The following is a 60,948-nucleotide window of genomic DNA, read 5'->3' on the forward strand; positions in this document are numbered from 1 at the left end:
AGACTTTATGGCCAAAATGTTCCATACCCTGCTGGGCGGGCTGTTGTCTGAACTACCTGTATTGGATCGCGCTCACAGGAGCTTACAGAATCAGCCCAACAAACGAGCAGCCCCACAGCCAGCCCAACGAGAAGCTCCGTGCGCTCTGATTGTTAGGTTTCATAGATTCCTTGAAAAGGAAACGGTGCTGAAGTGGGCAAAAGCGCACAAAGATATTTCATACGAGGGCCACCGAATCAGAATTTTCGAGGATTTCAGCGCAGCAGTGGCGAAGAAGCGCTCAGCCTTTAACGATGTCAAAGGGCTCCTCTACAAAAAAGGCGTCAAGTTTGGCATGATCTACCCAGCCCGTCTCCGTCTCACTTACAGGAACAGAGTACACACCTTCAACTCCCCTGCGGACGCTGAGGCATTCTACGAACGACGCATCTCAACCACTGACCGTATACAGCCACTGGTTCCAATTACGGAGGACTCATCTGCCGCGGACCCGTCCGATTAAGCAACGCGCTGACTGCAGGTGATAGCCAGCCTTTGGCTGGCTGGTTTATTTGTTAAGAAAGAACATTTAAGGGCTGAATGTTTACCCTGACATAGTGAACTGCAAAAGACTTTTCAGTTTTTCTCCCCTTTTGTGTTCTTATAATTTTTAGCAGTCATTTTTCTCTTTGACGCTTAGTTTACTATGTGATCCAGAGGGGTTTATTTTTACTCAGATATCTGGGTTAAAGCAACTGGTGCTGGCAACACTGCACTCTTTGAGGAGCAACGTCGCCATCTAGTGGCTATCTTGCTGTTTGCTTTTCAATGATGTGTTCTCTCTCCTTACAGCTCCATTTATTTCCTTACTTATTGATTATTTGCTGGTTCAATGTATAATGCCTTTTTAGTTCAGGAGCAGGATTAACACAACACAATTAATCGGATGCATGTTTACCATTTCTGGCTACTCGCCGCTCTGGCGGACGAGCTTCAGAATCATTTGACTGTTATGTTTACTGTTTCAATTTTGGGGTTTTATGGGTGAGGGTTGGGGGGTTGGGTGGTTTTTCTCTTAGGCCAATTGTCTCTTTTTTTGTGTAATTTTTCCTTCTTGTTTTTCTTTCTCTTTTATTTATTTTTTTACCTTCCTTTTAACTTTGTGTCACGAATCCCCATTTTTACTTAAAATGTCTCTGATACAGCTCCCATATGATTCATGTAGAACTAATTATCTCCAAGACTTGATATAGATGTCAACTTCCTCTACAATGCAAGGTGGGTCGAATAGGCACCCCATTAAAATAGTTACCTGGAATGTACGTGGGTTAGGTGCGCCAATTAAACGATGTAAAGTTCTCTCACACTTAAAGAGCCTTTCTACTGGTATAGCTTTTTTGCAGGAGACGCACTTACGCAGGGAAGATCAGGTGAGACTACGCAAACCTTGGGTTGGTCAGATTTTTCACTCCAATTCTAATAGTAAATCCAGAGGCGTGGCTATTTTAATTCATAAAAGAATCCAGTTTTCTCCTGACCAGATACACTCTGATCCCTGTGGCCGTTATATTATAGTTTCTGGCTTGCTCTTTAAAACTCCCGTGGTTTTAGCGAACTTGTACGCGCCAAACTGGGATTGCCCAAATTTCATGTCCACTGTTTTTTCTCATTTACCAAATTTGGATACTCATCAGCTAATCCTGGGTGGAGACTTTAACTGTGTCACTAACCCTGCTATTGACCGCTCTCAGTCTAAAACAGTAACACCATCAGCTATGTCTAAGGCGTTAAAAACTTTCATGGAACAAATTGGATGTGTTGACCCCTGGCGCTTTTTCCATCCCAGCGCGAAGGATTTCTCCTACTATTCTCCTGTCCATAAGGTTTACTCACGTATTGACTATTTTTTTATTGATAAATCTCTTCTACCTCTTGTTGGTACTACACAATACTCCGCCATTGTAATTTCTGACCACGCCCCCCACATTCTTGACCTGTGTTTACCATTAAGTTCCCTCAGTCATAAAGGTGGTTGGAGGCTTAATTCCAGCTTGCTTGCTGATTCTGATTTTTGTGATTATGTTTCTACAAACATTAATTTTTTCTTAGATACTAATAGATCTGAGCATGTATCGCTATCACTCTTATGGGAAACATTAAAAGCCTTCATTAGAGGGAGTATTATATCTTTTAGTTCTAATTTAGCTAAAAATAGAAGATTGAAGCAGCAAGAATTAACAGCTGCCATTCTAAATATAGATAGGCAACAGGCATTATCAGTTAATCCTGATTTAACTGCCAAGCATTTACAGTTGCAGACTGAGTTTGACCTATTATCCACTGGGAAAGCAGAATACCTATTGCAGCGCACAAGAGCCACATATTATGAGCATGGGGATAGAGCTGGCCGCCTTTTAGCCTCACAGTTGAGACACGAATATGCTTCACATTTTATTTCACAGATTTATGACACTTCTCATAATCTGACTACAGACCCCACCTCCATAAATTCCGCCTTTTCCTCTTTCTATTCTACTCTTTACCAATCAGAACCTCCTTCTAATAGCTTTTCCATGGACTCATTTCTAGATAACTTAGAATTTCCAACTTTAAGTGAGGATATGTCAGGAAGTTTAGATGAACCCCTTAAGTTAGAAGAAATCACCTCCTGCATAGCCCTACAAAGCCCCTGGCCCAGATGGCTATCCAGTAGAGTTTTTTAAGAAGTTTTCTATTCAACTAGCCCCTTTACTACTGGATGTTTATAATGACTCATTGGAGCAGGGAATTTTACCTCCAACTCTCAATCAGGCTTTGATTTCCCTTATATTAAAGAAAGACAAGGACCCAAATCTATGCGGCAGCTACAGACCCATCAGTCTTCTTAACAACGATGTTAAAATTCTGGCAAAGGTGCTAGCATGTAGACTGGAGACATGTCTCCCTAAAATTATTTCAGAAGACCAAACAGGTTTTATCCTGGGCCGTCAACTATCATTTAGTGTACGCAGACTCTTGAACGTGGTTTTATCTCCTTCTGCCTCTCCAACCCCTGAGCTGGTCATCTCCCTTGACGCAGAAAAAGTGTTTAATCGCGTAGAATTTAAGTACTTATTTTCTGTATTGCACAGGTTTTGGTTTGGAACTAAATTCATTTCTTGGATTCGTCTTCTGTACTCTGCCCCAACTGCTAGTGTTAAAACGAACTCTGATATATCTCCTGCCTTCCCTCTAACACGTGGCATACGTCAGGGGTGTCCCTTGTCACCTTTATTATTTGCAATAGCCATAGAACCACTTTCAATTGCCTTGAAAACTTCCCCACTATTCTCTGGTATTATTAGAGGAGGCCTTGAACATAGAGTCTCGCTCTATGCCGATGATTTATTGCTATATGTGTGTGACCCTCTTAACTGCACTGAGAAAATAGTGGATTTACTTAAGACATTTGGAACATCTCATCTCATCATCTCTAGCCGCTTTATCCTTCTACAGGGTCGCAGGAGCCTATCCCAGCTGACTACGGGCGAAAGGCGGGGTACACCCTGGACAAGTCGCCAGGTCATCACAGGGCTGACACATAGACACAGACAACCATTCACACTCACATTCACACCTACGGTCAATTTAGAGTCACCAGTTAACCTAACCTGCATGTCTTTGGACTGTGGGGGAAACCGGAGCACCCGGAGGAAACCCACGCGGACACGGGGAGAACATGCAAACTCCACACAGAAAGGCCCTTGCCGGCCCCAGGGCTCGAACCCAGGACCTTCTTGCTGTGAGGCGACAGCGCTAACCACTACACCACCGTGCCGCCCCATTTGGAACATTCTCAGGTTATAAATTGAACATTGATAAGAGTCTCTGTTTTCCTGTCAATCAATCTGCTAAATTAATCCCTCCAGGTACACTACCCTTTCAGTTATCCCCTAATAGCTTTAAATATTTAGGCGTCAATATCTCTCATTCACTTAGCTCTCTTCATAAAAACAATTTCATAAAACTTGTTGAGAATATAAAAGCAGATCTTCAGAGATGGCATGCTTTACCCCTTTCACTTGTTGGCCGAATTGAGACAATTAAAATGAATGTGTTACCCCGTATCTTATTTCTGTTTCAGACACTCCCTCTTTTTCTTCTGAAATCTTTTTTTAAGTCACTGGACAGAAGTGTGTCCTCTTTTATTTGGAATGGCAAGATCCCCAGGATTCAGAAAAGAATGTTAGAGAGACCAAAGCTGGTTGGGGGTTTTGCTCTACCAAACATGCTGTTATACTATTGGGCCGCTAACATTCAAATGCTTAAAAAATGGTGTCATTACCCAGACATTAACTGGTGTGTAATAGAAGCAAACTCTTGCATTACATCTTCACTCCCAGCCTTGCTTTTTGGTCCTCTCTCTATACGCCCTTCTCAACACACTAATAATCCTTTGGTGCGTTCCTCCTTAAAAATCTGGAAGCAGTTTAGAAATCACTTTGGTTTAAAAGCTCCATCTGTCCTTCTTCCCATCTGCAACAATCACTTGTTCTTACCTTCCAGTATAGATAAGACCTTTATGCTGTAGAGAAATATGGGCCTGGTCTCTTTCAATGACCTATATTCAGTTAATTCTTTTGTAAGCTTTGCTGACCTGGTCAAAAACCGTGGTGTCTCAAATCAAGGTCTTTTTAGACATTTTCAATTAAGAGACTTTGCAAAAACTCATTTCACTTCCTTCCCTACATTGCCAGAAAAAACTCTGTTGGAAGACATTATGTACAATCCAGTTATAAACAGCCGCATTTCCTCAATACACAATCTCCTCCTCTCATCCCAGTTGTCTCCCCTGCTATGGCTTAAGGAGAATTGGGAAAAGGAACTTGGTCTTCCATTGGAAGATTTCTGGTGGATGGATGTCTTGGCCAGGATTAACACCACCTGTATTTGTGCACGAATGAGTCTTATTCAGTTCAAAGTGGTTTTCAGACTTCACTACACCAGGGCCAGGCTGAAAAAACTGTTCCCTGAAGTGGATGATCTCTGCATCAGGTGTTCTCACTCTCCAGTAGATCATACACACACTTTCTACACCTGTACCAAACTTAATGCTTTCTGGTTATCTTTCTTCACCACCCTTTCTGAAGTCCTGAATATTCCTATCTCCCCATGTCCTTTAATTGCAATTTTTGGTGTGTCCCCTGTTTTAGGGAAATTTAACAGTTACCAAGCTGATGTTATTGCATTTGCTGCACTAATAGCCAAACGTCAAATACTTCTTCACTGGAAGAGCCCTAAACCACCTGGCTCTTGTTCCTGGCTTGAAGAGCTTATGTCTTTCCTACACCTAGAGAAAATAAAGCATACTGTTAGAGGATCTTTGAGAACATTCTATAAAATGTGGGAGCCCCTCCTTTCCTATGATCCACTTAACATAAACCAACAATTAGACATTGAAGACTAGTGACACTTTCCCCTTTTTTTTTATTTATTGTACATATTGTTTTAAATTGTTTGCTTTTTATTAGTAGTAGTATCATTATTTTATGTTTATTATTATTATTATTTTTTTTTTATCTATTTATTTTTCACTCTGCTTCATTTTAATGTCTTTGTTGTCTTTGTGTGTATGTATCTTTATGGGTAGATATGCATCTACTAGTTCAGGCCGATTTGCCCTTTCTTTATAATATTTTAAGTTTCATTTTCAGTTCATGGGAATTGTTGGGATGGGGAGGGTGGGTGTTTTGGGTGTGTGGGTTCTTGATTTAAAAACAAAAACAAACCCATGGCTTGTAAACATTTTATACTTTGACTGTGATTCTCTTTGTGGTTTGCCCAATAAACATATTAAAAAAAAGAAAGAAAGAAAGAAAGAAAGAAAGAAAGAAAGAAAGAAAGAAAGAAAGAAAGAAAGAAAACACAGTGGATTTCTTGCAGTGCACCATGTAATCTTCTTCTATCAGTTAAATAGTTATTCATCAACCTAGAAATTTAACTGTATATAATGAGTCAGTACATGAAGGCAACACAATAATGAATTTGGAAGTGTGTTTGTGACAGCAAAGCCAGTCTACACGAAGTTTAAACTTATCTACAAGTTTATCCACGAGCTCCAGCCTGGGTAGGTCTCTAACTAAATACTGACACCTAGTGGTGAAAAGTAATATCAGGGTATCAACAAGGTCTGAGTCTTCTGTGATCCATTCAGTTGAGGTGTTCAGATCCAGTGGGTCATTACTGGTGTTTGACAAACTCAGACTTTTGAATTCATGTGTGGTTTTTTTTTTTGAGGAAATTACACTAATAACACTTCCTCTGGATAAACTAAGAGTCGGTGTTCTATTTATTTATTTATTTATTTATTTATTTATATATTATTTTTCTTTCTTCGGGCCCAAAATTTCTCATGGCACCCTAAAAAAACCTCTCATGCTGCCTTCAAACCTATCAAAAGCTATGCTTTTTGTAAACTTCTGGATTTTCTACATTAGTAAATATTTTTGAATGGCCTTTTATGCATGTCAGACTTCTCAATTTGAGATGCATCTCATGACATGGTGGAAAGTTTTTCATGAACTGAATCTCAAGAGAAGGTGGGTCATGCAGTGAGACAACGACCCTAAGCACACAAGTCGTTCTACCAAAGAATGGTTAAAGAAGAATAAAGTTAATGTTTTGGAATGGCCAAGTCAAAGTCCTAACCTTAATCCAATCGAAATGTTGTGGAAGGACCTGAAGCGAGCAGTTCATGTGAGGAAACCCACCAACATCCCAGAGTTGAAGCTGTTCTGTACGGAGGAATGGGCTAAAATTCCTCCAAGCCGGTGTGCAGGACTGATCAACAGTTACCAGAAATGTTTAGTTGCAGTTATTGCTGCACAAGGGGGTCACACCAGATATTGAAAGCAAAGGTTCACATACTTTTGCCACTCACAGATATGTAATATTGGATCATTTTCCTCAATAAATAAATGACCAAGTGTAATATTTTTGTCTCATTTGTTTAACTGGGTTCTCTTTATCTACTTTTAGGACTTGTGTGAAATTCTTATGATGTTTTAGGTCATATTTATGCAGAAATATAGAAGATTCGAAAGGGTTCACAAACTTTCAAGCACCACTGTAAAATCTCATTTTAAAGTGGAGAAAAGTGAGAACCCAGAGGCAGCCAATGGACACTGGGACAACATGTGAAATTCCACATGGACAGCAATCCGAGCTCAGGATCGAATCAAGGAGCCGTGAAGCAGCAACGCTACCCACTACACCACTGTGCTGCCTCCGTGCAAAAGAATATGGAGAAAAAGAAACAGTTAAAAGGCCCTTACCGTACATGTATCCACCATCAGCTCCACCCAGCCATCCAGCAGGTGTGGTCACTGGATACTGCTGATGAACAGAAGGAGAGTCATGGTATGATTTATGATCAAAATCAAAAGGGGAAAAAATCAAAAGTACTGTTCAGGAATAAACATGAAAACTGCAAAGGACAAGATTTTCCATTCTAGTCTTCAGTATTAATCAGTGAAGAAATAAAGATGTGTTTATAGAACACAACCAATGATTCATAGCTCTTTGACTGCAATAGAAACAGTGTTATACCTGTGCATATGGGATCCAAGTGTTGTGTTCTAACTCCATCACTGAGGGTTGAGGGTAGAACTGGGGTAGAAGGACGGGGTAGGGCGAGGGGTAGAAGTGGGGTGGAAGGACAGGGTGGGACGAGGGGTAGGACGAGGGGTAGACGTTTGCCTGAGTCTGAAACTGAAGAAAGAAACAGAGTTGGGTTTGAGAGAAACATATTATTTCAGCAAAAAAGTACAATACGAAATGAACATGTCCATCCTGAGGCCTACTGATGAAATAATTACATTTCTCTAATATATCCAGACCGGTTTATTCACTTATTGTTCTGTAACTAATGCTTCCGGATTAAATAATTATCTCCAAGGCTTTAGTGCTTATTAAACTATAAAATAACTCGGTGGTTAAGATGTCACACTACTGATCGAAAGACCATGAGTTTAAAGGCCAAGCTGCCAGGACTGGGGCTTTGAGCAAGACCCTTAACCCTGAGCTGCTCTGTTGTATTAATGAGAGAAATGTAAGTTTCTCTGGATAAGGAAAAATACCATCATGTAAATGTACAAACTACTAGTGGTTCCATAAGATCAATCCTGACCATCAAACTTGCGAATCAACAGTCATATTCTGATAATCAACATAGTCAGAAGGGGATGTGGCTAAAACTTACCATTCTCCAAAGAAGATGCTGTGAAATGTGAAGTATTCTGTGTAAAGTGTGAAATAATCTCTGTGATAAAGTCGCTCGCTGGATGTTACCTGTAGCTGGTCAGACACGAGGTTTGTAAAGACAGTTTGTGTTGAGTGACTGCCAGTGCTGCCTTTTTATACCTGGTCCCATTCCGTTATGTTTTAAAATTGTAGAATTTTGTGTTCCACAATTAAAATTCAAAAAAAAAAATATTCCAGTTACCATGGCACCTGACCCCTCCTACAGTCAGTGTTTTAGAGGCCTTTATTAGTCACATGTACACTCAAGCACAGCGAAACTCCTCCTCTGTATTTAACACATTTGAAGCAGGGAACACACACATGCACACACAAGTGAGCAATGAGCACACTCTCTCACACACACTCACACACACACACACACACACACACTCAGAGCAGTGGGCAGCTATGCTACAGCGCCCGGGGAGCAGTTGGGGGTTCGATGCCTTGCTCAAGGGCATTTTAGCCGTGATACAGAGGGAGGGGAAGGTGCTGTTCATTCACTCAACTCCCCTCACATCGAACCGGCAACCTTTTCAGGCTGTCTAAATGCCCTAAAACATTTTTTTCACATTGGTGTCTTCATGGTTTAATCATGGCCTACACATCTGACTCAATGTCAAGATTAACTGATTTTGAAGAATACCAGTGTGAATTCACGTTATTGGGTTTCTCCTCTCCCCATGCTGCTTTTTGTCAGATTGATGTTCCTGCAGTCAGTTAGCCGGATAGGAAAGGTCTGCTCAGCCACCGCTTTCCCTACAGCCCTCACACCTTCTCTCAAATTCACAACAAATAGGGAAAGACCCATCAAAAATACTTGACTCCAAGAACAAGGGGGAAAAAAGTCTAAGTGGCCAACTCTTACTCGAGTACATGACAGCTATGCTGTTTCACGTTTGCTGTTCTTCACTGAAAAAAAATGAAACTGGACACCTGTTAGATTTATGTGAGCATCTTTTATGGATTTAACACAGTTGTTCTGTTTTCTGCAGCAAAATGCGACAGTATAGTGATATGCAGAGAGAGTACATGAACATGTTCAGGGGTGAAGCAACTCAATCATGTACCATTATTAATTATCTCACGATACAGCACGTCATGCCACAATGTATTGTGGGTAGGAGAAGACAAACATCATGCCCTGTGTCCAAAATCGCTCCCTACTGACTCTATAGGGCACTATGTAGTGGGGACGCCATTTTGTAGTGCTGTCCGAAACCTTAGTGAGGATTATTTACACCCTATATTGTGCACTCAAAGCATCCCACAATGCATCATGAAAAGTAGTGTCCAACCGAGGGTCACTAACCAAAGCAATATATCCCATCATGCATTGCTGTCACGCTGAAAGAAATTAAATGCCTCAAATTTGATTTTATAAAAAGCAGTGGCAGTGAAAAAATTATTCAGCCTTGATTTATGGTTCTCTGTGTCTATGTGTCAGCCCTGCGATGACCTGGCGACTTGTCCAGGGTGTACCCCGCCTTTCGCCTGTAGTCAGCTGGGATAGGCTCCAGCTTGCCTGCGACCCTGTAGAACAGGATAAAGCGGCTAGAGATGATGAGATGAGATGAGATGAGATGAGAAAACCCACCAGCTGCCTGATCTGGCACATTTTAATTGTGCGACAGTAATGACCTAAATACCAGCGCAACAGGCTCATTTTTTTTCATAATCTTTATTGAAACTAACAGCAACAAAATACAAATACAGTTATTAATACACACACAAACAACAAACCAAGAGCCAGGGGGAGTTTTCAATTAAAGACATTAAATAATGAGTAACAAATGAAAAGTTTTAACAGCTTTCCTGTTTTTAGAATCAGAGATGATTTTTATATACTGTTCACTTTCCTTTTCGAAGGCTATAAATGAAGGTTTTGAACGACTAAACTTGGCTTTATGAATATGGTATTTTCCTAAAATGATCAACAAATTTATTATATATAACTCTTTCTGTGTTTTGCTTTTGTTGTTATGGAAACCAAACAGTACATATTTCCAACACACATTAAAATCAGAGTCAAGGTTGGCTGTAATGTACCAGGTTATTTCTGTCCAGAATGTGATGGTAAAGGGACATTGCCAGAACAGGTGCATTATTACCGCGACGGACTAGTATCCGAAAGCGTTTTTGTTTTTTCATTTTACGAATGAGCTCACTATATAGTCCTCTATGTAGTAATTCCCTATGTAGTGAGTAGGGAGTAGTGAACGAGTGAGCGATTTCAGACACAGGGACGGTCATTTCATGGCCATTACCGTGCCCTCTGCCATTACCTGAGATCGGTCAGTAATTGTTTGCCAACAGTTGCAGGAAACTTAATTGGACTTTACATTGATCTTTGTTCCTACTGTAATGTTTACCTTCCCCTTATATTACTGGTGTTTAGTTCAGAATTTTTTTACAGCTTGGTGTAACCCAGTCGAAACCCAGTTTCCTAATTTTATTAAAACTAATTTAATTTAATTCAAAACATATCTGTAATTTTATTTTCCTATCATTTTCTTTGGTTTCTGGTTTACCAAACTGTTTATTTGAAGTTATTTAGTTGGTTTATGTGCCTGTCAAGCTTAATTAATTGTAATTGGCCAAATCACCCAGTAGCATAATGCTATTGGAGGGCGGAGCCTTCGGAGCACACAGTAATGGCCATGAAATGATCGTCCCTGTGTCCGAAATCATTCACTCGTTCACTACTCCCTGCTCACTATATAGGGAATTAATATATAGAGGACTATGTAGTGAGCTCATTTGTAAAATGAAAAAAAAATTGATAAAGTATTCTTAAGAAAATATACTTTAACTTTACTGAAATATACTTCATAAAATGAGCTTGAAGTATACTTCTTTTTGATAAGGGTAATGCTACAGAAGATTATTATTGTGCCTTAACCACTGCTTGGATGATCAAGTTAACAACTTAATTTCCAATGCAGTGTCGTTTTACTTAAATATTTCATAGGTTGCCTTTATTACCACTGAAAATGAGACAAGTAATGAGGGTGATTTTGGTCTGCAAAGAGCTCAGTGAATTTGTAGGTCCGCTATACAGCTAGTGCACCAGCTAGGTTAAGATGCAGGTTAATAACTAGCTTGTTCACTCATGAGGTCCGACCTCAACATGCACAGATTCAGCCTCAGGATGAGGAAACCCTCCCTCAACCCCCTCCCAGCTGAAACAGAAGGAGGTGATCAGTATTTTGTTGATAATGTATTTACAGAGCAATCTGTGAATAAATGGCTTTGGGGTTCAGGCTCATGCAGACCGATTTTTAGTGTTTATGCTGCATTAACCATGTGAGCAATTAGCTACAGCAAGCAAGTACAATTTTAGCTGATAACATTCATATAGGCGGCACGGTGGTGTAGTGGTTAGCGCTGTCGCCTCACAGCAAGAAGGTCCTGGGTTCGAGCCCCGGGGCCGGCGAGGGCCTTTCTGTGTGGAGTTTGCATGTTCTCCCCGTGTCCGCGTGGGTTTCCTCCGGGTGCTCCGGTTTCCCCCACAGTCCAAAGACATGCAGGTTAGGTTAACCGGTGACTCTAAATTGACCGTAGGTGTGAATGTGAGTGTGAATGGTTGTCTGTGTCTATGTGTCAGCCCTGTGATGACCTGGCGACTTGTCCAGGGTGTACCCCGCCTTTCGCCCGTAGTCAGCTGGGATAGGCTCCAGCTTGCCTGCGACCCTGTAGAAGGATAAAGCGGCTAGAGATAATGAGATGAGATGAGATGAGAACATTCATATAGACATTCCAGTCATGAAATGGACAAAAAACTGGCTAAAAAGACTGTTAGATAGCTCGACTTACAATGTAAAGGGGATAATGCCATTGCCACTTTTAAGATCAGCCTTTAAGATATTTGTTTCCCTTTATGATCAGCTCATGTTACTAACCAAGCATGCAGCTCATTCCATCCAAATGTTAGTAATACATACACATAGTTCTCACAACACACTGTGTGAGTACGATTATATGACAGATGCTGAATTATGTACCTTATGGTTAAGGTTATGGATACTTTAGAGCCAGGGCCCTCTTCAAGCCATGATGCAGCCAGAGAGAAAACCCTTTTCTGTTTTTGATGTATCCATTTGCAGGCAGCAAGGTGTGACCAATTTGTTGATGTAAAATTCATTATTGTGTTAAAAAAAAAAGTTCCCCGCTGTTGCACAACAAAGCCCATAAGTGACTTTAAAACTGTATGTAGAGTCTGTACAGTGGTTATCGAGCTCATTTGGGGCTGCTGAACATTGAGATACTAAATATCTGAGGTCGAGGGATTTATTCTCGGCCATTTCACCTGTTTGTATGTTTAGATATTTTGCCGTTGTTCACATTTATATTTGTAGTTATTGTCCAAGTGTTTATTTAAAAAGTTAATGAATATTGAGTTTTTCTCACTGGATTGCTGATTACTGTATTTACTGTGCTTTTTATTAAATTGGCACACCAGAAAAAGAAAAAAAAACACTCGGTGGATTTCTTGCAGTGCACCATGTAATCTTCTTCTATCAGTTAAAACGTTATTCATCAACCGAGAAATTTAACTGTATATAATGAGTCAGTACATGAAGGCAACATAAGGATAAATTTGGAAGTGTGTTTGTGACAGCAAAGCCAGTCTACACGAAGTTTAAACTTATCTGCTAGTTTATCGAGGCGCTCCAGCCTGGGTCGGTCTCTAACTAAATACTGACACCTAGTGGTGAAAAGTAATATCAGGATATAAACAAGGTCTGAGTCTTCTGTGATCCATTCAGTCGAGGTGTTCAGATCCAGTGGGTAATTACTGGTGTTTGACAAACTCAGACTTTTGAATTCATGTGTGTTTTTTGTTGAGAAATTACACAAATAACACTTCCTCTGGATGAACTAAGAGTCAGTATTCTATTTATTTTATTTATTTATTTTATTTTATTGGGGGTATTATATTCTTTCATTGGGCCCAAAATTTCTCACAGCGACCCTGCCTAACACTCACCAATTATTCTGTTATTTATTTAAAAAATCTCTCATGTTGCCTTCAAACCTATCAAAAGCTCTGTTTGATGTAAACTTCTGGATTTTCTAGATGAGTAAATATTTTTGAATGGACCTTTTTGCAGGTCAGAGTTCTCAATTTGAGATGCATCTCATGACATGCAGAGGCTCCAACTCTCCTGCCGTGGGTGGGAGATCTCCCGCTTTAGGGAACATTTAGAAAATCCTCCCGACCTCCCGCTGACAACATAAAAATCTCCCGCCCGCCCTTACTACACATGATTAGTTAAAAAAATATATAACTTGATCATGGCCTTAGCCAGCTATGAGGCCCCTGGGGTCCGGACTGCGGTAATTTTTAAGAGCTGAAAATACATTTGTACACTAAATATTCAACTGGATAAAAAAATAAAGAATAACATTAAAATGTTTCTGTAAAATGTGCATTGTTAATTATATTAAACGGTGATTCTGTCTTCTGTGTCTGTTTCGTGTGCGAGCTCTGAGTCCAAGAACACAAAACCGAATGAATGCGCGACTCGGGGGAGGAATGCAGTGCGGGAGACACGGGGTTTCCATGGTCACCATCAGTGCACTTTCATCAAGCTAGTAAATTTATATTTTTGAAGCAGCGCAATTTTTTCCTTATTGCTTGGGCCAGAAATTATTCTTACCCTTGCCACATACATGATTTTTTGTTTTCAAACCTGATGATATTCAGTTCAAACACCATGAAAAGTAATTTCAGGAATACTGTAGATCTCTTGTGTGGTGTATAATTCACCCCTCTCATTTAAACATGTCGAAAAATTTTCGGCGCGCACTTTGCACATCACGGATCTCGGTAATTTTAAAATGCTGCTCCGGCCCTGAACTTGATACGTTTATGTTGACGAAAATTAATAGTTGACTTTCCACTATTCGTGTGTCTGACATTGTATGGGTGGACTCAAGTGTGTACCCCGCAGGATATGCTGATTCCCCGGTCGGTACACCGATCGGCGTAACGGGGGGATTGGAGTGAATGCCAGAGGCATGCGCGCGCAGATCAAGCGCGCATATGAATGGAGCGGAATTCGGTCCGCCGCGGGGTCACACTGAGCCACCCAATGTCTTGGCAGTTACCGATAAAGCATACAGATGGCACTATTAATGATACACACAAGAGAACGAGAAAACCCGCGACACTCAACCATTTTGTTTGTTTTTTTGCGTCTGCATTTCGTTTGCATTTATCGCCTGCTCGTCTTTAACTTTATGTTCTCTTGAATGAGATAGTAAAATGAAGTTCCATTGGTGGAAATGGCGAAAGCCAAACTAGGAAGAAAAAATATCAGAAAATCACCAAGATAAACTTCGGCTCGCCCATTGCAATGGTTGCCAGGGACGAATGGCAGACTATTTTGGACAGCAGCAAGACAACCCTGTATCTGACATGGTTAGATCACCAGACCAGACGTTAGATTCTAACCAACTTGTCTGACTTTTTCTCTGACTTTTACTAACTTAGACTTAGAAATAGAATATTATTAGAAGAACATTATCATCAGAGGGTCTACCATTGGCAATTTATAATAGTCATTATTGACATTAACATTGACTTTAAGCATATTAAAGTTGGGCCTATAGTCACTGGATTTATCTAGATCCCATCTCATCTCATCTCATTATCTCTAGCCGCTTTATCCTGTTCTACAGGGTCGCAGGCAAGCTGGAGCCTATCCCAGCTGACTACAGGCGAAAGGCGGGGTACACCCTGGACAAGTCGCCAGGTCATCACAGGGCTGACACATAGACACAGACAACCATTCACACTCACATTCACACCTACGGTCAATTTAGAGTCACCAGTTAACCTAACCTGCATGTCTTTGGACTGTGGGGGAAACCGGAGCACCCGGAGGAAACCCACGCGGACACGGGGAGAACATGCAAACTCCGCACAGAAAGGCCCTCACCGGCCACAGGGCTCAAATCCAGACCTTCTTGCTGTGAGGCGACAGCGCTAACCACTACACCACCGTGCCGCCCCACTTTGGTAATATCCTTGGTAAATACCAGTAATTGCAAGATCTAAAGATCCACTCATCTATTTATTCAACTGCTATTGTTATGTTAGCCAACTATTTACAATGTTTTGTTACAGTAAGTGCACTTTCCTGTTTGTCCTTAAGTTGCACGATCTGTAAAATTCTTGCTGGTCATGGAGTTTGAAGTACAAAATCTATTTACAGAACATTCTGTAGAACAGTTGACTTGCTACCTAGGTCAATTTACTTCAGTTCTGTGGACATTTATGGTCCATGTAGACATAACGGGGGAAAATTGCCCCCCCTGAAAAAAAAATTCAGGAGCCGCCACTGTTTGTGTGTATGTTTAGAATCGGCTATAAATAGTATAATGCTTGTATTAATATTAGCAATAAATTATATTAGCAATATAAAGGTTCTATTATAGGGATTTTGTGTGTGTGAATTCATTGAATTCACTTTTTGGGTCGTTCTTCTCGACAATAAAGTTGATATTCTACATTTCACCTCCAACCGTTGCCTATGACCCAGGGGTGTCAGAAGCATTTTTAATGAGGGGGGGACACACTGACGGGGGTGGGGGGTCCTCCCCCAGAACATTTTTAATTAATTAGATGCCATTTCCTACATTCTGGTGTATTTTTAACAGGTTGTTAAACACCTACAAAAGTCACTTAATTCAATGACTATTTTAGAGACTCAACAATAAGTCCTTATTCAAATAGTCGATATATTCATCAGCCTGTTTTTAAACCCACTGCTCTGCCTAAGATAAGAAGAAACCTTTATTTGTCACATGTACATTTCAAGCACAGTGAAATTCATCCTCTGCATTTAACCCATCTGAAGCACTGAACACACACAGAGCAGTGGGCAGCCACACACAGCGCCCAGGTACCTTGCTCAAGGGCACCTCAGCCCAAGGCCGCCCCACATCAACCTAACTACATGTCTTTGGATTGTGGGAGAAACCCACACTGACAACATGCAAACTCGACACAGAAAGGCCCTCGCTGGCTGCTGGGTTCAAACCCGGAACCTTCTTGCTGTGAGGCAACCGTGCTAACCACTTCACCACCGTGCTGCCCAATGAGGTGTTTCCTTTTTTATTTAGTTTTAGATGTAAAACAACATGCCACTGTGCCAAGCAATGGTGACACTGTATGTTTAAAAATAAGAATATTCATAATTTCACACAATGAGCAGGCATGGCATGGCATCATGCAAACTTCATAACACAAAATTACGCTGTGTCAAGCAACGACGCATAAAAGAGAACTTCACACAATGAACAAGTGCAGTTTTGTCAACCTACATGCAATGGTGGTACTACAGTAACATTTACAGATTAGTATAACAAAAAGATTTATAGATAGAACTCCTTCTTACATTGGTGCCACCACAATTTCTACCACTTCATAACTTTTATCCCCCTTTCCTTCACAATCCACCTGGAATAGCATCCATCTCTCTCCATTGCTTTCCTTTCTACTATTCCTTCCCCATACACTGATTTCCCATCTTACTTTCTAGAAAATTGGCAAAGACCAGACAAAACAAGTTCTGCAAATCACAACAGGGAATCAGGGCGGCACGGTGGTGTAGTGGTTAGCTCTGTCGCCTCACAGCAAGAAGGTCCGGGTTCGAGCCCCGTGGCCGGCGAGGGCCTTTCTGTGTGGAGTTTGCATGTTCTGTCCGTGTGGGTTTCCTCCGGGTGCTCTGGTTTCCCCCAAAGACATGCAGGTTAGGTTAACTGGTGATGTGAATGGTTGTCTGTGTCTATGTGTCAGCCCTGTGATGACCTGGCGACTTGTCCAGGGTGTACCCCGCCTTTCGCCCGTAGTCAGCTGGGATAGGCTCCAGCTTGCCTGCGACCCTGTAGAACAGGATAAAGCGGCTAGAGATAATGAGATGACAACAGGGAATCAATAAATATCATCAGAGCAGACTTGACCTCATTCTTGGCATTACAATAAGGCAGACCTACTGGGTTTGAATTAAATGATAGCTAACATTAAGCTAGCTGATACATCTCCGAACATTGACTAGCCAGCTAACTGCACTAACATTTCCACTGGGACAAAAAAAACCCTGTCCTGTGGGAAATTTTGATTTACTTTCCGCTTCTTTGTAAAGAATTTCCTTATGTCCATTGTGTCTGGGGAGGGAGCAAATACTGCAAACGATTCATCATCAACCAAGAATACCTCATTAGGCTAAGCTTATTTCATTGTTAAGTTGAACATTAATTTAACGTGGCCTAGGGTTAATTTTGAGGGCGTATAACAAAAGGATAAGGTTTTAGCAAAAGCTAGACATTGTGAGGTGGCAATGGGGCTGTTACTTCCTCCACTTTCGAGCAGCTGCACCTTGCACCAAAATGTCTCTGCTTGAGTGGGGTGAGTTGTTGTAGGTAACGCCCAGAAAACCCAGAGTGGATTTTCAGTGGTATGTGTATTCTCTTATCGATCAAGAGGAATCGAAGCAATAGAAACGGCGCTGGGTGAACTAATATTTTATGTTAAATGTGGGGGGGTCCAACCGAAGAATTATGAAATGTGAAGGGGACACGTCCCCTTCAGATTCAATGGTGGCACGACACCCATGCTATGACCTTTAAGTTAATCCCTGGGTCTGTGTTCATCCGTTCTGGCTATGACACAGCACATCATTTACCTCCATGAACCTAGTCAGTGGTCCACGACTAAGCCAACTAATCAGAGCTTACTTTTGGTGCCTCCACCATTACAGGCAGGTGCGCTGGGTAACAGGTTACACTGGCATGCATTTTTGAATCAAATATTGATGACTTTTCTCATTAGATGTTAATCCTTCTTCATTTTCACTTCTCTTTTGCAGTGAATGGTGCTGCGAGTGTGACCGAATGTTGCTGTGAATGTGGCAATGTAAGGCGTGGCTCTCAATTTTACCAAGTAGGTCCTAAGTATTCAAACATTATCGAGTGAAACATGGATATTATAGGAATAATCGTTTCCTTTGTGTGTGTTTATGTTGCCCGTGCACTTTTCAAACATGGAATGCACAGTTAATTCATACCCTTAAGACAATAACAGGTAATAGGGCTGGGCAATTAACTGAAAATATATCAAAACCGCTATTTAGAACCTCTCACCGACTTAATCTTGTTCATGCCAATTATTCATGGGCAGCACAGTGGTGTAAGTGGTTAGCATGGTCGCCTCACAGCAAGAAGGTTCTGGGTTCGAGCCCAGTGGCTGGCAGGGGCCTTTCTGTGCAGAGTTTGCACATCCTGTGTCACCGTGTTTGGGAATCAGACACAGTCTAGGCTGAAAACATGTCTGTTGAGTCAAGCCTTTTGTTAATAGCATTTACAAGGTAAAGGAGTAGATCTGGAGGATCCTCAGACGTAGTGTCTTGGTAAACTGGGATGTATGGATGCTGTCAGTCCTCCACTCGCTTGCTCACTCAAGTTTGTTGATGGTGTAGTGGCTGCCTGCTTTATGTCCTGGGGCTCCCTCATGCCTGTGTTACCTTCTGACTCTCCCCTTTTAGTTATGCTTTCATAGTTAGTTTTACCGGAGTCCCTGCTTGCACTCAGTGCAAAATGTATACTGTTCCTACTCATCAAGTGACACTGGGCATACCTAACAACCTGTGTTTTCTTTCTCTTTTTCTCCCCCTACCTACTCTGTCTGTCCCTCTGAGTTACATGTCAGTCCTGAGATCAAGATGCTGACCTCTTCTGGTCCTCGGACCTGCCTGATCCATCCTGATGCCCTACGTCTGGTTGGAGTCTCATCGCATTGCTCCTGTAGAGGACGGCCCCGTGTGGACAGTTGAAAGTCATACTTGGAAAACGCTTTGGACACTTACAGTAATGCTTTTATGGCTGAGGACTACAGTTGACTCGCTAACTTTAGGACTGCAGTTGTCATGAACAGTTTTGCACTCAAATTTCCATCAATGAAGAGTTTATAACATCAACGAAACTGACTTCATGTGAAAACTGTTAATGTTATCACATTGTCTGTTATCACCCAAATGAGGATGGGTTCCCTTTAGAGTCCGGTTCCTCTCGAGGTTTCTTCCTCATGTCATCTGAGGGAGTTTTTCCTTGCCACCATCGCCACAGGCTTCTCATTGGGGATAGATTAGGGATAAAATTAGCTCATGTTTAAAGTCATTAAAATTCTGTAAAGCTGCCTTGCGACAATGTCTTTTGTTAAGTGTTATAAAAATAAACTTGACTTACTATCCCTCACAAAAGTACTCACCCTGGTATGCTTGATAGAGCGACGATGTTAGATGTTAAAAGATAATAATCAAACTCTTGGACAAATTGGTCAAGGTTGTTTTTTTCTGACAGATTTAAACAATTTGACATCTGACAATCTGTGCACACAGTACAACAAACAATGACAAATTTTAAGCCAATGAAGTTTAAATCCATGTGACTAAGATGTGGGACATAATTCACACAGTTGTGCACATTACATAAACACGTCCTCTTACACTGGGAGAAATTTAACACAAGTCATTAGGCACAGCTATTGGAGTTACAGTACTGATACACTGTCTACTGCGCAAAGAGGATGTTACAAACTCGAGCAGACAACGGTACAATACTATAGATTACGTCAACTGTTGGAACAGTGAAGTAGCTTGTTCATTAAAATACTGTTGGACATTAGGGACATACCAATCCGATGCTGTGTACTGATATCAGGGCTGAAATGCTGGACTGGTATCAGATCAGATTGGAAATATTTGTTAGTTTGATCTATGGACTATTTTCTGATCTTGTGCTTGAACACAGAATACAGTTCGTCATAAATTAGCCCACCATCACTTCTCTGACATTTAACATAACAGAAGCTTGTGAGTCGACTCGGTCACTAAAAGGAAGTCAGAATCGAGTCAGTATCACGGCTCTGATATCAATCTCATACTGTCAAAGGATCAATCTGGATCAGTGCATCCCCAATGCAGAGGATTTACTTCATCCAGCAGAATGAATTAAAGGCACAGTCATACATTTCTTAACATCAGAGCTTGGTTTTGCGAAGTGCTTCAATGAGGTAAAGGAAGTAAAAACACATTATACATCATTCCATCAACTCATTCAACCTATTCCATCAAATCGGTCACTGAAACTCAAACACATTTAAAATAAAACCACACAGTTTAACAAGTATTTGTATTGAAACATACAAATATAATCAGCAGGGAAGTCAGAGAGTTGGGGAGGTTTCTGTTGTTGAATGATGAAGTTCATCTAGTCCTTGAGGAACAAAATGGCACAATTTTCTTCTGCCTAAATCAAGCCCTTGCATGAATGACAAAATGACTTTGAGGCCTTCGATAATCCTTTAAACATCACTGGAACATGGTGCAGCCCAAACTGCTTGAACTCCATGAGAAAAAAATGGGTCATCTTAAGCATTTTGCAGAGCTACCTGACAATCCGAACCTAGAATAAAGAGCAGAAAGCATGTGAACATGATGTACATCACACACTGGCTTATAAGACAACGACAACAACGACGATGATGATATGTTTCGCAGATGTCACGGTTTCATTATTAGAAAAATAAAACAGAAAGTCAAAGAAAAGATCTTTTTATATCAGGAATGTGAAGGAGATTTCCCATGTCTAAAGAAAATGTCAGTATGAAGGGCTGATACAATATAAAAAGAAGTCAAGAAGGTCGCACATAATATATAGATTTAGGCACTGCCTAAAAGAAGAGCTCCCATCTGTTTCTGGATTGTAGATTTTTTTTTATATCATAGCCAGCCTCTTTTGTTTTATTTCTTTACCGGCTATAACACTGGCCACGGCGGCACGGTGGTGTAGTGGTTAGCGCTGTCGCCTCACAGCAAGAAGGTCTGGGTTCGAGCCCTGGGGCCGGCGAGGGCCTTTCTGTGTGGAGTTTGCATGTTGTCCGCGTGGGTTTCCTCCGGGTGCTCCGGTTTCCCCCACAGTCCAAAGACATGCAGGTTAGGTTAACTGGTGACTCTAAATTGAGCGTAGGTGTGAATGTGAGTGTGAATGGTTGTCTGTGTCTATGTGTCAGCCCTGTGATGACCTGGCGACTTGTCCAGGGTGTAACCCGCCTTTCGCCCGTAGTCAGCTGGGATAGGCTCCAGCTTGCCTGCGACCCTGTAGAACAGGATAAAGCGGCTAGAGATGAGAACACTGGCCACTAGGCGGTGTGTATGACTGATAACACTGGGGAACACAATTTTTGTTGAGTTTGGTCTGACAGCTGTTTTTAACTAATTTTTGGGTGCGGAATCCAAAACTGATCTCAGTTTTTCTCTATCACGTCAAGTTTTTGAACTATAGGATCCCCATTTTCTTAAAAAAATATGAAAAATACTGTACTTAACAGATATGTGCTTGTTTTATAAAAATTTACAAATATTGACATACAATGAAATATGAAAGAAATAGGCATGACTGCAATGTTTAACACTTATGTTTTTACAAAGGATATGGCTACTGTAATTATAATTGTGTGCAAGAAGAAGAAACCTTTATTCATCACATGCACACTTCAAGCACAGTGAAATTCATCCTCTGCATTTAACCCATCTGAAGCAGTGAACACACGCACACACTCAGAGCAGTGGGCAGCCACACCAGAGTGCCTGGGGAGCAGTCAGGGGTTCGGTACCTTGCTCAAGGGCACCTCAGCCCAAGGCCACCCCATGTTAACCTAACTGCATGTCTTTGGATTGTAGGGGAAACCGGAGCACCCAGAGGAAACCCACACAGACATGGGGAGAACATGCAAACTCCACACAGAAAGGCCCTCGCCGGCCGCTGGGTTCGAACCCAGAATCTTCTTGCTGTGAGGCGACCATGCTAACCACTACACCACCGTGCCGCCTGTGCAAGTAGTTAAGGTAAAAATTTACATTTATAGCTCTTTCTGGAGTGTTCAACTTGAGGACTATCACGTTTGATACTCCAACAATAGTCAGCCATCATATGTACATCCCATCTACCCTGATAACGTTCTTCGATAACCTTCAAATAGTCTTACTACAGTGGAATTTTGCTTATCTGGAGGGTAAGCTGTGGAGAAAAAACTTGGCATGCTAGAAAAAAACTGACTGAAATTTTGGAATCAGCATGCCAATTTTAGTTTTAATCAGCATAAAAATCTAACTCAACAGAACATTTTTTTCAAATTGTTCCCCAGTGTAATTATTAACACTGGCCACTAGGCAGTGTGTATGACTGGCAGTTACTAACAGTGGGGGGTGTTATTTTAAGAATTTTGACTTTTCCATGTTTTACCCCCCCTAGAAATATGGAGATGGTCCATCTATGTGGGAAAATGTCAAATTTTATTAAATTGAACCTTGCTAACCCCCCTGTACATACAGTACCCTCTGAAAGTTTCCATTCTTACAATATGACAAAATACATCACAGTGCAGTTTGATATTAGAATGCTGCTTTTTTTAATGTGTTTTAAGTTATCGATGAATGCGAACCTCTTCAGGTATGCCACTAGGTACGACTACAACATTTTCAGTGCAGATGATCATTATTTTAAGGTAATAAGCTTAGTGGTAAGTAACCTTACATTCAAGTAAATTAAACATATGGTAATCCTGCTCTTTTTCAGCAAGTTTTAAAGTTACTGATGAATGTCACACTCTTCAGTAATACCTCAAATATGAATTATTTTTAAGCACAGAGGATCATTACTTAAGGTTACTAATTTAGTTTTAAGAACCAGTATGCACAAATGATTCATATCTGAATTATATCTCCCAATGTATTATTCATTCATTCATTCATTCATTATCTCTAGCCGCTTTATCCTTCTACAGGGTCGCAGGCAAGCTGGAGCCTATCCCAGCTGACTACGGGCGAAAGGCGGGGTACACCCTGGACAAGTCGCCAGGTCATCACAGGGCTGACACATAGACACAGACAACCATTCACACTCACATTCACACCTACGATCAATTTAGAGTCACCAGTTAACCTAACCTGCATGTCTTTGGACTGTGGGGGAAACCGGAGCACCCGGAGGAAACCCACGCGGACACGGGGAGAACATGCAAACTCCACACAGAAAGGCCCTCGCCGGCCCCGGGGCTCGAACCCAGGACCTTCTTGCTGTGAGGCAACAGCGCTAACCACTACACCACCGTGCCGCCCCCAATGTATTAAATAGTCATTATTTGTATTCTTGCAGGTAAATAATGGCTTCTGTTGCAACACGGTCAAAAGCTAAGAAGATACTAGGTGTAGTAGAGTACATAGAGCAGGCTGAGTTCCCTTCTGGGATGCTTCCAACAGGGAAGGACATCATTCAGAATATGCTCGATCTGCTGCGGCCGAAGCGTGCTGGTCAAGCACAGAGATCCAGGGATGCTGCTGCTCAGTTGCTGGCAGAACTTGTTCAAGAGCACTGGTTATTTTGTAACTTGTACACCATCCACATAAAGAAGCATATCTTGAAACTTTATGGAGAATTTGTTACTCTGATTCAAACCCGTAAACAGAGACAAAATGAGGGTTTCTAACAACTCTTTTTGTGAGAAATAAATGTTATTACTGTGATTCCTGATGTTATATTTAAGAGTTATTTCCGTTAAGGAATGCTTATATTAGTGAAAAAGGCAATTTTTGACTATTTGGAGGGGTTATTAACTTCAGAGGGTATGTACAGGGGGGTTAGCATTTTTCAGTTGGACTAATATTGGTATTTCCATACTTAGATAGATCATCTCCATATTTTGGAGGGGGTAGAAAACAATTTTTGGTCTACCCCCCCCCAACAGGACCAAAACCATCAGAAAACAGCTCGATGGGTTTCTTTATGTATCCACACTCTATGCCTATGGGGTGCTGTTCGTACGGGCCTTTGGCCTGCGCAGGAGCTCTGCTAAAAACCACATACATTTCTATATGTTATGTCCTGGAAGTAAACATGTGTGACATCATGTGAACAATATATAATGAATAAAACAGGGATGGATCCAGCTCAAGAATCTGACAGATGCACATTTGCAGAAATATTTTTACTACTTTTACCAGATTACTATGGATTTTCACAAGGGAATACTAGAGCACGCCAAACCCTTTCTGAAGAGGGCAGCCACGGCCTGCTATAACCACGGCTCAACCCGCTATTTGACCCCGAAGCCCTGTGCAAGCACGGGTCGCTGAAAACTTTAATACGGGCCCTGGTTCCGGCTGTGCACGCATGCCGGGATTTAAAAATTGAGCCACCGAAAAACTGAGCCACCAAAAGTCCTACCCCCCCCGCGCACACACACACACACACACACACACACACACACACTACAGGCACCTCCCTCTTCCTGAGACCTTTTGAAACAGCTCAGGCAAGGCCCGCTATGACCGCGGCTCAGCCCATATTATTCACAGCGAATTTCGAACTCTTTCTGGAGCATTTTATTGGTTTGAAGTAGATTCTTTGTCTCAGGTCATGCTATACAAAGCATCATGAGTAATTACCACAGGTAATCAGTTCAGATAAGCATCACTGCTTACCACAGGTGGTCGAATCCTGAACCAATGGTCTGTTGGTTGAGCGTGGCTATAGCCCATGTAGCCGGCTAGCCGTAAAGTAAACAAATGCCTCGTGACCGATGCCAAGTAGCGCACACATATTTCTGACCGATGCACCGGTCTGGATCCATCCCTGAATAAAACCAAGTCTAAAAAACATAAATTAATTATCTGGTGAAAATAAAATCACATCTGAAAATGAATTCATTATGTGTGAAAAATAACCTGTGAAAATAAATTAATCGTCATGAATATTTAGACAAGACAATGACTGAGATGAATGGTGTGCGTGCAAAAAAGAAAGTCACATGTAATTACTGAAACATGTATGAAAAAAAATCACATGAGACAATAGATAAAGCGTGTACATCACATGAAAAATGTCACAAACGTTTGTGAAAATGTCACTTGTAAGAAAAATATAATCATCTGAAAAACATCACCTGTAAAAAACAAATGAATCATGTAAAAAAAAAAAAGTCAGATGTGAAAATAAATGAATCAGTCAAAAAAAATCACATCCATCCATCCCTTATCCATCAGGGTCACAGGGGAAGCTGGAGCCAATCCCAGCTGACTGAGGGCGAGAGGTGGGCTTCACCAAGATAGTGGTCAGGAATAAATGAAAATTCCTTTCAGTTTGTGGGTGTGAACATTTCCAGGCTTCCACATTACTCTTCTCCACTATGTTTGTATACACGGTTTCTTCAAGTCTTTTCCTCAAACTCTGTACCTGTTTTATATGTACATGTCCTGTTGATCTCCTTGCAGTCTGTAATCGTCTCCGCTGTTCAATCACACACAATACACAGCATCACAATTAATAAAGTTCATGAATTCCAAAAGCAAGAAGAGAAGATAAGCTGGACGTTCACTGACCTCTTTTTAAGCGTCGTCGAGCCAGTTTGATTTGGTCTTGAAGGATCTGGACCCAGTCTCGTGGACCAGGAAGTTTCTCGATTCTGTTTGCTGTGCAGTATTTTTCTGTGAACACTACACTCAGACAGAGGTGTGAAATTGAGAGATCAGGTCAAGACAATACACAGTACTACATACAGTAACACATCAATCCACAAACACAATGATGGTAAAGGTGCACTGGTTCATATTTGTATTGTTTATATGGCTAAAAATAAATCCCTTAATTATTTTTGGTCAGGGCGGCATGGTGGTGTAGTGGTTAGCGCTGTCGCCTCACAGCAAGAAGGTCTGGGTTCGAGCCCCGTGGCCAACGAGGGCCTTTCTGTGTGGAGTTTGCATGTTCTCCCCGTGTCCGCGTGGGTTTCCTCCGGGTGCTCCGGTTTCCCCCACAGTCCAAAGACATGCAGGTTAGGTTAACTGGTGACTCTAAATTGACCGTAGGTGTGAATGTGAGTGTGAATGGGTGTCTGTGTCTATGTGTCAGCCCTGTGATGACCTGGCGACTTGTCCAGGGTGTACCCCGCCTTTCGCCCGTAGTCAGCTGGGATAGGCTCCAGCGTGCCTGCGACGCTGTAGAACAGGATAAAGCGGCTGCAGATAATGAGATGAGATGAGAGATTTTTGGTCATTCGTTTGATAAACTGATTGGACTGTAGGAACAAATCAGTATGAGAGTACTTCAAAAAGTTCTCGGCCTCACCCGGAAACAAGGGGCGTAACTCCCATTTTAGGGCATAACGGTATACTATAAAGCCTTATATCACTGTCCACAAAAACTCAAATGTACGCTGTCATTTCTTTGAAGCGGACGCCCTTTGAAAATCAGTAGGTGAGAGGGAAACAACCAAAAAAAAAAAATGGACAAGACAGAAGCCAGAGCTGTGATCAAGTATCTGCATAAAAAGGGAATGACCCCCATGGAAATCCATGAAGACATGGTCAACACACTTGGTGAGGACTCCCCTTGCTATTCAACCATGAATAGGAGAGAGCACTGAAGATGACCCACGGTCAGAACACCCAAAAATCAGCGACCACGTATGATCAAGTGGAGGCCATTTTCTGCATGGTCATGAATGATAGACATGTGACTGTCCAACACATAGCGGAACCCATGGACATCAGTGTCGGCTCAGTTCATGCTGTTTTGACCGACATCTTGGGAACGAGCAAACTGTCTGCAAGACGGGTGCCCCAAATGTTGACACCAGATGAAAAACTGAACAGACTGGAAATTTTGAGGACACTTTTGGCTTGTTTTCAGGCTTCTCCAGCCAAATTCCTGAGGGGATTTGTGACCCAGGATGAGACATGGGTTCACCATTTTAATCCTGAATCAAAAGATCAAAGGAAACAATGGAAACACACCAGTCTCTCCATCTCCCAAAAAGTTTAAGCCAGTGGCATCGGTCGGCAAGGTGATGACTTCTGTGTTTTGGGACACTGAGGGAGTGCTCATGATTGACTTCCTGCAAAAGGGTCAAACCATTAATGGAGACTACTTGCATCAGAATTGTGACAACTGAAAGAAGCCATCAAAGAAAAAAGGAGAGGAAAGAAAGCTTCAAGCTGGCATGATGTTGCTCCAGGACAATGCGCCCGTCCACACAGCACAGGTGGCAGGGGCAGAAGCAACCAAATGTGGCTTTGAACTGTTGCCCTATGCACCTTACTCACCTGACCTGGCACTGCGTGACTTCTATCTGTTTCCCAAACTGAAATCCCACTTGCATGGTTGCCATTTTCAGAGAGATGATGAAGTTATCCATGCTGTTGAGGAGGCTCTGGAGGCTCAAGGTGTGACCTTCTTCCATGAAGGAATAGTGAAGCTTGAACATCGGTGGACCAAGTCCATTGACCAGGATGGATCAGGCATCCTTGGACCTGCCAGATCCATCCTGGTGCCCTGTGTCTGGCTGGAGTCTCATCACATCATTCCTGTGGAGGACGACCCCATATGGACAGTTGAAAGTCACACTTGGAAGACGCTCTGGACACTTACAGTAATGCTTTTATGGCTGAGGACTACAGTTGACTGCTAACTTTAGGACTGCAGTCGTCATGAACAGTTTTGCACTCAAGTTTCCATCAGTGAAGAGTTATAACATCAACGAAACAGACTTCATGTTAAAACTGTTAAAAAATGTTATAATCACGTTGTCTGTTATCACCCAAATGAGGATGGGTTCCCTTTTGAGTCTGGTTCCTCTCGAGGTTTCTTCCTCATGTCGTCTGAGGGAGTTTTTCCTTGCCACTGTCACCACAGGGGACAGATTAGGGATAAAATTAGTTCATGATAAAGTCATTAAAATTCTATAATGCTGCTTTGCGACAATGTCTATTGTTAAAAGCGCTATAAAAATAAACTTGACTTGAAACTTGATTGTCGTTAAAGACCATGTTGAAAAATAATGCAAGAACAATCTTTCTCCTGTGATGTTTTCTGGGTGAGGCCGAGAACTTTTTGAAGTAAGTTATCTGGTGTGTCAGTATTTCATAAGTTGAATGAAATGATAAAATGTTCACTCGACAGCTACTGAACTAATGCAAATAAAATGTCATTGGTCACTGTATATTCTGGTAGGCGGGGCTTCGTTGATATGGGCACAGATGAGAGGTGTGGTCAAGGAGAAAACAAAACCATTCCAGTGGTTTTGTAGACAATTGCTTTAATATATCACAAACAACACATTTATACAATTTCTGCAGGAAATCATGAATAAACTTGGATATTTTTTCTCTTTTTAAATTCCACATAAATAAGCAATAAACAATTTGGCTACTGATTGAGTTCTGTTCACCTGTGATCATCACTAGGCTAACATGTCTATTTTACACATTACTTTCACATCATTGTAAGTCATGATATTGCATATATCAATTTAGCATATTCAAATTGATATCATAGTACTGTTAAATTCTTGAATCTGATTGGTCAGATGGTGTTGATTAATTTTCTATAAAAGTATCTCATTATCTGTAGCCACTTTATCCTGTTCTACAGGGTCGCAGGCAAGCTGGAGCCTATCCCAGCTGACTACGGGCGAAAGGCGGGGTACACCCTGGACAAGTCGCCAGGTCATCACAGGGCTGACACATAGACACAGACAACCATTCACACTCACTTTAGAGTCGCCAGTTAACCTAACCTGGACTGTGTGGGGAAACCGGAGCACCCGGAGGAAACCCACGCGGACAACATGCAAACTCCGCACAGAAAGGCCCTCGCCGGCCACGGGGCTCGAACCCGGACCTTCTTGCTGTGAGGCGACAGCGCTAACTACTACACCACCGTGCCGCCCCTCTGACAATAGTGATGGATTTAATTCAATCACAGGTTTACTGTATATTAATGCACTTCTTCTAATACATTATAATTTCTGTAGTAGCACCTCGTTCACAGAGACTTGTACAGCGGATGCTCGATAAAAAATAATAAGCAGATTTTAAAAATGTACAGTCCTGTGCAAAAGTCTTCGACACCCTATTTCTTTTTTCATACAAACTTTGGTATAGATTTCTATTTGATGACTTCTACATTATCGCGTCAGTACAAAAACATTTTAGAGTCCAAATGTTCGTTTTCCAGCACAAAATTAAATGTTACAGGAAAAAAAAAAGTTTGTATCTGAGCAGCATATTCCATAAGAGAGCACTTTTCAGATTAAAAAACAAAATATAACAAAGGCTGCTGGGTTTTGGTGCAAAATGAAGAAGCGAGTATGACAGTCAAAGTGTCCAGAAGAACCGTGGCTGGTTCTGTAAGATGCTCAATAAACCTACAGCTCATTTCTGCATCAAACTGCTCTCATTGTACCTCAGACTACTATTTTTGTTTTTTTAAGCAAAGGGTCGCCTCGTCTCACACCAAATATTGACTTTGTTTAATTTATTATGGCTTACTGCTTGCTCTTTATTGTAGTTTTTTTATGTTGAAAAATTTCATTTCATTACTTTTAAGCCATTTGTGCTCTACAGCATTTCTTTACATGTGCCTAAGACCTTTGCACAGAACTGTATGTGGTGAAGTCAGGTTTTTTTAATTATTATTATTATTTTTTTTGTACGGTTATGTTTATTCAACATAACCTCTTCAGAACTGAGGTCTTTGCACTTTTCTGATTCTTCTGTAACATGATAAGCAGTGAATTTATGTCTCATTAATTTCAAAAGAGAGAGAAAAAAACAACAACAGAGGCTGGCAAGAAGAAGAAGAACTTTATTCATCACACGCTTGTGAAATTCCTCTCTGCATTTAACCCATCTGAAGCAGTGAACACATACATGCACACACACACATAGCAGTGGGCAGCCATGCTACAGCACCCGGGGAGCAGTTGGGAGTTAGGTGCCTCACTCAAGGCCGTCCCATATTAACCTAACCGCATGTCTTTGGACTGCGGAGGAAACTGGGGGACCTGTAGGAAACCCACACAGACAACATGCAAACTCCACACAGAAAGGCCCTCACCGGCTTCGAACCCAGAACCTTCTTGCTGTGAGGCGACAGCGCGAACCACTACACCACCGTGCCGCCCTAACTGGAACTGACTGTTTAGATCTGCTCTAATGTAAGCGATAACAGAAACTAGCTTGCACCTTGTTCATTTCAAAACATTAAATTCAACTATAAAAGGTTAAAGCATCTGAAGTGTGATTATTTTATTAATTAAAAAATGTAACGGGTGGAAGGTAGTAACGGCATCACAGGGTAGTAATGGCATCATACCTCCTCATTGTGTTTTATTCCGTACATATTGTACCAATGTGTTGTTTAAATAATGTTGGCTGGCGTTGAGTGGTATATCAAACACTGGCGGCTCGTTAACAGGGGCGATTTGGGCGACGCACTCCCAAACAGGGAGGGAGTTTTTTTTTTTTTATCTACTCCTACTACCAACAGTAATGTCATTGTCCAATCAGGCTAAGGTCGCGCCTGGTGTAGCCACGCCCTTTTGGGGCGATTTCTGTCAGGTTCAGATTTGCCCCAAAATCTCCCATTGACACTAATGGTACGTACGTTTTTTTCGAAAATCCTGCTCCCAATGCATTTTCTATTAGGTTTTATGTGCGCGCACAAGCAGCGTGCTTACGTCATACGCCTGTTGCGCCGCGCAGGTGTTGCCAGATTGGTTTTAAGTGCATTTTGGCGGGTTTTGAACATAATTTTGGGCTGGAAAACGCAACTTGCGCGGGAAATGTGTGAACATTCTATGAAGATGGCGGCGAGTGTTGAGTGCAACAATACGATAGCGTCTCTGAAAGAAGTTCCCTTTAGTCATCGTGCCAATGAGGAGAAAACGGCAATCAAACAGCTAGGACCTCCTAGACCGAATTTAAACATCAAGCAAGAGTCAACGAAGGGGGAGAAGACCTACTCAAGAGGTTTTAACAAGAACTGGTACCACCGGAAAACTTGGCTAGCTGGCTGTGATGTAGTCAGTGCTCTTTTTTGCTACCCTTGCGTTCTCTTCCACCCTGGAAGTAGCACAGCAGACGGTACAGTGATATCTGATATTTGAATTTACTAGGCAAAAGTTGTTTTTGTGTGTGTGTTTTACCAATGGCAGTTTAACATTGCCATGTTTTTGTTTTACCAATGGCAGTTTAACATTGCCATGCTTGGAATATTTCAGTAGCCTCAAGTTCTCTCTGACTTGGTGTAAATTAAGCATATTTTCAGTTTTTATATATTGTACAGTATGTGTTCATTGGAGCCAGCAGCACCTTACCTTTTTTCCAACTTGTTAAGCCAAGTTGCACTGACTACAAAACCTTGTGTAACCTTGTGTGTGTATATAGCTAAATAACTAAAACCTTTTGTGTTCATTGACAACTTGTAATACTTAAAATTTCCTTTTAAGCAATGGCTTTCTGGAGGAATTCTTGGGGAAAAAAACTGCAGAATTTATTTAGAATTATTTTTTGTTAAAATGGTGCAATTCCATATAAAAAAAACCACATAATTAAGCTGCACATGTTTGTTTGATGGTTATGCTTTTCTTCATCTTTTTCAAAACTTAAATAAACACTTGTTTTGGATTTATATCCTGCCACTTTAATTGCATTCTTTAGAATTGAAGAAATTAGAATATGTTTATAATTAAGAATTTGTGTCTACTTATTATAGAATACTGGAATAATATGAGAAAATAAATGAGTAATGTAATATTAATTGATTGTGATGCCAAATGTTTTGCTTTGAAGGCTTCACAATGAATCTTCCTTAGTTTTAGCCTGGCAAGCCAGACTAAATGTGAATATTTGCCACTCGTAGGCAAAAATATTTTTGGCCGCTAGGCGGGTGGGTCTAGTTTACTAGGCTACCTTAGTTTGCCACCTTTAACTTGTTTAGTGTTGCCACCTAGTGGAAAGAAGAGATATTGTCTATATTGATATCTGAATTTACCAGGCAAAAACAAGTTCGGCCAATTGACTTGCTACCTAGGTCAATTTACTTCAGTCCTGTGAACATTTACGGTCCGTGTAGACATAACGGGGGGAAAATTGCCCCCCCCTGAAAAAAAATTCAGGAGCCCCCACTGATATCAAATATATTCCATTCAGCTAGCAGGATATTGAATGAGTCGAAGATGAGTACCTGAGAGGAATAGATCTGATATGCCATGAAAAAAGCCAGCAAATATTGTTATTATTAAGCTACATACACATTCAATAGAACAATTATAGATTTTACAAAAAGTTAAGAACAGGGCGGTTACTCCGTTGGTATGTTTTTCTCTTGTAAATATGCGTGAGGAATATCTAATGAAGTTTTGGTAGCCTTTTGGCTGTTCAACGCATCTTTCTCTTTCCAAATTCTCTCAAAATCTTCCATGTTTAATGAAGCAAACCTGGCAGCCATGTTTCTTTACACATTGTCACTGTGACTTGTGACGTCATGTTGTTTTGACAACCATGTGATATTGTAACCCATATTCAACGCTCATTCTCCATTGGGTAGAGTGACATAATACATGTAGGATAAGTGATATGCTAACAATATTGCATGCTATCAAACTAAATGATTGAAAACCGCTAGAAGGGAATAGAACACGTTTTTATTCCATCGAAAAAGTGTCCTGTATGTATAATAATTCATAATATTGCACTTTCTTAGTCTAAATATTAGAGCGGCGGGCTAAAATTATCGACAGTCCATAATTATCGACACCTTTTCAAATTTACCAATAAAAAACAATTTTACAAAGGTGAGTTTCAGTTACAACAGTTATTATTGGTTAATTAATCAACCGGAAGACCCGCCTCACCCTTTGATCTTGTTGTCTGATGACACAGCTTCTTACCGGAGATGGAATTTTTTTTCCGCACAATCAGCAAGGAAAACCCGGACGTTATCATCGCAGGTAAGCATGGTGGAAAGTTCATGGATGTGTTTTTACTGATCAAATTCGTCAATATTTCATGATCTCCTTGTCAACCTACTTTTCTCTTACGCTTTCATTTGACAGTCGCCATTTTGTATCTAAACGCGCATTTGAGAAGTCACATGAGGTATCGATAATAGTGATCACTTTCACCGGTGTCCACCATTATTGACACGCTGTGGAATTAAGTGACATTTACAGCTGTTATGGATCGATCTTTGCGTCACATTGTTGAAGTAGATTAAGTACTTTTTTTTTAAAAAAGTGCTGTGATTTATAATAATTTTTTTTTGGATTCATAACAGAATGGAATGTTTATAGAGTATTTGGAATCCTATTGCAATAAATAGAATTAGACCAGAATTAAATTCCTTGCACATAAAAAATTACAGGCTTGAAATTTTCAGATTTTTCTTTTCCATTCAGATTTCTTTTTGTTTGTTTTTTTGCAGTTTGTTGCAAACATCTACCACATATTACAATATCAGTAGACATTTTATATTTTTAGATGTAAAAATATAAAGTTTTGGTTGGAGGAATGACCTTTGACCTGGATTTCCATGTGGTTACAATGTCAGTCGCCTGCTGAGATTTATTGGTAAACTACAAAACTAGAAATTAATACAAACAACAACAAATGATTAACAAAATGTGATCTACAAAAATACTTAGAAAGTGGAAGAAAAAGATTTTCTGACGCAGGTTAAACATTATCAGTTAATTTGTTTACAAACATTAGAATTACTTCCTCATTTACGTAAACACCGACATCGATATATTTCTATAAAAGATATTTTGTACTAAATATAAGTCTATGCAAAATGAATTTTAAATAAAAACTGTTTTGTTAACTTAATACCACTTACAGTGGAAATAAAAAGTGTACACACACTGTTAAAATGATCGGTTTTTCTAATGTAAAAAAAATGAGACCACGATAAATAATTTCAAAATTTTCCCACCTTTAATGTGACCTATAACCTGTACAATTCAATTGAAAAACAAATTTGTTAGGGGGAAAACATAAAAAAAGAAAAATGTACAATAAGCTGGTTGCATAAGTGTGCACACCCTTAAACTAATACTTTGTTGAAACACCTTTTGATTTAATTACAGCATTCAGTCTTTTTGGGTCGGAGTCTATCAGCCTGCCACATCTAGACTTGGCAATATTTGCCCACTCTTCCTTGCAAAAGCGCTCCAGATCTGTCAGATTGCGAGGGCATCTCTTGTGCACAGCCCTCTTCAGGTCACCCCACAGATTTTCAATTGGATTTAGGTCTGGGCTCTGGCTGGGCCATTCCAAAACTTTTATTTTCTCCTGCTGAAGCCGTTCTTTTGTTGATTCTGATGTATGCTTTGGGTCATTGTCATGCTGAAAGATGAAATTCCTCTTCATCTTCAGCTTTCTAGCAGACACCTGAAGGTTTTGGGCCAAAATTGACTGGTATTTAGAACTGTTCATAATTCCTTCCACCTTGACTAAAGCCCCTGTTCCAGCTGAAGAAAAACAACCTCAAAACATGATGCTGCCACCACCATGCTTTGCTTCACCATGGGTATGGGGTTCTTTTGGTGATGCGCAGTGTTGGTTTTGCACCAAACATATCTTTTGGAATTGTGGCCAAAAAGTTCAACCTTGGTTTCATCAGACCAGAACACATTTTCTCACATGCTTTTGGGAGAGTTGATGTTTTTTTTTTTTTTTTTGCAAAATTTAGCCGGGCCTGGATGTATTTCTTTGACCCTACCTCATAGTCCACACATATGGAGAATATGGGAGATTGTTGTCACATGTAGTACACAACCAGTACTTGCCAGAAATTCCTGCAGCTCCTTCAGTGTTGCTGTAGGCCTCTTGGCAGCCTCCCTGACCAGTTATCGTCTTGTCTTTTCATCAGTTTTGGAGGGACGTCCAGTTCTCGGTAATGTCACTGTTGTCTCATATTTTCTCCACTTCTTGATGACACTGTGCTCCATGGTATATCTAATGCCATGGAAATGTTTTTGTACCCTTCTCCTGACTGATACCTTTCAACAATGAGATCCCTTTGATGCTTTGTAAGCTCTCTGTGAACGCTGGCTTTTGCTGGAGGATGCAACTGAGTAAACGTCTGAACTTTATTTGGGGTTAATCAGGGTCATTTTAATTGATGGCAGGTGTGAACCCAAAAAGACTGAATGCTGTAATTAAATCAAAAGGTGCTTCAACAAAGTATTAGTTTAAGGGTGTGTATACTTATGCAACCAGCTTATTGTACGCTTTTTATTTTTTAATTTTTTATATTTTTCCCCCTAACAGATTTGCTTGTTTTTCAATTGAATTGTACAGGTTATAGGTCACATTAAAGGTGGGAAAAGTTTTGAAATTATTTATCGTGGTCTCATTTTTTTTTTTACATCAGAAAAACCAATCATTTTAACGCAGTGTGGACACTTTTTATATCCACTGTACTGATTTTTTTAAAAATAAATAATTATCTGGATGTCGATAATTGTGGAACGGTGTCACGTGATCTGATACGCTAAGTAATCGGGAATCAACTCATTTTTTCCAGTGGAAGTTTGAGTAATAATTCATGCACAATTTACGTATTGAAAGTCTTTTCTACTTTTGCAATGACCAAAAGATCGTTAAGGCGTCGATAATTGTGGCCACCGCTCTATTAGACTAATTTCTACGAAATAAAATTAGAATAATTTCTTATTCTACAGTAAATAATACAGTTTCTCAGTCCGAGACATTCTGCTTACTGAATGTAACTGAATTTGTCCTAATTTCGAAATACTTCTTCCATTTGACTAAAACCAACACTTTCACTCGTATGGGTCTGAAAACTTCAAGACTTAAAAGACTGTGAAGGCAAGAATTTTAATTTGAACATTATCACAGTATTATGACAGTACTGTATAATTATTGAAATTTTTCCTATGGTTTTTCATTTATTTGTCCCCCCCCACCCACATGTGCTTATGTTCACTCACCTTTAATGGCTCCCACTATATTCTGGTCCAGCCCTTTCCTCTGGTCATTCAGACCCCTCTTCCGCTTGCCATTGGGCAGGGAGTTAGCGAGAGTGGCATCATCAAAGAAGGCACACACCAGCTTGCGGAAGAGCAGACTGCCCGAGCGTGTGTAATTCAGCAGGATGGAGTCCAGCTGTGCCTTCGGGATGAACACTTCATATTCCTCTGCCAACTGCACCTCCAGCTACAAGAGAAACAGCTGGATATTTCATATCATGCATGTTTTATTGTGGTTTATTATACAGCTTTGTTGAATACTCGATTCTGATTGGTCAATTACAACATTCTACAGTCTGTTACTTCTAAACGTAAACAGCTGTGATCGTAGACTCTGGAGGCCCAGGTCCAATCATATCAACCTGCAGAAGGAAGTCCGGTAAACTTTGTTGGTTTAATAATCAAATTAACAACATCAGCTAATCCGTGACACTGTGTGGCAATAGATAGATAGATAGATAGATAGATAGATAGATAGATAGATAGATAGATAGATAGATAGATAGATAGATAGATAGATGTTACTCCATCAGAAAACAGCATGGAATTTTTTTTCCTCTAAAATTAATTCTAATGCTCAGTTTAATGTTAATTATAATGCTAAGTAGGCTAATCTTAAGAAGGCTACAGAGTTTATGTTGCTATGGACGCATTTCCAACCATAAAATTTAACTGACTATTGTTTCGTGGGAGCAATAAAATAATTTTCAAGTCAATGTTTTGTGTCAAATTTTTGTTTCTTTACTAAGTAGATGTGAAGTAAGCAGGATAATGTACAGCGAGCCAGACATTATTGTGAAATAAACCCCTTCAGAGTGATTCAAGACCCTCTGTTTCACGTCAGGTTCAATCAGGCCGAATGAAATGACTGGACAGGCTTTTTACAGCCCTACGTTTTAAGGATAAGCTTTTTTTTTAATGCTACAGATGATGGATTTTTTTTCTTTTTATTTTCAGAGCACGTGATTTATTCATTGCTGTTGGAATGTAAAGAGAATATCAAGAAATATAACAAAACATACTTCTAAAAAATAAAAAAAGACCTACACTGCATTTAAAGATTTAAATATACCACATCTTGCAATATACAGACTTCTTCTTCTTTAAACAGTTTCTAATTTGATATTTAATATGATATGAGCTCATTCTTCTGAGGAAAAAAGGAGGGCAAAATGATTGGCACCCCAAGGAAGAATTACATTTGGCTCATTTTTTTAAAAAGGTGCCAATAGTTTTAGATATAGAAATACATACAGTAATTACTCATGGAAACACATTCATCTGTACCTCTGTGCAGTTCTGATCTCTGCTCAGACAATAGTGAGCTGACGGTGGAGGATTCGAAGCGGGTATCGATGGAGGGGATGGCACAGTCCTCTCTGTCTTTTCGTCCTCTTTATTTTCACTTTTTTCATGGCAAATCTTCTCAAATGATTCAGCCACTATGGGTGTGTGTAGGGGCATGGGAGTTTCTCTGGGTGGGGTTAACGCTATTATTCTTTGTCCTGCCCTCCTCTTACGAGATTTCTTCCTGCAGGTGGGTGATGCGCTGGCCACAGCATGCTGTTTCTCCAGTGGGCCTGAAAGTCACATACCACAGCTGAATCTGTGCAGGTACAAGAAAAATTAAAGCCGCTAGCGGCCTTGACGGGCCCTCGCACGTGTGGTTCTCGCACGTGTGGGTCCGCAACCCAGGACATTCCAGTATGTGTAACAAAAGAATTCACTGTATATGTATGTTAAATCTGCTTGACCTATTATCCCAAGCAGGTAATAACATTGTCATTTTGGGAGATTTTAATGAAGATGCTTTAAAAACTCAGTGCCTTATTGACTTTATGGCAGCCAAAGACTTCACACAGATTGTTTCAGTACCTACCACATTAATAGACCATGTATATGTGAAAAGAATATACATGTACTGTGTAAAAGCAAAGGTTATGCCAGTGTACTTTAGTACACATGAAGCTATTGTGTGTACATTTTCCATTTAACAATATATTTAAGGTTCAACTTTCTAACTTTTTTGCTTAGGTTTACACTACCGTTCAAAAGTTTGGGGTCACCCAGACAATTTTGTGTTTTCCATGAAAAGTCACACTTTTATTTACCACCATAAGTTGTAAAATGAATAGAAAATATAGTCAAGCCATTTTTCTGGCCATTTTGAGCATTTAATCGACCCACAAATGTGATGCTCCAGAAACTCAATCTGCTCAAAGGAAGGTCAGTTTTATAGCTTCTCTAAAGAGCTCAACTGTTTTCAGCTGCGCTAACATGATTGTACAAGGGTTTTCTAATCATCCATTAGCCTTCTGAGGCAATGAGCAAACACATTGTACCATTAGAACACTGGAGTGAGAGTTGCTGGAAATGGGCCTCTATACACCTATGGAGATATTGCACCAAAAACCAGACATTTGCAGCTAGAATAGTCATTTACCACATTAGCAATGTATAGAGTGGATTTCTGATTAGTTTAAAGTGATCTTCCTTGAAAAGAACAGTGCTTTTCTTTCAAAAATAAGGACATTTCAAAGTGACCCCAAACTTTTGAATGGTAGTGTATACATGGTCTATTAATGTGGTAGGTACTGAAACAGTCTGTGTGAAGTCTTTGGCTGCCATAAAGTCAATAAGGCACTGAGTTTTTACAGCATCTTCATTAAAATCTCCCAAAATGACTATGTTATTACCTGCTTGGGATAATAGGTCAAGCAGATTTAACATACATGTACAGTGAATTCTTTTGTAATTGTGTTTTTAATGAGGGATGCAACCTTTTGTGTTCTTTGTGTGGTTTAACCCTTTGATGCAAAACATATGCACACCCCTTCTAATACACAACATGGGTAAAAAATGACCCGCATTCATTTTCCAGGTTATTTCATGCTGACTGAGTTTTTTTTTGCTCTATCTTTTGAAATCAATTTATTTTATGATTGAATATTCCAAGTATTCTTTAAATAGCTTGTTTTTAATTACCACAAATCATTAATTTAATTTTTTCTTTCCTACTTTATGAACAAAAATACTTTTTATATTACTACACATGGGTCATCCAAGTGTGATTTAAAATTAAATGTCTTAATACTATAATAATAATTTGTTTCAAGTAATTACTTTAGCAGTGAATGGGGCCAGTTATTTATTTATTAACTATGTCATTAGCTAAGCCAACTACAATAAAATTAGCTAACTAAAGTAGAATATGTCAACAGCTCGGTAGCTAATAATAATTACTTGTAACTTTTTGACAAGTAATCGACTCACTCTCAAGGTAACCTAAACATAATCAGTTTTTTTCTAAGGTAATGTTAGAACAATTGAAAAACATTACTTGCATGTATTAGATGGGCAAAGGGCGCTGTGCTGAGCTGTGAAATGTCTGACACAAGCACAATTCACAGTTCCCACCAAACACTGGAGTAAATGCATGCGGGTCGGTTCTGACCCATGTGTGTAAACTTGATGTAGAATTACAAAAGCTGTGCTTGTTCATAACTTAAGAAAGGAAAAATAAAAATGATGATTTGTGCTAAACAAAAACAAGATATTTACTGCATATTTGGAAAAGTACCGTAAATGACAAAATGAATTTATTTCAAAAGTATATCATAGAAACACTCAGCCATACATGAAATAACCTGGAAAATGAATGCAGGTCGTTTTTGACCCATGTTGTGCATTAGAAGGGTAGTGATACAAAAAGGGTTTTTATTCAAAAAGTAAGAAAGGAAAAAATAAAATAAGGATGTATGATGATCAAAAACAAGTTAATTGAGGAATACCTTGAATACTGAATGACGGAATTAATTTATTGCAAAGATATAGAAGATAAAAACTCAGCCGGGTCACTTTTGACCCATGTTTTGCATCAAAGGGTTAATAAAATCTACAAAATAGCTATCAAGTTATACAATTGTTATATTTTTTTGTGAAGTGGAAAGTAAAAAATATACTAAAGTAAAGGAAGGTCCCAATTATGTGTGCTGTGTATGCCACCACTTGCTTTTCAAGCAGCAGGTAAAAGACTGTGTCGAAAGTGTATACACAAAGACACAAGAAATGAGTTTAATTGCAGAAAACTTCATTACTGAAGACTATTTACATAAATGTGATGAAGGGTGTGTTCCTGAATGCGCTTGGGTAGGCTCATGTAGAAGTCAGTTGTGGATCTGCCATACCTGTGATCTCGTCCCCAGATTGACAAATATGCACTTAAAAGAATGTTCCCGTAAAGTGGTATTTATACCAACAGGAGGCAATGTTGTGAAAATGTTGTGAAAATGAGCCTGCCGTTAACTGTTCTTCGAGGCTGTGCAGAAAGTCAAGGTTTGTTCACAGATGACATGTGGATGACCAGCATTGTTGATAGGTACAAGAACAGACCAGATGAAGATGCGTTTGATCAGATGTGTTTTGCAACTTTATTAAACTTTATCAAATTTTGATATCTTGTAATATGTTGAAATGGCCTTATGATTTTAATATCTTGCCACATAAACAGGAAACGTGTCAGAAAGCCACAGTGCATTGACTGTATGGTCAGACACTTCTTACTTCAATAGATATTATGATTATTATGATAACCTGATGCCCAATAGGCCAGCCTGTTATAGCGCCACCACCTGGCCAAATATACACTACCGTTCAAAAGTTTGGGGTCACTTTGAAATGTCCTTATTTTTGAAAGAAAAGCACTGTTCTTTTCAATGAAGATCACTTTAAACTAATCAGAAATCCACTCTATACATTGCTAATGTGGTAAATGACTATTCTAGCTGCAAATGTCTGGTTTTTGGTGCAATATCTCCATAGGTGTATAGAGGCCCATTTCCAGCAACTCTCACTCCAGTGTTCTAATGGTACAATGTGTTTGCTCATTGCCTCAGAAGGCTAATGGATGATTAGAAAACCCTTGTACAATCATGTTAGCACAGCTGAAAACAGTTGAGCTCTTTAGAGAAGCTATAAAACTGACCTTCCTTTGAGCAGATTGAGTTTCTGGAGCATCACATTTGTGGGGTCGATTAAATGCTCAAAATGGCCAGAAAAATGTCTTGACTATATTTTCGATTCATTTTACAACTTATGGTGGTAAATAAAAGTGTGACTTTTCATGGAAAACACAAAATTGTCTGGGTGATCCCAAACTTTTGAACGGTAGTGTATGTGAAAAGAACAAGCATGTACTGTGTAAAAGCAAAGGTTATGCCACTGTACTTTAGTACACATGAAGCTATTATGCGTACATTTTCCATTTAACAATATATTTAAGGTTCAACTTTCTAACTTTTTTGCTTAGGTTTATATTTGTACTTCTGTATGTATGTATGTATGTATGTACTTGTGTTTGTGTGTGTATTTGATCATGTGTATGTGTAAAATAAGGACTGGACTCAGTATAAGTGTGCACAGAATTGTAACAGTATCAGAATCATATTACAAGATATCGAGTTCAACATTCAGCAATATCTTGGCATATGTTATAATATTTCAACATATTACAACATATCAAAAATCCCTTTGCAATTCAACTTCAGCAATATCTTGGCATCATGTTTGCCAAGCTTGACATGAATTTGATGAACCATCTAACAGGAGTACGTTAAAAATGACCATGTGTAATTTCACTCCAAATGGCCTTATGACACCATCACTCCAAAGTTCTACCCATTCATTTCAATGGGAAATAGAAAAAGGGGCGCTATGAAGTCCCTGGGCCATACCCGGGGCCAAACGTCTGTGGCTGAGTAGCGGTTACAATGACTGATCTCATCTCATCTCATTATCTCTAGCCGCTTTATCCTTCTACAGGGTCGCAGGCAAGCTGGAGCCTATCCCAGCTGACTACGGGCGAAAGGCGGGGTACACCCTGGACAAGTCGCCAGGTCATCACAGGGCTGACACATAGACACAGACAACCATTCACACTCACATTCACACCTACGGTCAATTTAGAGTCACCAGTTAACCTAACCTGCATGTCTTTGGACTGTGGGGGAAACCGGAGCACCCGGAGGAAACCCACGCGGACACGGGGAGAACATGCAAACTCCGCACAGAAAGGCCCTCACCGGCACCGGGGCTCGAACCCGGACCTTCTTGCTGTGAGGCGACAGCGCTAACCACTACACCACCGTGCCGCCCTACAATGACTGATGTGTGTATCAAATTTCATGAGTTTTTGTGCATGGGAAATGCCTCAAATAAGGCCAAACGAGGCAGAAAAAAAAAATCCTTCGAAAAACATTAGGGTCTTCACACCGAACGGTGCTCGGGCCCTAACGAGATGCCTTCGGTGGTTGTGTGCATGTGTGATGCTGTACCTTTCTGAGACTGCATGAGTTTTCTCATTGTGCGTAATTCCAGTAGGATGGCCTGCAGAGTGCTCTTACAATTGCACATGCAACAGCTGGACTCTGCCGTCATGCTGGCTGGCACATGGGGCAGAGCCGAGTCTGAAGAAAGAACACACGCACTTCTGTGAATGCCATGCTCTTCTGAATAGTGATGCAAGGACACTAGACAGTGGGCTTGTTACTTCACTTTGTGTGTGTGGGTACGTCAGAAAGAGAACTGTCTAGACAGTCTAGACAATATACTGAATTACACAGCTGCATATTCAGGCATTAAAGGGGAACTGAAGGCAAATTTTTTATTATCAAAATTCTATTTATCTCATTTTATTAAATATAGGAATGCATTTTTGATAGCTATTTTGTCACTGCGATAGCAAGTTATGAGTGTTTGAAATATGCTCTGTAATATCAGTCCATATGTCAAAGCAATGGCCGTAAACGAGATTCGTTGAGACCTGTGCGAGACATCGTAGGACGGAAGTAAAACGTGCCAGTACAGCGCAAATCAAAGTGACCAACATCTGCCAACGTTGTCAAAAGATGCGCGTGCCCTCTTTCGAATGCTGATGTAATCAAGCTGGAAGTTTTGTTTGTTTTGATAGCGATCAGGAAAGTTTGAAAAAAGTAGGCAGTAATCGTCATTTAAACTCGTTTTTGTGCAATATTTCGTTTGGAAAACAGTTTTCAAAATGGCGGCACTGACACCTGGCTGACGCTTCACGTTTCGAAGTCTTGCACAAGTCTTGTGAAGATCGTGCGGATAAGCAACACCTGCCGTGGACCAAACGAACAACATGGCTAAAAACCGAATAGGCCGATAAGTATAATATTTAATTGCAATTAGTTGCCAATACGAGTCACGATATAAGGTTACTAAAACCGAAAACGTAATTGAATAACACGTTAATTAAGAAATAAAGCAAGTTTAAAAATGACTTCAGTTCTCCTTTAAATCTCTCTGGCATTTCGTTTTGCCTCCAGTGTGTATTTATTATACTGGATGTACAATTCTTCTCCTCTTGAAATCTTCCACAATAAAGTTCCAATTTTAAGGTACATTGTGGTTTCATCTAAGAGTAATAAAAACATTTGCTGGGTTACTAATATGTAGCACATGCAATGTTTCTTTTTCCAAGCATAACAAGCTAATATAATGTTCCACAAAAACTTCTGATTTGTCTAAATGCTTTTAGACACACAAATCTATACTGTTTTTTTGTTTGTTTGTTTTTTAAGCATAGGGGTTTTGTATGGAGTGTAGGAACACAGATGATTATGGTGCAGTCCACTGCTTATTGTTTTCTATGTAACTGTTGTTCATGCTGTTTTCAGGTTGTCCTGCAACTCTTTTCGAGTGCTGTTGTTGAAGTATATTATATACTTTCCCATCAATGGGTAGAAGTGATTGCTATGGCTAGATGGAACTCATCAATAAAAAACAATATGACAATGTAGTCGCTGAAACATTAGAGAATTGTTTGGCAGAGTTTTTGCTACCTTCAAAGTACAGTATTTGCCCCCTTGAACCTACACAGATGTTGTAGTGTTACAACCTGGAACTGAAGTGGACTTAATTGAGATTTATAACGTCTGATTCACACAGTATGTATGCCATTTAAAAGTGATAAATACACACACACACACACACACACACACACACACACACACACACACACACAGGGTTTCCCCTAGAAAAACTGGAAAGAGTAGTGGCCCCCTGAGTTCAGCGAAGTGCAAAGAGCACGCCACAGTAGGCAAAATTCCAAAATTTTGAAATACTGTATAAAGGTTCATTTTGCGGCTTCTGGTGACATCTAGAGCTGATTTTTACCTTTTGGGGGAAAGGCTATTTTTACTTATAATTTTACTGAATTCCCACCCTAAAAACGGAAAAATAAAGTCAATCCAATACCCACTTGCATCTCACAAGCAGTGTCCTGTTCCAAAGGAGACTGCAGTTTATTTCGCATAAAAAAAAAAGTGAACGGTGATGCAGCATAGCACGAGTTGTTCAAAATACTGATCATTAAATTTTGGCAATAGTGCAGATGACTAAATACTCTCACTGTCTGACTTGAGCTGGTCAGCAACACACAGCGAACTGGCCATCATGGTCTCACAACTATGGTCTGCCACTGCTGCCAAGCAGTTTTCTGCAGTTTTCTTTGTGAAAAACTCCGTAATTAAGATGTAACCCGTCGGTGTTTTGCTCACTCGTACCTGGCTTGAAGGCTCCACCATTTTTACGTAAGTTACTTATGAATATTAATTGCGCATCGCTCATCCAATCAACGCGGGATACCGCACACACACTCAGCCAATCAGTGCAGAATACCTTTCTCTGACATCAGCTGTGAACTTAGGGCAAGTTCAGGGCCATGCGCTCGCATGGACTGTATTGATTACCTGCTCAAAGGCTACAAAACACATGCATGTTGATTCTCGCTTTATACTGTAGGCCTAAATTGTAAGTGTCACGGCAGCGGTTTAATGGGTAGCAGCATGTCACTAAGCATATCCGTCAATAAATTAAGCGTAGTGGGGCCACTATGCTATGATTTTTTGGGAGAAACCCTGATATATATTGTTGTATATAAATCACACATACAACTCAGGAAAAAATTAAAAGACCACTTAAATTTTTTCTTAAATCAGTGTCTCTATATATTGCAGCCATTGCATTCCAGTGTCTGTGCTGGAATTCCAACACAAGCCCACCTCATTTTATTTAATGAGGTACTGATGAGGTGATCACCTGAACCAAATCTTATTTAACAAGGAAAAGTATTAAAACCACTGCTGTGGTCATCACTATCCTTTTGCAATAGGATCAGTTTGGATGGCAAAATGTTAGGACTAGGACTGTTTTGGCCTCTAGAGGCCGCTGTTATTTCCTTTTCATGTCGTGTTTATTTTGGCCTCTAGAGGCCGCCACTGTTCCTGTGTTTTGTGTTTGTGTTAATTGCCTAATTATCTTCACCTGTGTCCTTAATTAGTTTGTCTATTTATACCCCTGAGTTCAGTCCTCTTGTCACGGAGTCTTTGTGCTGTTATGTTTATCTCCAGTTTCCTTTGTACTGTGTTTTTGATCTTCTTAGCTTTTGAATTTTTGCACTTTGCTTTTCTTTTGGATTTACTCTTTGGTTTTTTTTGTCTTTTGTTTTGCCCTGTATATAGTGTATATAGTTTAAATAAACCATTTGATTCTTTTTCTACTTCCGCCTCACGCCTCTGCATTTGAGTCATCCCCCTGGTGGCCTAGTGGGGGTTTGCTGGATTATCACACCAACGAACCAGGTTCGAATCCCAGCAAAACCCTAACAGAAAGACTCCGTGCTGACCGACTCAGCAGAGGCTGCTTCAACTGTCTACCCGGCCAACCTTCAGGGAATTATGGCAGCTTTGACACGCTTCGGAGCGACCATGGACGCTCATGGACGTACGCTCACCAGCCAACGTGAGGCCCTCGCTCGCCACGAGGAACTGCTTCAGCAAATTGGGAAAACCCTGGCACAGCTGACATCTCTGCCTGCATCTCCTGCTCCTGATCCAGTTCCTGCTCCTGATCCAGCTCCCACTCCTGCTCCAGTGCCTCCTGCAATGCTGCCTTCTTCACCTCGCGAACCCAGCCTTCCTGCACCACAGAGGTATGACGGCAAGCACAGTGAGTGCCGAGAGTTCCTTACCCAGTGTCAACTCACCTTTGAGCTTCAGCCTACCACCTACACTACGGATCGCCGCAAGATTGCCTTTGTGATCACCTTATTAGCTGGTAAGGCGCGAGCCTGGGCTACTGCTATCTGGCAAAGACAGGGACCTGAGTGCTTTGATTTCCAGCTGTTTTCTGAAGAGATGCTTCGGGTCTTCGATCAGGCAGACATCAGTACCGACGCAGCCCGAAAGCTCATGTCCATCCGGCAAGGAGGAAGCGTCGCAGATTACGCCATCTCGTTCCGAACACTCGCAGCAGTAAGTGGATGGAACGAGACTGCCCTGGTGTCAGCCTTCCACCATGGTCTGTCTGACCCCATCAAGGACGGTCTGGCCTCTATTGGATGCCCAAGTGACCTCGAAACCCTCATCTCACATGCTATTCGTCTGGACAACAGGATGAGAGAACGCCACCAAGCCTTGAGCCCCCCCAGCCTCCCTACCTCTACCTGGAGACCGTCTACCTCCTTCAGTGACTGTCCAGAACCCATGCAAGTGGGTCGTACTCGCCTCTCCGCATCTGAGAGGGAGCGCAGAAGGAGGGACAAGTGCTGCATCTACTGTGGCAAGCCTGGTCACTTCCGAGCATCATGTCCCGAACTCTTGGGAAAAGGACCGCCCCGTCCAGCCGAGGGAGGGTTGTGACGGGGCCTACCCTCTCTCCCGGACTCCCTGGCCAAGGAATCTACATCCCGGTCTCCATCTCCTGGGGTGAGTCTGTCCACTCTTGTCAAGCTTTGATAGACTCAGGGGCGGCTGGGAACTTTATGGATATTCACTTCGCCCAAAGCATCAATATTCCGACTGCACCTCTTGAAGTCCCTCTGTCTGTGTCTGCCCTCGATGGCCAAGCGTTAGGTGATGGAAGAGTCACTCAAGTTACTTCTCCAGTCTTCCTCCAGTCTCAAGGTCACAAGGAAGAAATATCCCTGCACCTGATTCCTTCACCTGAGTTCCCAGTTATTCTAGGCCTTCCTTGGCTTACTCGCCACAACCCTCGCATAGACTGGGTAACTAGCCAGGTTGTGGAATGGGGCCCTGCATGCCATGCCTCTTGTCTGCTCTCTAGCTCTCCTGTGTCTCCTGCCGAGCCCCCTGATCTCACCGAGTTATCTCAAGTTCCCACAGAGTACTGGGATCTCAAGGAGGTATTCAGCAAGAGCAGGGCCGCCATTCTTCCTCCGCACCGGGCCTACGACTGTGCCATCGACTTGCTCCCTGGGACTACCCCTCCTCGTGGCAGACTGTTTTCACTCTCTCAGCCAGAACGCAAGGCCATGGAGGAATACCTCAAAGATGCCCTGGTCTCTGGGTTTATTCGACCCTCCACTTCACCTGCTGGAGCCGGCTTCTTCTTTGTCGGCAAGAAGGATGGGGGGCTCCGACCATGTATTGATTACAGGGGCCTGAATAAGATCACTGTGCGCAACCGATATCCCCTTCCGCTGATGTCCACAGCTTTCGACCTGCTCCAAGGCGCCACCGTCTTCACCAAGTTGGACCTACGGAACGCATACCACCTCATCCGTATCCGACAGGGAGACGAGTGGAAGACTGCCTTTAACACCCCGTCTGGGCACTACGAATACCAGGTGATGCCCTTCGGACTCACCAACGCACCAGCTGTTTTTCAGGCCCTAATCAACGACGTCTTAAGGGACATGATTAACCTATACGTTTTTGTCTACCTCGACGACATCCTTATCTTTTCCAAGACCGTGCAGGAGCACCGCCACCATGTCCGCCAGGTTCTCCAGAGGCTGCTACAGAACAATCTGTTCGCCAAGGCCCAGAAATGCGAATTTCATGTTCCCGAGGTCTCCTTTCTGGGATTTATTGTACGGACAGGCCAACTCCAAATGGACCCTGCCAAGACCCTGGCCGTCCGGGATTGGCCTACTCCCAAGTCCGTTAAGGAGGTTCAGCGGTTCTTAGGATTCGCTAACTTCTACCGCAAGTTCATCAGGAACTTCAGTTCTGTGGCAGCACCCATGTCAGACCTCACCAAAGGGACAGGTGGATCTTATGGCTGGTCTCCTCAGGCAGAAAAGGCGTTCAAAGACCTCAAGGACCGCTTCTGCACGGCACCCATTCTGGTTCTCCCGGACACCTCCCAACCATTCATCGTGGAGGTGGACGCCTCGGACAGTGGTGTCGGCGCGGTGCTCTCTCAACGTTCGGAAGGAAAGCTGCACCCCTGCGCTTACTTCTCCCACCGCCTGAGTCCTGCTGAGTCCCGGTACGATGTGGGGGATCGAGAACTGCTAGCGGTCAAACTGGCCCTTGAGGAGTGGAGGCACTGGCTGGAGGGAGCACAACATCCATTCCTGGTTTGGACTGACCACAAGAACCTGGAGTACCTCCAGCAAGCCAAGAGACTGAACCCTCGACAGGCTAGGTGGGCCCTGTTTTTCAGTCGGTTTGACTTCACCCTCTCGTACCGCCCCGGCTCCAAGAACACCAAACCTGACGCACTGTCCAGACTGTTCTCTGCCACTAACAGGGAGAATGAAGTCGGGCCTATTATCCCTGTGTCCCGGATTGTGGCCCCTGTCCGCTGGGGTATTGAGGAGGCTGTCCGACGAGCCCAACGCCAGGACCCCGGTCCTGGGACGGGGCCACCAGGCCTCTTGTACGTCCCACATCAAGCCCGGGCCAAGGTTCTCCAGTGGGGTCACTCTTCCCCTCTCACCGCCCACCCGGGAGCTCGGAGGACCCTGGACTTCCTGAAAAGACGCTTCTGGTGGCCTAACATGGAGAAGGAAGTAAGGTCATTTGTCCTGTCCTGTGAGGTTTGCACCAGAACCAAGAACCCACGACAGCGTCCCCAGGGTCTCCTGCATCCTCTGACCATTCCCCGGCGTCCCTGGTCCCACGTGGCAGTCGACTTTATCACGGGTCTCCCTGAGTCACAAGGTAACACGGTCATTTTGGTCTTAGTTGACAGATTCTCCAAGGCCTGCCGCTTCATACCACTGTGCAAACTCCCCTCTGCTCTTGAAACTGCGAAACTTTTGTTTAATCATGTCTTCCGAGTCTTTGGTCTTCCACAGGACATCGTCTCAGACCGAGGGCCCCAGTTCTCCTCCCGAGTGTGGCACGGGTTCTGCAAGGTCATCGGAGCCACTGCCAGCCTCTCCTCTGGGTTTCACCCACAGTCCAATGGTCAGACGGAGAGGCTCAACCAGGACCTGGAAACCACCCTGCGAGGCCTGGCTATGGATAACCCGACATAGTGGAGCACCTGGCTGCCATGGGCGGAGTACGCCCACAACACCCTGCAGTCATCGGCCACCAAGCTGTCGCCATTCCAGTGCCAATTCGGGTTCCAGCCACCTCTGTTCCCGGACCAGGAGGAGGACGCGGGGGTGCCCTCGGTCAACCAATATGTGAGACGGTGTCGCAAGACCTGGAGCATGGTCAGGAAGACCCTCATACAGACCTCCAGAACCAACCAGACTCAGGCCAACCGCCATAGGAGACCTGCACACGCTTTCCGCCCTGGGCAGCGTGTTTGGCTGTCCACTAAGGACCTTCCACTGCGGGTGGAGAACCGCAAGCTTGCTCCTCGCTACATTGGCCCCTTCAAGGTGGTGCGCAGGGTGAACCCTGTCTCCTACCGGCTCCAGTTGCCCCGGACTCTGAGGATCAACCCCACTTTCCATGTTTCCCTGTTACGGCCCGTACTGACGTCTACGTATGCCCCTGCCCCTAGGAACCCCCCACCCCCCCGCATCTTCCAGGGGCAGACTGTGTTCACTGTGAATCGCCTGCTTGACTCCCGCCGGGTCCGCGGCGGGTTGCAATATCTGGTGGACTGGGAGGGCTATGGTCCTGAGGAGCGCTGCTGGGTTCCTGCTCGGGATGTCCTTGATAAAGAACTATGTCGGGACTTCCATTCGGCCCATCCGGATCGCCCTGGGAACGTCAGGAGACGCTCCTAGAGGGGGGGGTCCTGTTAGGACTAGGACTGTTTTGGCCTCTAGAGGCCGCTGTTATTTCCTTTTCATGTCGTGTTTATTTTGGCCTCTAGAGGCCGCCACTGTTCCTGTGTTTTGTGTTTGTGTTAATTGCCTAATTATCTTCACCTGTGTCCTTAATTAGTTTGTCTATTTATACCCCTGAGTTCAGTCCTCTTGTCACGGAGTCTTTGTGCTGTTATGTTTATCTCCAGTTTCCTTTGTACTGTGTTTTTGATCTTCTTAGCTTTTGAATTTTTGCACTTTGCTTTTCTTTTGGATTTACTCTTTGGTTTTTTTTGTCTTTTGTTTTGCCCTGTATATAGTGTATATAGTTTAAATAAACCATTTGATTCTTTTTCTACTTCCGCCTCACGCCTCTGCATTTGAGTCATCCCCCTGGTGGCCTAGTGGGGGTTTGCTGGATTATCACACCAACGAACCAGGTTCGAATCCCAGCAAAACCCTAACACAAAAACAGTACTAGTAGTATCTTAAATTTAACTGGAAGACAAAAATATCCATTCAACATGCTGAAAGAGTTCAAAAGAAAAGTTCTGAGTGAGAAAAAGAAGGGTTTAATACTGGCTTTACTGGCAGAGGGATACAGTGAGCGTCAGGTTGCTTCTATCCTCAAAACTCCAAAGATGGCAGTTCATTGAAAGAAGAAGTCCATTGAAAACCTCTGGAATGTGATCAAGAGGATGATGGATGATCACAAGCCATCAAACAAAGCTAAGCTGATTGAATTTTCAATATTTTTATTCCAATTGCCTTCTAAAATACCCTTTGAAACCTGAAAGCTTATTGAATATTAAATGTTCTAGCGACAGGACTCTGAAACATATTCCTATGCTATGAGACCTACCTCTGCTTTTGCCCTGGTCCAGCATCTTCTGGGTTTTGGATCGCGTGTCGTACTGACTGTGGGACACCGAGTTCCAGCCGTGCTCAGGCTCTTCAGGGCTTTGCTTGTGATTCAATGTCCAGCTCAAACCCTCCTCTTGTGGCTCCTCTTTAAGCGTTTCCCCCTCTCTTCCCACTCTCTGGTACACCCGGCCTGCCTTATCACTCAGCAGCCGCATCATGCCTGTAATCTGCTTCTTGATCTCCATGCCTTCCTCACCTAACCATGCTGAGAGAGATGAGGGTTAAAACATCAGCATCCACCACTTACATGTTGTATTCGTATAGCATCATGTATAGTAGCCTACTTTCATTCTCAGAGGCATCCAGAGGTTCACTGTCCGTGTCCATGTGCTCCACACTGTCTGAATTATGTCCATAGTCTAGAAGAAGAAGACTCACTCGGTATTATCTTGCAAAAATATTTGAACATAATGCGAGCTGAATTCAGTTAAAAACTGATACATCTCCGAGAGTTAACATATAATGGCGTACTCAATGTCTCAGCTACTTGCTTGTCGCATACTGTAGATAGCAGACATATTAAGATTAAATAGCTAACAGATGGTGCAAAACATTTTTTTCCAAGAAATGCCTCTTCAATCTTCCACCATGTTGTTGATTAATTTCTTAACAGCTTGTGATCTCTGACTAATGTGACGATATGCAACTAATGTGATGCAGTGCAACCTCTTACTGTATATTCACAGTAGCTCAGTGAAGAATCATATTGCATACTTCGGCAAAAAAGATGAAGCTCATGGTTACAAATCTCACAGGGACGTGTATGGCTGCTTAAAAAGACAACTATTTATAGCTGCTCTAACATAAGTGGTTACAGGAACTAACTGGGTTTTTTTTTTGTTTTATGTACCCCGCCTTTCGCCCGTAGTCAGCTGGGATAGGCTCCAGCTTGCCTGCGACCCTGTAGAACAGGATAAAGCAGCTAGAGATAATGAGATGAGATCTTCCACAACCTTAAATGTATCTATAACAGGTTTAAATTATGATATTAAAGTGTCATTTGTAAATAAGTTAAACACTGTACTCATTTGCTTGCTAATTTGGTATAAGAGGAATTTCAGAACATACTGCTATAAGAAAACTTTGGGGTGATATCTATAACTCAAGCTGGATCACACCTTAATTATTTTCCTACAACAGCACACCCAAGGTTTTTTTTTTCTTACATAGAATAGCCTACAGCTATATTGCTTTTCTCCTTCTTCGTCTTCCAAATTTTATTTATCACATACAAATCATACATACAGTGGATATAAATAAAGTTTTATCTAATCTAATAAAAAGTGTACACACCCCGTTAAAATAATAGGTTTTTCTGATGTAAAAAAAAATGAGACCATGATAAATAATTTCAAACTTTTCCCACCTTTAATGTGACCTACGTATAACCTGTATAATTCAATTGAAAAACAAGCAAATCTGTTAGGGGGAAAAACAAACAAAAAAACCCCCACAAAATATACAATAAGCTGGTTGTATAAGTGTGCACACCCTTAAACTAATACTTTGTTGAAACACCTTTTGATTTAATTACAGCATTCAGTATTTTTGGGTCGGAGTCCATCAGCCTGCCACATCTAGACTTGGCAATATTTGCCCACTCTTTCTTGCAAAAGCGCTCCAGATCTGTCAGATTGCGAGGGCATCTCTTGTGCACAGCCCTCTTCAGGTCACCCCACAGATTTTCAACTGGATTTAGGTCTGGGCTCTGGCTGGGCCATTCCAAATCCTTTTTGGTGTCATTGTCACGCTGAAAGAAGAAATTCCTCTTCATCTTCAGCTTTCTAGCAGACACCTGAAGATTTTGTGCCAAAATTGACTGGTATTTAGAACTGTTCATAATTCCCTCCACCTTGACTAAAGCCCCTGTTCCAGCTGAAGAAAAACAACCTCAAAACATGATGCTGCCACCACCATGCTTCACTGTGGGTATGGGGTTCTTTTGGTGATGCGCAGTGTTGGTTTTGCACCAAACATACCTTTTGGAACTGTGGCCAAAAAGTTCAACCTTGGTTTCATCAGACCATAACACATTTTCCCACATGCTTTTGGGAGAGTTGATTTTTTTTTTTTTGCAAAATTTAGTCGGGCCTGGATGTTTTTCTTTGACCCTACCCCATAGTCAGACATATGGAGAATATGGGAGATTGTTGTCACATGTAGTACACAACCAGTAGTTGCCAGAAATTCCTGCAGCTCCTTCAGTGTTGCTGTAGGTCTCTTGGCAGCCTCCCTGACCAGTTTTCGTCTTGTCTTTTCATCAATTTTGGAGGGACGTCCAGTTCTCGATAATGTCACTGTTGTCTCATATTTTCTCCACTTCTTGATGACAGTCTTCACTGTGCTCCATGGTATATCTAATGCCGTGGAAATATTTTTGTACCCTTCTCCTGACTGATACCTTTCAACAATGAGATCCCTTTGATGCTTTGTAAGCTCTCTGTGAACGCTGGCTTTTGCTGGAGGATGCAACTGAGTAAATGTCTGAACTTTATTTGGGGTTAATCAGAGTCATTTTAATTGATGGTAGGTGTGAACCCAAAAAGACTGAATGCTGTATTTAAATCAAAAGTTGCTTCAGCAAAGTATTAGTTTAAGGGTGTGTATACTTATGCAACCAGCTTATTGCACGCTTTTTATTTTTTATGTTTTTCTCCCAAACGGATTTGTCTGTTTTTTGATTGAATTGTACAGGTTATAGGTCACATTAAAGGTGGGAAAAGTTTTGAAATTATTTATCGTGGTCTCATTTTTTTACATCAGAAAAAAACTATAATTTTAATGGGGAGTGTACACTTTTTATATCCACTGTAGTACAACATGCAGTGAAATGCAATGCTCTGTAAGTAGTAAAGATAGTTGGGGGGGAAGAAAAGTAGTCAAAAAGAAGGGAGTAAAATAGAATGTAATAAATATAATAAAATTAAAAATAAATGTGATAGAATGATCTGCAGAATATACAGAATATGTATGAATACAGCCCTGTGATGATTTGGTGACTTCTCCAGGGTGTACCCCACCTCTCGCCCATAGTCAGCTGGGATAGGCTCCAGCTTACCTGCGACCCTGCACAGGATAAGCGGTTATGGATAATGGATGGATGGATGAATATATATTGCAGCAAAAAATGCACTTACAATTGAAATATATATTGTACTGCTCCCGTTGCAAGAAGAAGGTTCTGGGTTCGAGCCCAATGGTCGACAGAGGCCTTTCTGTGTGGAGTTTGCATGTTCCAGATATGGGAATATCTGCATGGGTTTCCTCTGGGTGCTTCAGTTTCCCCCACAGTTCAAAAGACGTGTTTAAGTTAATATGGGGTGGCCTTGGGCTGAAGTGCCTTTCAGCAGGGCACCAAACCCCCAACTGGTCCCCAGGGTGCTGTAGTATCGCTGCCCACTGCTCTGGGTGTGTGCATGCTGCGACAACACGATCCCTCCAGAATGCTGCAAATGCCTTGAACAGGGCATGCAACGACTGGGGTTTTACTATAAGTAAACCAAAAACAGAAGTTATGCACTTTCCTATGAACGAAGATGCCGAACCAACCACCATAGATGACCATGAACTAGCAAAGGCATAAAGCTTCACCTACCTAGGCAGTCAACTAACTGTCAATGCTTCATTAGATGCAGAAATAAAGAGGAGAATAGCCAGAGGAGCAGCTGCTTTCAAATCTCTGTCTACTAGATGTTGGAACCGCAGAGGCCTGACTCTCAAGACCAAAGTCACTGTCTACAAAGCCGTAGTACTGCCCTGCCTGCTATATGGGAGTGAGACTTGGACAACACTAGCACCCCACATCCACAAGCTGGAAATGTTTCATCAAAGATCGCTCAGGCAAATCATGAGGATCCAGTGGTGGCATCACATAACGAACACAGAGGTGTTACAAAGAGCTGGCACATCAACGATTGAGACCATGGTTCGTACCAACTGCCTTCGCTGGCTAGGCCATGTCTGTAGAATGCCAGACCATAGGATCCCCAAGCAGCTTCTTTTCAGAGAGCTTGCCAAATGCAAAAGATCTCGTGGGCGACCAAAAAAGAGTTGGAAGGATTGCATCAAAGAGGACCTCACCATATTCAGCCTCCAAGACAACTGGTACACCACCACAGCCGATCGGTCTGCATGGGGACAACAGATCCACAATGGAATGTCCTTGTGTGAGATAAGACTACAACGGCATGCTGATGAGTGAAGAGAACGATGCCACAGAAGAGCCAGCCTTAATCAGAGATGACAGGACCATAAGAGAGAAGAGAGCTCTGGGTATGCGTGTGTGCTCATTGATCACTTGTGTGTGCATGTGTGTGTTCACTGGTTCAGATGGGTTAAATGCAGAGGAGGAATTTCACTGTGCTTAAGTCTGTGTTTGAGTATACATGTGATAAATATAGTTGTTGTTCTTGTTAGGGGTCACTACAGCAGATTTGTTCCCGCTATTTGATTTGGCATAGGATTTACACCAGATGCCCTTCCTGAGGCAACCATCCCCAATCTATCCAGGCTTGGGACCGGCGCTAAGTATGCACTGGCTTGTGCAACCCCAGTGGCTGGGTATTTTACCTGTGGAAGGAAATCGGAGCATCCAGAGGAATCCTACACAGACATGGGGAGAACATGCAAACTCTACAAAGAAAGGCCCCCATCGACCATGAGGTTTGAACCTGGAACCTTCTTGCTGTGAGGCAACAGTACGAACCACGGCACCACCATGCCCTGTCAAACCTGCTACCACATTAAAATCACTGGGTCAAATTTGGCCACCCCAATGTAAATGATCTGGCTACGTCCCCTTTACGTTGGTGAAATAACAGTAATAGTATGAACAGTATGTCAATATAGTACCTTTAATGTCAGTAATTTTGATAGAACTTCATGCAGCTGGCTGTTGTAAAGCTCATCTGCATGCACTGCCTACACCTGAACATTGAATGCTAGTGAAAGCTCATGAACTTTCTGAATAAACAAGTATATAATTGAGAGGGGGCGGCACGGTGGTGTAGTGGTTAGCGCTGTCGCCTCACAGCAAGAAGGTCCGGGTTCGAGCCCCGTGGCTGGCGAGGGCCTTTCTGTGCGGAGTTTGCATGTTCCCCCCGTGTCCGCGTGGGTTTCCTCCGGGTGCTCCGGTTTCCCCCACAGTCCAAAGACATGCAGGTTAGGTTAACTGGTGACTCTAAATTGACCGTAGGTGTGAATGTGAGTGTGAATGGTTGTCTGTGTCTGTGTCAGCCCTGTGATGACCTGGCGACTTGTCCAGGGTGTACCCCGCCTTTCGCCCGTAGTCAGCTGGGATAGGCTCCAGCTTGCCTGCGACCCTGTAGAACAGGATAAAGCGGCTACAGATAATGAGATGAGATGAGATAATTGAGAGGCAAATTGAGACGCATCCTTGTCCTGATTGGTTCAATGTTTGCGGTCCATGGGAAGGGCAATGTTTCAAAAATATATTATGATATTTGAGGACATTTTCACAATATGGAATACATATAATATTATTTTGGTTGGCTGACAGAGAGGTGATTTTAAAATACCTGTAAAAACAATTTATTCAGTGACATTTTTAATAAGAAAAATGAGAAAAATTAAAGCAAAAGAAACTCATGTCCGATCTCTTTACAGTAGGTCTTACTGAAGTCTGTACATGTTGACAAAATAATGTTGAAAAATACCCACCATATCTCTGAAAAGTGCACTGATTAAAAGCCATGATATTGGCATAGAACCCAGCCCTAATGGTTCATATAACTCTTAACTCATGTAGCTCTCCCCTCTTTTGCTAAATAATTAATATCTCAAATGTTTAGTCTATTTTTTTTATTAGCACATATTTTTTAGACCTGTTGACATTAAAAGTTACATTTTAAAAAATAAAGCAGGCCTACAGGTGACATTTGTATACAGTTATAGAAGAGCAACGATTTTTAATCTGGAGTCATCCAGAAGACGATGGGTTCCCGTTTGAGTCTGGTTCCTCTCAGGGTCTCTTCCTCTTCCACAACAGCTTGTTTTTCTTGGTCACTGTCACCTCTGGCTTGTTCATTAGGGGTAAATATAAATTTAAATTTTAAACTTATATTCCTATAAAGGTGCTTTGTGACATTATTATTATAATGTACATACAATATACAGAAGTGTGTAAAAGTCTTAGGTGCCCTATTTTTTTTTTTATTTTGGTCCAAACTTCCATCCATCCATTCATTGTCTGTAACCGCTTATCTTGTGCAGGGTCGCAGGCAAGCTGGAGCCTATCCCAGCCGACTATGGGCGAGAGGCAGAGTACATCCTGGACAAGTCGCCAGGTCATTGCAGGGCTGACACATAGACACAAGCAACCATTCACACTCACATTCACACCTACGGTCAATTTAGAGTCACCAGTTAACCTAACCTGCATGTCTTTGGACTGTGGGGGAAACCGGAGCACCCGGAGGAAACTCACGCAGACACGGGGAGAACATGCAAACTCCGCACAGAAAGGCCCTCATCGGCCGCTGGGCTCGAACCCGGACCTTCTTGCTGTGAGCCAACAGTGGTAACCGCAACACCACCATGCTGCTCCCGTCCAAACCTTAATGTTAATATAATGTTTACTGGGAAAGAAAGCAACATATTATGTAAGAGACACTTTTCAGACTAAAACATAATGAAAGCTGCTGGATTTTTCTGCAAGAATAAGAAGTGAGTGTGACAGGCAAAGTCTCCAGAAAAACTGAAGCTGGTTCTGCAAGATGCTCAGTAAAACCTACAGATCATTAGCTGATTGACTGACTGATTGATTTCATTCAAATTATGAATGAATAATTTATTCATTCATTCACTCCTTGAAATTCCAACTTTTCCATCACAGCCTGGTGTCAAAAATATATCTCACCCCATTCATATATATATATATATATATATATTTGGATAGAAGCGGGGCGGCACGGTGGTGTAGTGGTTAGCGCTGTCGCCTCACAGCAAGAAGGTCCTGGGTTCGAGCCCCGGGGCCGGCGAGGGCCTTTCTGTGCGGAGTTTGCATGTTCTCCCCGTGTCCGCGTGGGTTTCCTCTGGGTGCTCCGGTTTCCCCCACAGTCCAAAGACATGCAGGTTAGGTTAACTGGTGATTCTAAATTGAGCGTAGGTGTGAATGTGAGTGTGAATGGTTGTCTGTGTCTATGTGTCAGCCCTGTGATGACCTGGCGACTTGTCCAGGGTGTACCCCACCTTTCGCCCGTAGTCAGCTGGGATAGGCTCCAGCTTGCCTGTGACCCTGTAGAAGGATAAAGCGGCTACAGATAATGAGATGAGATGAGATGGATAGAAGCGCATTTAGGCCACTTGAAAAATATTAAGTCAGATAGTATCTCATTATGTCATGATCATGGCTTACTGTTTCATAATGAACATTTTCTCAAAATTATGACAATACTGTATCTGATTATTATGAGACTTAAAATCATAATTATAAGAGAATTATCATTATTATGAGATATTAAGTCATTATTATAAGAAACCTTCTCGTTATTATGGTGCCGCCAACGGGCTTTCATAGTTTGGGACATAAAATCAGGAGTATTAAAAACAAACAAACAAACAAATAAACAAAAACAGCAGTGTTCTGCACTACATTACTAGATGACGCAATCTAGTCGGCGCGCTCCCTGATGCTCGTGCCCGCGCAGTTAAAATCCCACCTGTAGGCAGTCTGGTGCTTTTCAGAGGTCTCACACACACACACACACACACACCTTCATCATCAAAATGTATGTAAAAGTAAGCGTGGCAGCAGCAGGTCTGTGGGCTGTGATCCATGTTCTTCGTGGTGATGGTGAGAGTGTGGTGGTGGTGATGGTGAGAGCGTGGTGATGATGGAGTGTGATGGTGAGAGGCGGCGGTGATCAACGCAGTGACAGAGACACGGAGCTGAGCTCCAGGCTCATACAGATGACGGCTTTGCCCTGCACGGTGCTATTCCGCTCCTTCTGTCTCATTGTTCACCTTTCACTGCGAACAGAACCCCTCCCGGTCTCTTACCCGAGTCGCTGATGAGTTTGAAGCTCTGTGATTTGCGGCTCCGTCTCCTCTCCACCAGCTCCATGTTTCAGAGCCCACAGGATCCAGAGGACGCGCGTGTGAAGGATTTAATCACATTAAATAATGGCACCCCATCACTAATCCCGCAAAGTGTGCGTGAGAGCTCAGGACGGCAGAGAGCTGAAACCCGCCTCTGTCCAGAGGGCTGGAGGAGGATGAGGGTGAGGATGAGGGTGAGGATGAGGACACCTCGGCTCCTCGCCGTTCGTTTGTGATGCAAATAAATAAACCAGTTAATCCCCCCCCCCTTTTTTTTTTTTTAATTCGTCGCATCTGGTCCTCTGCGCCACCTGACGGCCGCTGATATTTTGTGGGGCGCAAATGTGAACGACCGAGATTTACACTGAAGTGGACAGAGACAGGAACTCACTCAGACTATACACACACACACACACACAGACACGTTAACCAAGGGAAACTTTTCCTCTGTCTGACTCTAAAGACAAGCGCTTTTTTTGTACCCATTACAAAGTTAGTTACCTGACAATAAAACATTCTTATGGATGCTCAGGCTGAAGAAAAAAAAAGCAAAAACAAAGGCAATAAAGTGGAAGATAATGTTATCCATCCATCCACCATCGCTTATCCTGTACAGGGTCGCAAGCAAGCTGGAGCCTATCCCAGCTGACTATGGGCAAGAGGCGGGGTACACCCTGGACAAGTCGCCAGGTCATCACAGGGCTGACACAGAGACAAACAACCATTCACACCTACGGTCAATTTAGAGCCACCAATTAGTTTAACCTGCATGTCTTTGGACTGTGGGGGAAACCAGAGCACTTGGAGGAAACCCACGCAGACACGGGGAGAACATGCAAACTCCACACAGAAAGGCCCTCGTTGCCCACTGGGCTTGAACCCAGAACCTTCTTGCTGTGAGGCGACAGTGCTAACCACTACACCACTGTGCCGCCCCATTTTACAAATCACAGAAGTAAAATATACCAAGTGTCTGTACTTTATATTATTCTACTCTTACCTCTTACAGTTTTCGAAACTGAAACCTCTGAACATGCAGGTCAGGCTAATTGGTGGCTCTAAATTGACCGTAGGTGTGAATGTGAGTGTCAATGGTTATTTGTCTCTATGTATCAGCCCTGCGATGACCTGGCGACTTGTCCAGGGTGTACCCCGCCTCTCACCCATAGTCAGCTGGGATAAGCTCCAGCTTGTCTGCGACCCTGTACAGGATAAGCGGCTACAGATAATAGATGGATGGATTTTTAAATTGTTCATTTTTGTATTACGCTTCATTTTTGTGGCTATTACCTCATAGAGTACAGCAAGGTGGCCTAGTGGTTAGCGTGTCCGCCTCTCGATCAGAAAATCGTGAGTTCTACTCATGGTCGGGTCATACTGAAGACCATCATAAAAATGGTACCTACTGCTGTCTCGCAAGGCACGCTGCAATACAGATGCGAGTGGGGAGTCAAACTCTCGCGGTTACCAGAGGACTAGCCCCCCACTGTAACCCTAGCTATGTAATAGGTGAGAAGCCGAGGGCTATGGAAATGGAGATCAGCCCCGCCATATGGCACAGGAAGGGCTTTTTTTTAGGACCTCATAGAGTAAATACAGATGCTGTATTTACGGTACTCTCCGGACATCTCATCTCATCTCATTATCTCCAGCCGCTTTATCCTTCTACAGGGTCGCAGACAAGCTGGAGCCTATCCCAGCTGACTACGGGCGAAAAGCGGGGTGCACCCTGGACAAGTCGCCAGGTCATCACAGGGCTGACACAGAG

General features: G+C 42.0%; 1 protein-coding gene across 1 annotated transcript; it reads right to left on the reverse strand.

The window, feature by feature from the left end:
* Positions 1-20,695: 20,695 nt before the first annotated feature.
* On the reverse strand, positions 20,696-59,205 carry bend7 (BEN domain containing 7). Its single transcript, XM_060924343.1, has 9 exons — positions 59,120-59,205; positions 51,407-51,495; positions 51,061-51,327; positions 42,490-42,621; positions 37,445-37,737; positions 36,119-36,344; positions 25,704-25,817; positions 25,558-25,611; positions 20,696-20,730 (listed from the first exon to the last, which is right to left on the reverse strand). The coding sequence occupies exons 1-9, from the start codon at positions 59,203-59,205 to the stop codon at positions 20,696-20,698; spliced, it is 1,296 nt and encodes a 431-aa protein (XP_060780326.1).
* Positions 59,206-60,948: the final 1,743 nt, after the last annotated feature.

This window comes from Neoarius graeffei, chromosome 6 (assembly GCF_027579695.1).
Source record: "Neoarius graeffei isolate fNeoGra1 chromosome 6, fNeoGra1.pri, whole genome shotgun sequence".
NCBI classification, from domain to species: Eukaryota; Metazoa; Chordata; class Actinopteri; order Siluriformes; family Ariidae; genus Neoarius; species Neoarius graeffei.

What these genes read in the sequence shown, in the direction of transcription:
- bend7 (XM_060924343.1), bottom strand. Translation starts at nt 59,205, where the DNA reads ATGGAGCTGGTGGAGAGGAGACGGAGCCGCAAATCACAGAGCTTCAAA. An exon ending in AAGAGACCGGGAGGGGTTCT is followed by an intron (nt 51,496 to 59,119) that starts GTTCGCAGTGAA and finishes ATACCGAGTGAG; the next exon opens with TCTTCTTCTTCTAGACTATG. An exon ending in GACATGTACATATAAAACAG is followed by an intron (nt 20,731 to 25,557) that starts GTACAGAGTTTG and finishes TCTTTATTCTAG; the next exon opens with GTTCGGATTGTCAGGTAGCT.